Here is a 66,777-nt window from a genome sequence, read left to right as displayed (position 1 = left end):
AAATCACAATCTCTGGAGTTTAATTCAAAATACAATTGCAGTTGGGAAATAAGGCAGGGCAAGTAACTGAGGTGTCAGTGGGGGAGCACTTTGGGGGCCAGCGACCATAATGCTATTAGACTTAAAATAGTGATGGAAAAGGATAGACCAGATCTAACAGTTGAAGTTCTAAACTGGAGAAAGGTCAATTTTGAGAGTATTAGGCAAGAGCTTTCAAAAGCTGATTGGGGGCAGATGTTCGCAGGTAAAGGGACGGCTGGAAAATGGGAAGCCTTCAGAAATGAGATAACGAGAATCCAGAGAAAGTATATTCCTGTCAGAGTGAAAGGGAAGGCTAGTAACTATAGGGAATGCTGGATGACTAAAGAAATTGAGGGTTTGGTTAAGAAAAAGAAGGAAGCATATGACAGGTACAGACAGGATAGATCGAGTGAATCCTTAGTAGAATATAAAGGAAGTAGGAGTATACTTTAGAGGGAAATCAGGAAGGCAAAAAGGGGGACATGAGATAGTTTTGGCAAATCGAGTTAAGGAGAATTCAAAGGGTTTTTACAAACACATTAAGGATAAAAGGGTAACAAGGGAGAGAATTGAGCACCTCAAAGATCACCAAGGCGGCCTTGATATAGAATGTAGGGAAATAGATGGTGACATCTTGAAAAATGTCCATATTACAGAGGGGGACATGGTGGATGTCTTGAAATGCACAAAGGTGGATAAATCCCCAGGACCTGATCAGGTGTACCCTAGAAATCTGTGGGAAGCTGGGGAAGTGATTGCTGGGCCTCTTGCTGAGATATTTGTATCATCGATAGTCACAGGTGAGGTGCAGGTAGACTGGAGGTTGGCTAACATGGTGCCACTGTTTAAAAAGGGCGGTAAGAACAAGCCAGGGAACTATAGACCAGGGAGCCTGACATCAGTAGTGGGAAAGTTGTTGGAGGAAATCCTGAGGGACAGGATCCACATGTATTTGGAAAGGCAAGGACTGATTCGGGATAGTCAACATGGCTTTCTGCATGGGAAATCATGTCTCAAAAACTTGAATGAGTTTTGTGAAGAAGTAACAAAGAGGCTTGATGAGGGCAGAGCGGTAAATGTGATCTATATGGACTTCAATAAGGCTTTCGACAAGGTTTTCCCCTTGGGAGACTGGTTAGCAAGGTTAGATTTCACGGAATACACGGAGAACTAGCCAAATGGTAGAAGACAGAGGATGGTGGTGGAGGGTTGTTTTTCAGACTGGAGGCCTGTGACCAGTGGAGTTCTACAAGGATCAGTGTTGAGCCCTCTACTTTTTGTCATTTACATGAATGATTTGGATGTGAGCATAAGAGGTACAGTTAGTAAGTTTGCAGATGACACCAAAATTGGAGGTGTATTGGACAATGAAGAAGGTTTCCTCAGATTACAATAGGATCTTGACCAGATGGGTCAATGGGCTGAGAAATGGCAGATGGAGTTTAATTCAGATAAACGTGAGGTGCTGCATTTTGGGACTTATACACGTAATAGTAAGGTCCTAGGGAATGTTGCTGAACGTAGAGACCTTGGAGTGCAGGTTCATAGCTCCTTGAAAGTGGAGTCACAGGTAGGTAGGATAGTGAAAACAGCGTTTGGTATGCTTCCTTTATTTGTCAGAGTATTGAGTACAGGAGTTGGGGGGTCATGTTGCGGTTGTACAGGACATTGGTTCGGCCACTGTTGGAATATTGCGTGCAATTTTGGTCTCCTTCCTATCAGAAAGATTAGATTAGATTAGATTAGATTACATACAGTGTGGAAACAGGCCCTTCGGCCCAACAAGTCCACACTGACCCTCCGAAGAGCAACCCACCCAGACCCATTCCCCTACATTTACCCCTTCATCTAACAATACGGGCAGATGGGACTAGATTGGGTTGAAATATCTGGTCGTCATGGACGGGTTGGACCGAAAGGTCTGTTTCTATGCTGTACATCTCTATGACTCTAGACCTTTCATTTCTAGTCTCAACATTTAAAGAGACCTGTATTTTACAAATTATAATTATTAAACTATGCAATTCATTTACAACTCTATAAGTTATGAGTATAAATGCTTCTTTTATTTGTATTGTCAACACAATTCAGCACCTGGTGAAATGATTCTGAATTAAACCAATTATTTATTGGAGTCACCATTCACTCTCAATTACAATGCCCAAATTACAGTTTATCGGGAGGGCTATTTTCATTATTAAAACTTATCTATCATAGCAGCTTTGTCCTAATCCCTTCCTTGCTCATATAGCCTTTTTTTTCATTTTCCTGTAGCTAAACCAAATATATAATCTATTTTTAAATGTTAATGAGGTCTCTACTTCAATGACTAAGTCTGGTATAACAGCCTTGCAACTGTCTTGTGCAAAGATATTTCTTATTAAAAGAAAACAGGAGACACATCTTAGCAAAGCTTTCTGTCTTGCACTCATGAAAAACTCAGTAAAGTCAAATTTCAAAAAATCACAGCAATTTTTAATGCAGGAGAAAAGAGAGCTAATTGGTTGGCAAGTCAATTCTGATTAGCTGCATTGTTGCCATGGGGAAAAGCAAGCAGGAAGCAGAGGTTCATAGCCTGCCAAGAAATTCAAAGCAGGAATAAAAGGCCTGGGCATATTCTTTTTAGTTGCAAAACAGGTCCTGTATATGAAAACATGTCACACCTAGCAAGCTTAAATTAGCCATACCTTAAAGTGGCTGTTTTGTGTAGCTATTAGCACAGTTGGGATTGTTCAGCAAGTGCTGCCAATCACAGAATAGCCAGTGCATTTTTGATTTAGCATGCAGGCTGTATTGTACCTATCATAAACAATGAAAAGGTACAACTGGTCGATTTGACCAACCCCAGTCACTGGGAAATACAGCCTTACACACCAGCACTGAAATTCATACATTCAGTTGTGTGTAAGCAGAATGTCTTTTTTGATTTATTCTGTTGGTGGACGATGTTTCTCCTATTTTCCCATTTTACATCTTTCTATTTTCTTCTATTTCTGATGTGAGTGGAGAGATGGAGAATTGGGATTATTCTCCTTAAAAATATAAAAATTAAAGAAGATTTAAGAGATATTCAGAATAATACCGGGACGGATGGTTTAAGAGATTAAATGAGGAAAGATTGTTTCCATTGGCAGGAAATAACCAAAGAATGTAAGGGTGTGGAAAAGCACAGAGGAAAAAGGTAATAAGAAATATTTTTCAGCAATATGTTTTGACTTGAAAGGGTGTTGGAAGCATATTCAATAACAACTTTCAAAATACCTTAATGGAGAAAGTTGCAGGACTACAGAGAATGAGCAGGGAAGAGCAGCAAATTGCAAAGCTTTCAAATAGCTGACATAGCCGACATGATGTAATGAATGGCTGTCTCTGTATTGTATCATTCTGTGTCCTTCTGTTCTTGACCCTTCAATCATCAGGGTACATGACAACACAAACCAGTTTAAGATATTTGTTAGTGGTATAGTTGTAAAATATGTAGTGAAGGCATGAAGTTCACACATGTTTAAATTTCTTTGGTGTTCTACTTTATAAGTAGCATTCACTTGTTTGTTATTAACCAGTTAATGCCTCTAGAAATGTAACACCCGAAAGGAACACATTAGGGAGAACACACTGCCTAAATGAAATTGAATACGATACTGAACTCCCTTCTAATTTACAACTCAATGCAGAAGGATACCAGGCATCTATAAAATACAGTGTCATAAACATTCCCAGTCTCAGGCTGAGTGAAGAAGCTTCACATCACTAGGCAGTATTTTTAACCGCAATAAGAATTGGCTGCTATCGAAAGAAAACAAACCACCCATTTCAGATGAAAAAAACTTCTCTCACTGCTGCAGATTATGAATACCAGATGTTTCTGGAAGAATCCAGACTGGGCAGCTATCCAACGCCAGGGATCAGGTCACAAACATATGTCACTTGCTGTCTCAGTATTTCCATTGAAACTGAAACCATGTCGCTTTTATTGGAATACCTGTCAAATAAAAATCTCATTTCTTTCAGTATCACGCAAAGGAAATTATTCCTACTGCTGACTCTTCTGAATTTATTTGTTTCTCATGAGCCTTTGAAAAAAAAAGAACTTGTTTTATATCTCACCTTTCACAATCCCACAATGTCCCAAAGCACATTACAATCAATAAAGTAGTCTTGAAATTGTAATGAAGTAACACGGCAGCTATTTTCTGCATGGACTTACAAACAGAAATGATATATTTATCAGATGTTGAGAGACACTAGGAAAAACTTTTCTGTTCTTCAACAAAGACATGAGACCTGTTACATCTGAGAGAGCAAAGTGGGCCTCCCTTACCTCATTTAACTTCTCATCAGAAACACACATCTTTAGCAGTGCAGCAAGAGAGTTCCTTTGGCTTTACATTGATGTGTTAGTTTGATTACTGTGCTCAAACCCCTAAGAGTAGGATTAGAACTCACAACCTTTTAAGTCAGGGGACAGCGTGCTATCATGGACTCAAGGTTGGTGCTTAATTCTCCTACCAAGCAGTATCTGTTTTGGCTCAGCTTCAGCAACATTCTTGCCTCCAGAGGAAAGGTTTGGGTTCAAGTCCCACCTCCATGACTTTACTACATCGTCTCGACTGAGGCTCCAGTGTAATGATGAGGAAATGACACATACTCAAGTGATCTGCTGAGAATCTGGACAGAAAATAATCAGACTTTTAGGCACATCGCGTTTGTACCAATCTTATTCCCTCAACAATGTTTTCTCTAATTAATTCACGGGTTATGGTCATCACTATCTGCACTGACATTTATTGCACATACTGAACCAATCTCAGGACAGTTAATCAGAGATCATAAAATCCCTATAGTGTGGAAACAGGTCCTTCGGCCAAACAAGTCCACACCAACCCTCTTAAGAGTAACCCAGCCGGACCCATGTCCCTACCTTATTCCTCTACATTTACCCCTAACTAATGTACCTAACCTTCATATCCCTGAACGCTATTGGCAATTCAGCACGGTCAATTCACCCAACCAGCACATCTTTGAATTGTGGGAGGAAACTGGAGCACCCGGAGGAAACCCACGCAGACACGGGGAGAATGTGCAAACTCCACACAGACAGTTGCCCGAGGCTGGAACCGAACCCGGGTCCCTGGCGCTGCGAGGCAGCAGTGCTAACCACTGAGCCACTGTGCTGTCCTATAAGCATGAACCACATTTCTAAGAGTCCATGAAGTAACTGCACAGAAGCTGGTATCCCATCACCAAAAAGCTCTATATTTACACACGGAAAGTCCTTGATACTGATCCAGTTCCCTCAGAGACATGTCTCAGAATGAACAGAATCTCTGGCACTACTGTGAATATGTCAGCCAGGGCTCCCTGACTAGACCCGATTAATAGCCCTAATCAAGGAACTCCTATCCTATGAGATTGACCTCATTACAATCATTGCATCCTTCCCCCTTTGAGTCAGAGAATATAGGCCAGTTAGCTTTATTGTAGCACTTCCTGGGGCATTTCAGCACTGGGGCAGTTCACTCTAGTCTGCCCCTCATCCAGACATCGTGTAATGCATAATAGTTCGCCTCTTGTGCTCAGAAGAAATTCATTCTCCTTTTCAGGTGGTAAAGGATTCGAGGCAAACCCTTCAGCCATGTCCATCTCAGATTCTGAGGTATCTTCAATACCTAACAAAGAGGGACAATCCTCCGGTTCCAGGACAGTTAGAAAAAGGCAATCACAGAACCAGGCATGTTTTGCTCCCACACCATTTGCGAGTTTGCAGCTTTCATGCAGACCACATACCTATATAGGACCATCACGCCTACCTGAACCTTATATGTTACTTAACCCTTACCCATGTAGGGCCATTCCCGTAGTTCATACACCGACCATCATCCCTTCAAATAAACAGTCTCTCCCGCTTAGCAGAGCCTTGTGTTCAATATTGGCGTTCCTGATGCTGTTTCACCCTACTCCCTTCAGGACCAGGAGGATCAGATTTAACTTGGTGCAGAGTCTTCTCCCCATTAGCAACTCCACTGGAGCTATCCCTGTAGTTGTATGAGAGGTGCAACTATAATCAAACAGGAACTGGAAGAGTTTGGTATCTAGTGATGGTGTTGGCTTTTTTTAAAAGCTCTGTTTTCAAAGTTTGGAGTGGGCTTTCTGCAAACCATTGGGTGATGGATGGCATGGAACTGTCCTTATAAGACTACTACCATTCGACTTTCGGAAATACTGAAATTCCCTGCTGGTGAACGATGGCCCATTATGTGTGAACAATACTTTTGATTTGCAGATGCTCGCAGTTTTTCGATCATTGTCCCCATGTTTGACAAATGACCTCTATGCACTTCCAGCAACTTTGAGTGGGCATCCACATGACTAAGAACATTGAGCCCATGAAAGGACCTGCATAGTTGACATGTAATTGCCAAGGTACCCAGCTATTCTCATGAATGTAGGGGAGTTGCTGGTGGTAGCGTTTGTCCTTGGTATTCTGGGCACCACCAAAGCAGCTATAACCTCTTACCAGCATCTTCATTTTGGAAACCTCTGGATGACCTTGGTGGAGTTCAGCCAGCATCTGTCAGCGACCTTTGCTCAGGACAATCTCTCTTGCTCCCCTTAATAAGATGCTGTCCTCCATTGTAATCCGATCCAGTCGAATCCAAAAATGTTTCAATTCTGGTTGTGACAGTCCTTTGGCATCCCCCATCACCACCAGCTGTTTTAGTTTCACCAGGACTGAGTCAGAATCCAATGTGTGATATTGTCAGCTGTGACAAGAAATGTGTCCAGAAAATTTAAAACCATTAGGCATTCTTCCAGTTGTAGTCCTGGTCCACAGATGTAACTTCACAAATCTCCAGCTACAGTGCGTTATCTTCTGCCATTTTTGCTACCTACAGTCAGACCACACTACTAAAAATATATTTACCTCCCCACACCTATCTGCCTTCCGCAGAGACCATTCCCTCTGCGACTCCCTAGTTAGGTCCATGTTCCCCACCAACCCACCCTCTACATCTGGCACCTTCCCCTACTGCCACACAAGGTGCAAAACCTGCACTCACACCTCAAACCCCTCACCTCTGTCCAAAGGCCTAAAGGATAATTTCAAATCTAGCAGAGAATATCCTGTACATCTTCCCAGCTCATCTACTGTGTCTGTTGCTCTTGATGTGGTCTCCTCTACATTGGGGAAACAGGACACCTACTCACGGAGCAGTTCAGGGAACATCTCTGGTCGGAACACAGCAACCAATCCCACTGCCCTGTGGCCAACCACTTCGACTCCCCCTCTCACTCACCCAAGTACTTGCAAATCCTGGGCCTCCTCCACCGCCAAGTCAAATCCACCCGCTGGCTTGAGAAAGAATGCCTCGGGACCCAACAGCCACATGGCATCAACGTTGACTTCACCAATTTCCAGATCGCCCTACTCCCACCTCATTTCAGATCCAACCCTCCAACTAGACACTGCCCTCTTGACTTGACCATCTTCCTTCCCACCTATCTGTTCCACCCTTCCCACCGACCAGCATAATCACTTCCTACCTGCATTCGCTTATTGCCATCCTAAGTACCTGCCCTCCAGCCCCATCTCTACCCCCCTATTTATCTCTCAGCCTCCTGACTAAGGGCTTATGCCCAAATGTTGACTCATCTGCTCATTGGATGCTACCTGGCCTGCTGTGCTTTTTCCAGCACCACACTTTGACGCTGACTCTCCAACATCTGCAGTCCTCACTTTCTTCTCCTTAAACCAGTGTCCCTTAGGAATTGACATTTTTACCCTGGGACTATTCCAACTATCCATTCCATCTGTGCCTGTTCTAATTCTGAAAACCTCTAACATGTCACCCACCATCCTTCAATGCTCAAGTGAAAACAAACGAAGTTTGTCCAATCTCTCCTCCTAACTAGTACCCTCCAAAACAGGCATCATTCTGGTAGATCGTTTCTCTACCCTGTCCAAAGCCTCCACATCCTTCTGGTAGTATGGCAGTGGCCAAAGTAAAGTTCTCTACAGCTGCAACATGACTTGCCAAGTTTTATACTCTATGCCCTGACTGATGAAGACCAGCATGCCATTTGCCTTCTTGACCACCTCAGCCACATGTTGCCACTTTCAGGGAACTGTGGGCCTGTATGCCCAGATCCCTCTTGTATGTTGATACTAAGGGTTCTGCCATTTACTGTATACTTCACTGCTGCTTTAATTTCTAAAAATGCATCACCTCACTGATGTCCAGATTAACTCCAACTGCTATTTCTCTGCCCAAGTCTCCAGCCTATCTATACCATGCTAAAGGCAATCCTCAACACTAGCCACAGCTCCTCTAACCTTAATGCTGTCCACAAACTTACTAATCAGGCCACCTACTTTCACCTCCAAATCATTTCAATATAACAAATAACAGGCCCCAGCACTGATCCTGCAGAGCAGCAGTGGTCACAGATCTCCAATTTGAAAAACACCCTTCCACCGGTGCTGTCTGCCTATAACTAAGCCAGATCTGTATCCATCTTATGAGCTCACCGTGGATCTCATGTGACTCCACTTTCTGTACCAGCCTGCCATGAGGTTTCTTGTCAAAAGCCTTGTTGAAGTTCATATACACAGCATCTACCACCCTGCCCTCAATCATCTGAAGATGCCTGAAGAAGGGCTTATGCCCGAAACATCGAATCTCCTATTCCTTGGATGCTGCCTGACCTACTGCACTTTTCCAACAACACATTTCCACCCTTTCTCTAGTTATCCTTTTGGCTCTTTATATGCATAAAACGTCTTGGGAATTTCCTTAATGCTGTTTGCCAGAGATATTTAATCCCTTGTTTGAATTCTTTCCTTTCTTTGCATGCTTCAAGGGCTGTCTGTCATTAGTAACCTAAACTTTACATATGCCTCTGTTTCTTAGGCAAAAAAAAAGGAATTAAACAAGTAATATTCCAGTATCCCAACCAAATTATTAACTGTCACACATTAACTTAGATAATGAGTGCTAACTGACAGCTTGGGAGCACCATGAATGCACTCAATCTTGTGTATTTCAGTTATCGACAAAATCTATTTGTCTGAATGAGCCTCCAACTCCTTTTCTCATTCTGATCAACACTGTCTCACATAGTTTCTACTGCTCTTTATTTTAGAATCTCTTGCACCTTTAAGAGAGAGTGAAAGTCGGCAAGCACCTGTCACAGAATGTGCTGGAAAGTTGAAGATGTAACATTATGGCTGTAACCTAGATACCAGAATTGTTTTCACAGCAGTTCAAATTTAAACAAGTTAGTTGAAATTATGCCCAAAGGTATTAAAACCCAAATTGAATTTGATTTTTACTGTTTTGACAACATTGAACCAATGAGGCAATCTGATGTTTAAATTATTAAATGCAGGCATTTTGGAGAGTTAGCCAGGAGAAAAGAGCACCACCTGCCATTGTCAGACAGACTGCCGAAAACACACACTGTCAAAGGTACCTTTCTCATATGAAACACGTTTACAGCCGAAGACGATCCAGGGAGATCTACAAACAGAGGAAGATCGAAACTGGAGACGACAGCCACTGAAAACATTAAGTTGCTATAAATTTAATAGGAGCTTTCTTGGATCAGTAGATTGTTACAGAGTGAGAGGTAGATAATGAATCTTTGAGACAAAGGAGGCTTAGAGTTGTAAATAGTTGTTGTTTAATGTTGACTTTTGGAGTTAAAGAGTAAAATTTTTTTTTCTTTAAATAGTAGAATTTAACAGATACTTTAACAGATTACAAGGCAAGGTGAACTTTTCTAATTAAACCAAACACACAGAAGAGTTTACAGCTGTGTCATAACACACTGCAAAGACAAAGTATTGGTCAAATATTTGTTGACGGGGGCTCACTATAGATTGTTATCTAATTTGACAAGTGAATATTCAGGGCAACAGTTCTAATCAGGTTTACTTTATTCAATCGACAGCATCCCTTCACATTACAATACAAAAATAATACATAAACTTCACTCCCCAACATCAGAGGGTCATTTTGCTTGACTTGAGCTAAATACCCAACTCCTCCCAATAATCTCACATCAGTCTTTTTGTACATGGCAAATTGCCCAGGGGCTTGTCAGTCAGATTGATATTTTGCCATTTACATCCAATGAAAAGAACGATAAGAATATCCAATACACTGGGAGTATTGTACTTTTCAATCACTCCACAAACTAACTAAAACATTGTTCATTACTTACAATCCATGAAATGTCATTAGCCTCCCAGTTACCTTCATTTTTATTAAAAACAAGTCTGAAGACACTGCATGTTTAAAAATACACCATAAATCATATGTTTTTATTTTAGAAACAAAAATGCTGGAGAAACTCCAGGAAACAGCAAGGATCAGGCATCTGCGGAGAAAGAAAAACAGAGTAATGTTTTGAATCAAATATGATTCTTCTTTGGATTTGTTTCTAAATCCTTTTGTGGAGAAGATAACTTTGCAAAAATCGTAATGATGGCTGCATTAAGAAGTAAAGCACACGGGATATAGCTATACAGCATTGACTGTGTTCTGAAATAAACCAATATTTATTTCATATTTCTGGTAGGGAAATGTACTGTAAAATAACCCAAGGAACATATCCAAGACAGAAAAGTAAATCAAGCCAGACAACACAGCCTAAATCAGAAAACAAAGCCAGAACGCAGAGAAACATGGCCAGAATGCAGAGAACAGTGCCAGATAATAAAACCAGAATATAGAGAACAGTGCCAGAGTGGAGTCAGAGTAAAGAAGCCAAGGCAACACACTTCATCTGCAGAATAAACAGTTAACCACACAGAACATGCTCATCCTGAGTTAGAAATATTGACTTCAAAAATATACTTAAGGCCATAAGACATAGGAGTGGAAGGAAGGCCATTCGGCCCATCGAGTCCACTCCGCCATTCAATCATGGCTGATGGGCATTTCAACTCCACTTACCCGCATTCTCCCCGCAGCCCTTAATTCCTTGTGACATCAAGAATCTATCAATCTCTGCCTTGAAGACATTTAGCGCCCCGGCCTTCACTGCACTCTGCAGCAATGAATTCCACAGGCCCACCACTTGGATGGAAAGACAAACACATTAGCTTTTAACTCATTTCAACTCAACATACTGCATCCCAGTTGCTCATCTTACCTCTGTATATGCCTCAAAATTTCCTCTCTATATTACTGCTCCACCCTAATCATACTACTACTCCTTTTGATTTATCCTTCAGTTCTCTGTTATAACATTACTATTCTTCTTCTCTGCCATATTCCTCAGTGATTTCTTGATATATTCCCTTACGTACTTGCCAAATCCCTTAGTAATGCTTACCATATTCTTTAATCCCGTATCTCACTGTCTCCCTCAAGCCACTGAGTGGTTTTCTGCTCCTTTCATGTGGACACTGTCCACTTACCTGCTAAAGGAGCAGCACTCCGAAAGCTTGTGATTTCGAATAAACCTGTTGGACTATAAACCTGGTGTCCTATGACTTCTGACCTTGACCAATTTCAGTTCCTCTTTGATCCCCAACAACTTTTGGGACAGTTCCAGATTTCTACTACCCTCAGTATGTATATGTTAAAGTACTTCCTCATTTCAATCCTGAAACACTTGGCCCTATATAATAAAACAATTTTTTAAATTCGAGCCTTTTGTGGAACTCTATGGACTAGGAGGCCTGGATTCAAGTCCAATCATTCCAGAAGTGTGTAATAACATTTCTGAACAGGTTAATTAGAAAATTAGGACAGGGTAATTAAAAATAATGTTTTTTTTTCCTATTTGCATCAGTTGAATGCTGAATGCAAGAGATATTCGAGAGATCCCGGTACCATAAGACATAGGAGCAGAATTAGGCCATTCCGCCCATACAGTCTGCTCCACCATTCAATCATGGATATGTTTCTCAATCCCATTCTCCTGCCTTCTCCATGTAACCTGAACTGCTGTGCTCTTCCAGCATCACTAATCCAGAATTTGGTTTCCAGCATCTGCAGTCATTGTTTTTACCTTTTTAGTTCTAATGTTATAATGATTCTTTTGTTTGTTTACTCTCTCATAAAAGACTAATCTACACAACACCTCCTTCTTTCCTGAATTTTCTAAGTCCAAATTAGCTAAGGGCAGGGAGGAGGATAGAGGAATAGAATTTAGAAGAATGAGAAGCAATTGCATTGAAACAGAGATTCTTAAGAGGTTTGATAGGGTAAACAATAAGATATTGCTACTGCTGGTCAAAGATTTGAAAACTGGACATAATCTCAGGACAAGTATTCTCAGTGGTTAACATTGCAGCCTCATTAGGGCCTGGGACCTGGGTTCAATTCCACCCTTGGTGACTATGTGGAGTTTGCACATTCTCCATGTGTCTGCTCTGGTTTCCTCCTACATTCTAAAGAAATGCAGGTTAGGTGGATTGGCGATGGCAAATCGTCCTGTAGTGTGCACAGATGTGTAGGTTAGATGTATTAGCCTTGGGAAATGCAGGGGTACAGGGATGGAGGAGATGGTCTGGGTGGAACGCTCTTCGAAGGGTAGGTGCAGACTCAATGGGCTGAATGGCCTGTTTCCACACTGTAGGGATTCTATAGTCAATCATTTAGGGATAAGAGAATGAGCAATTTCTTCACTCAAAATGTACTGAATCATTGGAATTCTCTACTCCAGGAATTTTGGATGTCCCATGATTGAATACATTTAAGGCTGGGATAGAACTTTGTCTGTCAAGGAATCAAAGTCTATGGGTAACAGGGGGTGAAGTACAACCAAGATGATATTAAATAGCAGTGCAGGAGTGACAAGCTGAATGGTGCAATGGTTTCTTGTATTCACGCATATGAATCCTGCTCCTCACTTCCCTCCATATTCCCTCCTAATGGCCAGAAACTGAACTGAACTGAGCCAGCTATATAAATACAATGGCAACAAGAGCAGGTCAAAGACTGGGAATCCTGCAGTGAGCATCTCACCTACACAGATTCCCCAAAGCCTGTCCACTGCCTACAAAGGTACAAGTCAGGAGTGTGATGGAATACTCCCCACTTGCTCTGATGAGCACAGCTCCACTCAAGAAACTTGACAGAGTCTAGGACAAAGCAGTAAGGAGTGACACCCACCCACCAACTTAAATATTCACATCCTCCAACACTGATAGTATACATCTGCTGTCACTCACTACATACACGATAGGCTGCAACAACTCACTGAGGCTCTCTCAACAAAACTTTCCAAATATGTGACCACTACCAGCTAGAAAGGCAAGGGTGGCAAACACATGGGAGCACCACCACCCGCAAGTTGCCCTCCAAGTCACACACCATATTGACTTGGAAATGTATTTCCCTTCTCTCACGGTCACTGGGCCAAAGTCCTGGGAATCCCTCCTTAACAGCACGGTGGATGTACCTCACTTCATAGATTGCTGTAGTACAGGCAACAGCTCTCCACCACCCTCTCAAGGGTGATCAAGAATGGGCAAGAAATCCTGGCCTTGCCTGTGACGTCCAATTCCCATGAAAGAAACTTTTAAAGTTGTTTTTAAAAATGTTCACTTCTTCTCACATACAGCCACAGCCAAAATGTATGGACACTCCTTTACAGTTGTGTGGTTTCTAAAAAGGTTTTTGCTTGAGAACCAGGAATAGCTCTCAATTTCAAACCACTTCACTGAGTCACTTTGTCTCTCTCTCTCTCACACACACACACCCAGAGGCAAAGACAGACAGACAGACTCACACAATAAACCCCAATCACAGACCTGCCGCCCGCAATATCTCTGATGCCCCACACACGCACATACAATACTCATTAATGCTCTTTGACATTTCCTCATCATACTCTCTCACACCAAAACACCTGTCAAAAGAACACAAGAAATAGTGGCATGAGTCCTAAATGTAAAACAAGTGATCTGGCAATTTAGACATAGTACCTTTAAGTTAGTAAAATTGCACTAAATGAAAAAAAAAATAGGATTCAAGAAGTTACTACTGAATTCCCTATAGGATTTATTGGAGACTATCTTAGGGTAATGGTTACTAGCTTTGATCTCTCCCACAGTGAAGTTATATTTTCTACTGACTGTAACCTGCAAAAAATAAATTTCAATCACAAGTTAAATTGGTTTTACCCAGAGACTGTTGTTTGAATGTGAAACTCACTACCGTGAGTGATTGTAATCAACAGCACGGATCCATTTCAGGGAGAAGCTATAATAGGAAATGAGAAAGAATGTTGATAAGATGAGACACAGTAGCAGGTGGAGTACAAACATTAGCAAAGAACTGTGAGTCTGTTTCAGTGCTATAAACGACATTTGGCGGCAAGCCTGACCAGCCCAGTGAAAAGGAGTATACTTCAGAAATCACTCAGTACCCAAAGATTCAAAACCTTTCCCCACTGTTTTCAGATACTAAGTATATGTCCCATTGGACACAAAACAAGGAATCCATCAAAATTCTGCATTTCAGCAATACAACACAAATGGATTTAAAATAAAAAATTTGTACATTTTATTGACTATTAAATGAATAAAGTGCAAAATCAGAAATAACTGCACAAAAGTTTATAATTAGAACATTTATCCATGACTAAGATGACTGATTAAAAAAAAACACAAGTTCAGTAGCTATGAGTCATGTACAAGTAGTCTGAATTGCACAAGTTATCAAAAGATAGAATGATTAAAAAGAATAATTTGCATTTAAATGGTGTTCAATTCCATATTACAAAATTTTTCACATACAGCAAGTTATTTTCAAGCGCTTTAAGAACATAATGTGCAAGTCTGACAGATAGACAGTGCTGCTAATCAACATCTCATTAGAAGGACAGTGAACATCACCTATGAGCAGTGAATGTGTGGATTGGATTCAGTCCACAGATCCCAGAGGATGTGCTAATATCGCCTGTACTGCCTTAATCCAGCAATCCATGCTCTAACATTTGTGGTCCAGCACCCATGGTACTTCCAGTTTGCCCTGTAGTAGATGTGCATTAAATTTTGTTCATGCACCAAGTGAAATGTTCCAAAGTTACTCATAGCCCTCCTTACAGAGCTTCTGAGCTCAAGATCAAGAATGTCTTTGCCTTGGGATCTGGCTAGTACCCTGCACAATAAACTAAAGGAATATGAAGTCAAGTCGGTGGGATATCATTACTGATGCATAGTCTGAAAGTACATTGCAGTTTTAAAGTGTTCTTCGTAGTGGAGCAGCCACAGACCTCAGTAAGTCAGAGACGCAGTCCTTGCTGCACGAGAAGACTTTCAATTGCACCTCCTTGCTCTCCCATGGCTCCTGCATGCTTCTTCCTCCTAGTTTCATTCCCATCCCTCTTGTTAGCCGCCAGCACCAGCTCGATCTCTTGGATAGCTTGGCCTGTCTGTCTCAGCACTCTCTCTATATTCTGGTCCCTCTCTGTGGGCTGGCGAAGGTCAGGAATGGCGTTCAATGGGGGGTCATGCTTCAGACAATTGGAGTTCTCCAGAAGGACTACAGGCACATGCATTAAAGAAAAATCACTAGGGAGAGAGCAAGCCGATCAATTTATTAGGCAGAAAATAATGAGAAATTCTGGGTTTTGTAAACTTGATATGCAAGTAGAGAGGCAATTCCAAAACAAGAGATTATTTGGATTGCAAACCCTCCAGGCTTGTCCTGGAGCCTCCATCAATTGAAGATTCGTCTCCAGGATACCTCAGTGGGTAACACGAGAAGTAAATGTCAACACAAATCTAGGAGTGATTGTAAGGATTTACAGAGGACGTAAAGAGGTTCAGGGTGACTTAGACAAGTTGAGTGAGTGGCAAATACATAACAGATGCAGTAAAATGTGGATAAGTCTGAAGTTGTCCACTGTAACAGGAAAACCCGAATGGCAGATAATTATATATAGATTGCTAGATTAGGAAATATTGACATACAAAAAGACCTGGGTTGCCTTGTATAATGATCCCTGAAAGCAAGCATGTAGGTGCCCTTAGCAATTAGGAAGACAAACAGCATGTTGGCTTTCACTACAAAAGAGTCCGAGTACAGGAGCAAGGAAGTCTCACTGCAGGTGTACAGGGACTTAGTGAGAGCACACTTGGGAGAATCGTATGCAATGTTAGCCCCTTTATCCAAGGAAATATATAGTTATCACAGAGGGATTCAGTGAAGGTTCACCAGACTGATTCCTGACATGGTAAGAGGAGAGATTGGGTCAACTGGGCATTTAGAAGAATGAGAGGGGATCTCATTGAAATGTATAAAATTCAGATGAGAATGGATTGACTGGATACAGAGATGATATATCCCCTGGCTTGGGGACCAGAACGCAGGGGTCATGGTTTTATGTTACGGGGTAGGCAATTTAGGACTGAGACGAGGAGAAATAGCTACACTCGAAGTGTGGTGAACCTTAAAATTCTCTGTTACAAAAGGCTGTGGAGATGAAGCCACCAAATATATTCTAGAAGGAATTGGACAGATTTCTAGGAACTAAAAAGTGTCAAAGGGATATGGGGAGAGAGCTAGAGTATTGCGATGACAGAATATCAGTCATGATTCTATTGAATTATGGAGCAGTCTCAATGGGCCAAACAGTCTTCTCCTGCTCCTTTACCATGTTTCCAAAACCGTCAATGATATTCAAAATGCGTTTCTTTCTATTGTTTTTTGCTATTTGCCATAAGTCAACTCAGGCTTGGATATCATCCAGATCCTGCTGCAAATGACCATGGACTGAGGAGTTGTTAATGGCACTGAACATTGTGCAATCATCGGCGAACAACCAACCTCTGACCTTATGATGAAGCAGCTCAAGATGGTTGGGCCCAGAACACTGCCCTAAGGAACTCTTGAAATGATATCCTGGGATAGAGATGTTTAACCTCCAACAACCAGGGCCATCCTCCTTTGTGCTAGGTATGACTTCATCTATTGGAAAGACCACTCCCTTGATTGTCATTGACTTGGGCTCATTCATGCCACACTCTTAAATGCTGGTATGTGATTTAGTCAGGAATTAAATGGCACTGACTGAACCCAAATTGAGAGCCCGAGTGACCAGGTTATTGCTAAACACGTGCTGCTTGACAGCATGACAATGATCCACACGATCCCTCTGCAGATGGTTAACAGGAGACTGATGGGGCAGTAATCAGCTTGGTTGCATTTGTCCTGCTTTTGGGCAATTTTCCACTTTGTTGTGTAGATGCCAGTGTTGTAGTTATATTGGAACAATTTTGTAAGGGTGTGACAAATTCTGGAGCACAGGTCTTCAGTTCTATTGCCATAATGTCAGAGCCCATGGCTTTTGCAGTACCCAATACCTTCAGCCATTTTATGATTCATGTGAAGTGAACCAAACTGGCTGAAGACTTGCATCAGTGATGCAGGGGATGTCAAGAGGAGGAGTCAGAGGTAGATCATCCACTCAGAACAAACTGACTCAAGATTATTGCAAATACTTCCACCCTTGTCTTTTGCACTGATGTACTTGAATCCACCCATTATCAAGGATGGGGATATTCATGGGGCCTTGTTCTCCAATTATTTGTTCAATCTATAACCACTTATGATTGGATGCAGGAGGACTGCAGAGCTGAGATCTGATCAATTGGCTGTGGGATCATGTGGCTCAGTCTGTCACATGCTACACTTGTTGATAAGCATGCAGTTAGGCCTGTTTGGTGGCTTCACTAGGTTGACACTTTACGTTTAGGTTTTCTGGTGCTACACTTGGTATGCCCAGGCCCTGGAGCTGCACTCTTCCACTCAAGTGGAAAGTATTCCATCACTCTCCCTTATTGTGCTGTGGACTGGCTTTGAGAAGTCCGGTGGTGAGTTATCCACCACAGAACTCCCAGCCTGACCTGCACCTGTAGCCAGAGCGTTTATATGGCTTGTCCATTTAAGCTTCTGGTCAAGGATAATCCCCAAGATATTGATAGTGGTAATTCAGAGATGGTGATGTCACTGAATGTCAAGGGGCAATGGTTAGACCTCCTCTCGTTCCGGAGGTCACTGGCAGCACTTGTGGTGCATATGTTATTTACCACTTATAGTCCACGCCTGAATGTTGCTCAGGTCTTGCTTTTTTAACCCCTCATATGCCGAAGCCTTTCCAAATCACTTTCCATCTAAGACGACACATCAGAATTGTAATCACTGCTGCAAAAGAGAAAGAGCAAACAAGTGAGACCCCATAAGCCAACTTAAACTTTTCCATATCTGACCCAGAAACCACCAACATTGTGTCAATGAACATATCAAAAAGGATACAATTAAACTTTCGTATTTTTTGAATCTCTGCAATGATAGATCTGGAAAAGACAGCAAAGTATGAGAAGCATGTAACTCAGGAAAGGTCTTTGACTATTGGTACACTCAATGTAAACATGGCTTGGAGTGATCAGAGATTATAGCCTCCTCAAAGCTGTAAGTAGTCCTTGTATTCTAAACAAGAATCCCACTGTCCACCTCTGCAGTGAGAGGTGTAGAAGGGAATCAAAATTGCATCCAGTGGTCTAAGATCAACTAACTCATTACACTCACATTAAACTAATAATGCACTTTTAACAATCAAGGCACGTCCGAGTCAGTAGGTACAGAATGTGTACATGGGGGATGAATGTAGAGCATAAACACTGACATAGACTTGCTGGGCTGGAAGGCCCAGCTTCTGAACTAAATTCTATTGGCCACATAGATTAGGAATATCCTGGGTTCAATCACTAATCTGTGCCACTTCAACTGATTGAATGCAACTCTAGGCAGGGAGTGGCAGGCCTCTTCCCTGAAGGGCATAAGTGAACCAATGCATTGAGCCAGTGGTCCTGCGAGTGAAAGCTGTGTCTTGAAGCAAGAGAAGTTGTTGTCAGACCATTGTCCTCAAAAGCAATGGAATGGATGGGTAGGCTGATGGAGATAATACCACGGGCGCAGGTTGGGGACGAGAATATCTGGATCGAGGTACTTTAGGAGGAAGGATGATTGTTTGGCAGACTGTGTTGGATTTGCGTGGGTGGGCCAAGTCTCTATACAGAGAGTACTCTGGTGCAACCCCCAGAGTCCAGCTGTGTGCATTTGTCACAAACCTGTTTAGAGACTTCAGCACTCTGATGTTTTCAGATTACTGTTAACCAGATGGCCAGGAAATAATTAAATAAATCCTTTTAACAGAGCCTAATAGCCTTCCACTTGAAGAACAGAACAGAACAAACTCCCTCACCTGTTCTCATCCTGTGTATTAACCTGGGGGTTGGGATGGTCCCCTGATGTTTTCTTCCGGTTACCTTTACTCACCCACTGACACCAGTCCATCGCTGCAGCGGTATACCTAACCAGGGCACAGATTTAATGTCATATGCATAAAATACAAATGTGACAGGAGAAAACAAAAAAAAATACACAACTGGTTTCAGTTTGGATTGCACTGCCTGAAGTGTGAAGACCAATTCAAATCAAGGCATTCAAGAGATTATGAAACAACTATACAAAGCACAGGCTCAAGGTAGAAAGGCAGAAGAATGGAAGCAATTGATAAGGCTCATCCAGACAGCTGATGCTGACAGAACGGGCTGAATGGCATCCTTCAGCACCTTAATAATTCTGAGATTCAGTGTGGGGTTTGTGTGTCAAAGCTACGAATCCACACAATCCAGATCACCCAGCACCACATGCTGCTCAGTGTACTGCCTACCAATGGGTTGACTGAAGTGAACTGATATCAGAGATGAATGACTTCAGTTCGATGAAGAGTATGGGATTGCTTTCCTTACAGATTTAACAGTGTTCAAAATTCTAAAGCATTTTGTTTGAGTAAAGAAAGAGACAAAATTGATTTAAGACAAATGGTGAAGGTCAAGGCAGAAGGTTATCTCTTTGAATAAGACAGAGCAAACAAGAAAGCAAGGGCAAGAGCAAAAAAGAGAGACAACAAAACAAGCAAGGATGGGAGAGATACTGTGTAAAACGGCAAGGGGAAGAGGGAGAATGAGAACCAAAATAAGAGAAGTGCATCCAAAGCCATACATGAAATGCACCAATGGACTGTCTCTTACCTTTGATATCGTCCAGCAGAATACATTGGTACCAAATGGGAGGATCCATCTGGGCACAGTAACTGACACCAACCAGGCATCAGCTCAGTTTGTGTTTCATTGAGTACCACAGGAGAGAGCACATGTTTTTGCAGCTGAAAAAGGGAGGACCGTAAATATGAACGACAGCATTATTCCAATGAACGGTAAGTTTTTCTATTTGCACTGGTACATATCCTGCACTGTACTCATGGATCAATTAATTTTTTACTGCACCTTTAATATGTTTACATATACAAAATGGGAAAATGATTATGCTTCAAACAAAAGATTGGAAGGAGATGTTGCAGCTTTAAAACAATCTCCTGGAATACATTGTTGTTGCACAATGCGTACTGAAGGGGGAGATGGCATGGGGCAGGGTGACACTAGGTACACGGACACACAAGACGGCCCTGAGCCACAAGATGGCCAACGGACCACAATATGGAGAGAGATAGCAGAGCAAACACAGATACTGCCCGAGGCCACCAGAATGCCAGCACAATGCACTCACAACCGAGTTGATTAGTTTAGGGCAGGTGGGGGAGACAATACACATGAGTAGTGTGTACTGCCCGCCGAAGAGTCTGGGTCCAGTCAATACCTTTGATAGAAATGCTAACAATCTGATACGGACTCAATACTAAATGCTAATAGCCAGGGCTGCAGTAATTGTCCTCCTCAGGAAGAGCAATTAGTGCCCATTACTACAGCAATGGACATCAGCGCAGACATTGAAACTGACAACGACTATGCTGAAATTAACAAAGGCTGAGTTGGAACTAACAGTGACTGCACAGAAACTATCAACAATTCTGCAATATTTACAACAAACAAACGATGTTACAAAGATAATAACCTCATCATTGACCTATTATGTTACAAAATGTATGCACCAGGTTGAGAGAAGAATCGCAACTGATCACCGTGCTGTCTTTCTCTCCCCGGAGCTCCGGTATTTCCCTGTACAATAAACTCTGTTGTTGAACCCTGACGCTGACTCAGAGGCTGGTGATTTTTCCAACAGCAGTACAATAACAGATTATAGGGTGTTGCCTTGTTTAAGCAGTGGGAGAAGATGCTGGAGACTCATCAGCATTATTGGGTGTGTGCTTGGGGCAGTTTTGCCAAAGACAGACTGTTGAATGGGTCAGGAATCATTGGCAGGCTAACAATTCTCTGATTGGCCCCTGGGTAGGCGTGTAGCCTGTGTGTGAACAGAAGATGACAGGATCTTCCTCTCTCTTTGCAGAGTAGTAACAGAACATTGGAAGATAGCTAGCAATTCCCACTCACCATTTGCCTTAACATTGCTGCCTCTAACCAGTGACTAAGAGAATGAACAATTCGTGTGCCAACAACCTGTGTCTGCAGTTAAAAACTGAAGAGACGTAAAGACTAAAGACTAGAAGGACTCAACAAAACATTTACATCACTGAATCTGGTGAACCAGTGATATTGAACAGTGTTCCATAATATTCCTTTTTCACTTTTATACATATATAAAAAGCAAGAGGATAGCCAGGGAAAGAGTTGGTTCACTCAAAGACAATGAAGAGAATCTGTGTGTGGAGCCAGAAGAGGTAGGTGAGTGGGAATTTGTGTCAGAATTCACCAAAGGCAAGGTATTGGTGGAGGATGAACTCAGGGAAGGGAGTATTGAGTTTCTATGCCAAGTTACTATTAAAAAGTAAGTAGTAGTGATATGTGGCCTGAAAAGTACTAAAGGTAAATAAGCCCCCAGTTCCTGATGGGATCTATCCTAATTCATAAGTTTGCAGACAATACAAACTTATGGGGATGCGGATAGTGAGGAAGATTGTCAGAGGATACAGATCAAATGGAGACATGGGAAGTATAATGGCAGATGGAGTTTAATCTGGACAAATGAGAGGAGATGCATTTTGGAAGGTCACATACAGGTGGAAACTATACAGTGAATGGCAGAGCCCTTCGGAGCATTGATATTCAGAGGCATCTGGGTGTGCAGGTCCACAGATCACTGAGGGTGGCAGGTAGGTAAAAGTAGTACAAAAGGCCAATGGCATGCCTGCCTTCACTTGAAGGAGCATTGAGTACAAGGTAGGCAGGTTATGCTGCAGTTTTAGAGAACTTTCGTTCGGCCACACTTGGAATATTGTGTACAGTTCTGGTCACCACACTACCAGACAGATGTGGATGCTTTGGAGAGGGTACAGAAAAGGTTTATCAGGATGTTGCCTGATATGGGGGATTTTAGCTATGAAGAAAGGTTGGATAGACTGAGTTTGTTTTCACTAGAATGCAGGAGGTTGAGAAACAACCTGATAGAAGTTTATAAGATTGTGAATGGCATGGATAGAGTATGAAGCTCTTTCTCAGGGTAGAGGGGTCAATTACTAGGAGACACAAATTTAAGGTGTGGGGTGGGAGGTAGTTTAAAAGGAGAGGTTTTCACACAAAGGGAAGTGAATGCCTTGAACATGCTGCTAAAAGGGGTGGTGGAAGCAGACACAAGAGTAGCATTCTAGAAGCACCTGGATGAATACATGAAAGAATGGAATGGAATAGAGAGATAGGGATCGTGGGTGGTGAAGACAGCTTTACCATGGAAGGGCAAAATGTGTCAGCACAGGCCTGGAGGGCCGATAGGCCTGTTCCTGTGCTGTATTGTCCTTTGTTCTTAACATTTTTATTTTTGTCTATGTCTGTCTGCATGCGCATGTGTGCACACATGTTTGCAGGGTGGTTAAGAAGGGGCAGTATTTTAGTTGAGAGTTAAGTTATTAATTCATAAGTTGTTTCCCTGTGGTTATAATTGATTTATTTGTAATAAATAGCTTCTTATCAAATACAGAAACTTGGTCAGTTTTGTCTGTTAACCAGAGTTCATCAGGCAGGAAGATTGAGGGATGAAGAGCTGGCATACCACAGGGAGAGATCAATAAAGTCTCAATGGCAGACATTAAGTGAGTTTTGAGAAGATTTGTTGCTCAGGTTGAGGTTCTGGATGTGGGTTTGCTCACTGAGCTGGGAGGTTCATTTCCAGATGTTTCGTCACCGTACTAGGGAACATCTTCAGTGGGCCTCAGGCGAAGCAGTGTACATGATTCCTGCTTTCTATTTATATGTTTGGGTTGATGTCATTTCCTGTTCTTTTTCTTGGGGGGTGGTAGATGGGGTCTAACTCGATGTGTTTGTTGATGGAATTCGAATTCTTGTGCAAACCTCTGTTTGGCTTGTCCTAGGATGAATGTGTTGTCCCAGTCAAAGTGATGTCCTTCATCATCCGTATGTAAGGATACTAGTGAGAGTGGGTCATGTTGTTTTGTGGCTAGTTGGTGTTCATGTATCCTGGTGGTTAGTTTTCTGCCTGTTGTCCAATGTAGTGTTTGTTACAGTCCTTGCACAGTATTTTGTAAATGACATTAGTTTTGCTTGTTGTCTGTATAGGGTCTTTCAAGTTCATTAGCTGCTGCTTTAGTGTGTTGGTGGGTCTGAGTAGTCTGGCAGTCATTTCAGAGATGTTTTTGGTGTAAGGGAGAGTGGCTAGTGTTTCTGAACATATTTTGTCTGCTTGTTTGGGTTTGTTGCTGAGAAATCAGCTGACTGTGTGCAATGGGTACCCATTCTTTTTGAATACACGGTACAAGTAATTTTCCTCTGCTCTGCATGGCTCCTCTGTGCTGCCACATTAAGTGGAATATTTCACTATATTCAGAATATGTATATTCCTACGACAAAGAAAGGTTCTAAAAGAAGAAGTACTGTGATTAACTGAAGTAGTTAGGGCAACTCAGACCTGAAGAAAAAGCATAAAACTACATTAAGATAAGTAGTTGGTCAGAATATAAAAGAACAGCGGAGAACAACAAAAAGATTAATCAGGAGGATGAAACTGGAATATGAGAGAAAATTGGCTAGGGACTTGAAAATGGATAGCAAGAGTTCTTACACACATTCAAATAATTAACAAGTAAAGTAGGTTTCCCCTTGGGGAGACTCGAGGACCATAAGGCATTATCTCAGAGTGAGATGTCATAATTAAGGCAGAGATGAGGAGGAATGCCATCTTCAAGAGTCGTGAATCTGTGGAATTCTTTACCGCAAAACCTTCCATTGTTAGGTAATTGAGTACATGCTCAGCTGAGATTGACAGATTTTTATTCAGTAAGGACATCAAGGTTTGCGGGGAAAATACAGGAAATGGGAGTTGATAATCAGATCTACCACAACTTTGCTCATTGGTGGAGCAACCTCAACATACCAAGTGGCCTTGATAAGCGAGGGGTGACTTGATTGAAGTGTATTATCCGGAATGATCTTGACAAAGGTGGACGTAGGAAGAAAGTTTCCTCTTGTGGGTCAATTGAGAAGTAGGAAGCACTACTTTAAAATTAGGGGTCACCCTTTCAGGTCAGGGATGAGGAAATTTATTTTTCTCTCAGAGTGTTGTGCAACATTGGAATTTTCTGCCTCAGAAGGCAATGCGGGTGGGATCATTGAGTATTTTTAAAGACAGATGTATACTTGTAGGCAGGGGAATAAAGTTTTATTGGGTTAGATGGGAATTGGAATTTAAAAAACAAACTTATCTATTTTGATCTTATTGAATTGCAGCACAGCCCGGAGGGGCCTTATGAAATAATCGCAGAAGTAGATCATATGTTCATATGAACTATGAAATGTACCTGAAAATGCCACACTTGTCTTTCACAATTTCATGATGCTCCACGTATTTTATAGCCAGTGAGAGATTTTGCACAACAAGCTCCCATAAAGAAAAATGAAAAAACAGAATTGAAGATCCATGCTTTAATGATGTTGGTCAGAATATTGGTCAAGTGACCAGGAAGAACTCCCTGATATTACATCCATCTGAGAGGTGAGAAGGGTTAAGGCAGTTGAAAGGCAGCAGCTTTCCCTCAGTTACATTCTGAACTGTCAACCTGCATTATATGCTCAAGTGTCTGGAGTGGGACTTGGAGCCACAATCTTCTTTCTCAGTTGAGAGAGTTATAGCAATTTAAGGAAGCACTTTCACATAAGTTTGTGGTTTCTGGCTTCATACCAAGATTTACCAATCATCCAAATATCCACTCTGATACGGTCCTCGAACAGAGATGTACTGTCAGAGGTGTGTTCTATGGCATCGGGTGTTAAACAGAGATGTCAATCTCCTTGACAACATGGAGGTCAACAACTAGGAGGGGAATGGCAATAAGTAGAACAGAATATACAGATTCTGGATTAGTCGTGCTGGAAGCATCCAAAGTGCAACGAAATCGACGTTTTGGGCAAAAGCCCTTCATCAGGAATAAAGGCAGTGAGCCTGAAGCGTGGAGAGATAAGCTAGAGGAGGTTGGGGGTGGGGAGAAAATAGCATAGAGTACAATGGGTGAGTGGGGGAGGGGATGAAGGTGATAGGTCAGGGAGGAGAGGGTGGATTGGATAGGTGGAAAAGAAGATAGGCAGGTAGGACAAGTCATGGGGACAGTGCTGAGCTGGAAGTTTGGAACTAGGGTGAGATGGGGGAAGGGGAAATGAGGAAACTGTTGAAGTCCACATTGATGACCTTGGGTTGAAGTGTTCCGAGGTAGAAGATGAGGCGTTCTTCCTCCACGCGCCTGGTGGTGAGGGAGCAGCGGTGAAGGAGGCCCAGGTTTGTAGGGTGGAAGGTGAGCACCAGGGGCATTCTGTCCTTGTTACGGTTGGAGGTGTGGGGTCTGAGGGCGGAGGTGCGGAATGTGGACGAGATGCGTCGGAGGGCATCTTTAACCACGTGGGGAGGGAAATTGCAGTCTCAAAAGGAGGAGACCATCTGGTGTGTTCTATGGTGGAACTGGTCCTCCTGGGAGCAGATACGGCGGAGGCGGAGGAATTGGGAATACGGGATGGCATTTTTCCAAGGGAAAAGTGGGAAGAGGTGGGAAGAGGTGTCATCCAGGTAGCTGTGGGAGTCGGTGGGTTTGTAAAAATTGTCAGTGTCAAGTCGGTTGTCATTAATGGAGATGGAGAGATCCAGGAAGGGAAGGGAGGTGTCAGAGATGGTCTAGGTAAATTTAAGGTCAGGGTGGAATGTGTTGGTGAAGTTGATAAATTGTCTAGGTAAATTTAAAGGTCATGGTGGAATGTGTCCAGGTAACTTGAGTTTTCATTTGAATCTATTTGATAGTCACTGGAGAGAGGGGTAACAGGAACTAGCCCATGTGAAGAATGAAGGAAAGTGGAGCATCAATGGTCTATCAGTGGTGGGCAAGTTGTTGGAAGAAATCCTGAGGGACAGGATTTACATGTATTTGGATAAGCAAGGACTTATTAGGGATAGTGAACATGGCACTGTGCATGGGAAATCATGTTTCATTAATATTTGAAAAAGTAGCAAAGATGATTGATGAGGGCAGAGTGGTGGGTGTTATTGATATGGACTTCAGCAAGGCATTTGACAAAGTTCCTCATGTTAGAGTGGTTAGCAAGATTAGATCTCAGAATACAGGAAGAACTAGCCATTTGGATACAGAACTGCCTCAAAAGGTGGTGGTGGTGGTGGTGGTGGAGGTACTTTTCAGACTGGAGGCTTGTGACCAGTGGTGTGCCACAAGGATCAGTGCTGGGTACTCTATCATTTATTTAAATGACTTGGATGTGAACATAGGACGTATAGTTGTTAAGTTAGCAAAATTGGAGGTGTAGTGGACAGCAAAGAAGGTTACCTCAGAATACAACAGGATTGGGTGGGTCAAAGGGCTGAGGAGCAGCAGATAGAATTTAATTTAGATAAATGTGAGATGCTGCATTTTGGAAAGGCAACTCGGAGCAGGGCTTATACGCTTAATGGTAAGGTCTGCGGAGTGTTGCTGAACAAAAAGACCTTGGAGAGCAAGTTCATAGTTCATTGAAAGTAGAGTCTAGGTAGATGGAATAGTGAAGAGGGCATTTATTATGCTTTCCTTTATTGGTCAGAGCATTGAGTTGAGAGGTCATGTTGTGGTTGTACAGGACATTGGTTGGGCCTCTTTTAGAATATTGCGTGCAGTTCTGGTCTCCCTTCTATTGGAAGGACGTTGTGAAACTTGAAAGGGTTCAGAAAAGAGTTTCAAAGGATGTTGCCAGGGTTGGAAGGTTTGAACTATAGGGAGAAGCTGAATAGGCTGGGGCTGTTTTCCCTGGAGTGTCGGAGGCTGAGGGTTGACCTTATAGATGCTTGTGAAATCATGAGAGACGTGGATAGGGCGAATAGACAAGGTCTTTTCTTTTGGGGTGGAGGAGTCCAGAACTAGAGGGTGAGGGCAAGATGGGAAAGATATAAAAAAAGACACCTAAGGGGCAACTTTTTCATGCAAAGAGTGGTGTGTGTATGGAATGAGTTGGTGGAGACTAGTACAATTACAATATTTAAAAGGCATCTGGATGGGTATATGAATAGGAGGGGTTTAGAGGGATGTGGGCCAGGTGCTGGTAAATGGGACTAGATTAATTTACGATATATGGTCGGCATGGACAAGTTGGACCGAAGGGTCTGTTTCCATGCTGTACATCTCTATGACTATCTGTAGTCTGAAGTATGAAATAGTATAGATAATGACAAACACCACTCAACATCATTGAGTTCAAAGGCTACAAAATATATAGAAAGACTGACGATGTAAGGTGCTGGAGAATAGTACAATGTCATTTGGAGTAATAGAATGGTGAGCACAATGGACCTAATGGCCTTTCTCACCCTGACGGTTTCTCTGTTCTTAATTACAGATGGATATACTTACAAAATAGCTCCAAATATCACATGACTAGATGACAACAATGCTATTCTTACTCACTTATCCACTCCATTAAGGAATTCTACAATTTCCCTGCCACATATCCTGATTGACTGACCTTCAACAAAGTCTCTGTTTCTTCTGCACACCGAGATCCAAAGTTCCAGTACGTGCTCAGTCTTACACCGTCACAGAAACTGATGTGAACGCGCCCGTTGGAAAATGCCGAAAATCTTCCAACATTCTGAACGTCCTGCTCATCCAGAAGAGATAACAGCTGGCTAAAACCTCCTGATTGGAACAGCTCCTACACAAAGAACAGAACAAGACAGAGCAGTTAGTTCATAGAACATAACGGCCCTTGGTGTTGCACCGACTTGTAAAACCAATCTGAAGCCCAACTAACCTGCACAGTTCCATTCTCGTCCATATGGCTATCCAATGACCATTTAAATGCCCTTAAACTTAGTGAAAATGTATTGCTGGTTAAAGCACAGCAGGTCAGGCAGCATCCAAGGAATAGGAAATTCGACGTTTCGGGCCAGCGCCCTTCATCAGGAATGAGGAGAGTGTGCCAAGCAGGCTAAGATAAAAGGTAAATGGGACTAGATTAATTTACGATATATGGTCGGCATGGACAAGTTGGACCGAAGGGTCTGTTTCCATGCTGTACATCTCTGTACAAGGAGGGACTTGGGGGAGGGGCGATGGAGATGTGATAGGTGGAAGGAGGTCAAGGTGAGGGTGATAGGCCGGAGTGGGGTGGGGTCAGGAAGAAGATTGCAGGTTAGGAGGGTGGTGCTGAGTTGAGGGAACCGACTGAGACAAGGTGGGGGGAGGGGAAATGAGGAAACTGGAGAAATCTGAGTTCATCCCTTGTGGTTGGAGGGTTCCCAGGCGGAAGATGAGGCCTTAAACTTAGTGAGTCTACTACTGTTGCAGGCAGTGCATTCCTCACCCCTATAACTCTCCGGGTAAAGAAACAACCTCTGACACCTGTCCTATATCGATCACCTCTCAATTTGAAGCTATGCTCACCATCACCATCCGAGGAAAAGACTTTCACTGTCCACCCTATCTAACCCTCTGATTATCTTATATGTCTATATTAGCTCACTTCTCAATCTTCTTCTCTCTAATGAAAACAGCCTCAAGCCCCTGAGCCTTTCCTCCTAAGACCTTCCCTCCATACCAGGCAACATCCTAGTAAATCTCTGAATCATTTACAAAGCTTCCACATCCTTCCTATAATGCCGTGACCAGAACTGCACGCAATAATCCAAGTGTGGACGCACCAGAGTTTTGTACAGTTGTAGCATGACCTCATGGCTCCAAAACTCAATCCCTCTACTAATAAAAGTTAACACGCCATATGCCTTCTTAACAGCTCTATCAACCTGGGTGGCAACTTTGAGGTATCTGTGTACATGGATACCGAGATCTCTCTGCTCATCTACACTACCAAAAATCTTACAATTCACCAAGTATTCTGCATTCTTGTTACTCCTTCCAACATGAATCACCTCACACTTTTCTTCATTAAGCTCCATTTGCCACTTCTCAGCCCAGCCCTGCAGCTTATCTATGTTCCTTTGGCACTATCCACAACTGTATTGACCGTAGTGTCGTCCACAAATTTACTAACCCATCTTTCTATGGCCTGTGGTTTATAAAAATGACAAAACTGCAGTGGACCCAAAATGGATCCTTGTGGTACACCACTAGTAACTGAACTCCAGGCTGGACATTCCCTATCAACGGCATCACCCCCCCCACCTTTTCCTCCGCTACATCGATGACTGCATCGGCACTGCCTTGTGCTCCCACAAGAAGGTTGAACAGTTCATCCACTTTACCAACACCTTCCACCCTGACCCCAAAACTTACCTGGACCATCTCAGATTCCTCCCTCCCCTTCCTAGACCTCTCCATTTCTATATCTCGGGCAACTGAATCAACAGGGGCATTTACTATAAACCGAACGACTCCCACAGCTACCTAGACTACACCTCCTCCCACCCTGCCCCCTGTAAAAACGCCATCCCATATTCCCAATTCCTTTGTCTCCGCTGCATCTGCTCCCAAGAGGACCAGTTCCAATACCGAACAACCCAGATGGCCTCCTTCTTTAAAGACCGCAATCGACGATGCTCTCTACCGCATGACCTACCCTTCACAAAACTGTGTTGACTATCCCTAATCAACTTTTCCTATTGAGATGACTATAAATTCTATCTCTTATAACCTTTTCCAACACGTTATCCACAACCAAAGTAAGGCTCACTGGTCTATAAAATTATCGACATAATTTTAGACATAAAATTATAAAATTCACAAAGCAAATCTTATGGAATCCTAACTGCACCATAGGCATAAGGCTAATGAATAGAGAATTTTTTTGAATGAGCAGTCTTAACTATTTTTGTTTAAAAACAAAAGTACCAAAAGTGCACCATGACAGAAGTTAAGTGCAGCCATTCAGTCCTCCTCAATTTATCTATTCTGAGAGATGCTCTCACTTTCACAATCATTGGCCCAAACTCAATTATAATGTTCTTACCAAAACTGAGTTTTATTTTCCAGAAAGTTTAAGCAGCTAAAGATTTATCTGCTCCATTTGGAAAAAGAGAAAACTCGGAGACGACCAGTCAGGAGGCCTTAATATAAGAATGGGAAGATGCAGATAAAACTTGTGAGAGAATCTAAAACTGCTCTGAAGGCAAGATTGTTATTAATAAATCTAATCAAGAAATAAAGAGAAACTAATTTGCTGAGTAGATAGAATATGAAATTTGCTACCCTTGGAACTTGTTATGGTAAATTGCTTGTATGTTTTCTTTTGAAAACAGGTAGTCCATGCGATAAAAAGGGAATAGGGTTGAACAGGTTGAAAGGCAGAGGATGGAATAAGAGAAGATTCATGGAGTGTAAATAACAGTAGTGAATAGGTTGCGCCAAGTGTACACAGTACATGTAGAATCGATATAATTCTCCACCATCCATGTCGCCTCATGCAAAAAGTGGCCATGCAGCCAATGTATCTGAAAGCGATGTGCTCATGGGGAACTGTACCTCAGAAAAGGGAAAACTCGGAGATGACCCGTCAGGAGGCCTTAAAATAAGAATGGGAAGATGCAGATAAAACTTGTGGGAGAATCTAAAATCTGCTCTGAAGGAAAGATTGTTATTAATAAAGAATATAAAAATAATATAATGAGACAGATTAGGTAAACTGACAAGCAATGGTATTGATGGAGATTGAGGCAGGTCACTTCTATTAAAAAAGTATTTCTTTATTATTTGCATCCATTGTCAGTCCACCATACTTCAGGCCAAACATTACATTACTACAGATTACTACAGATGCAAAGTAATGTTTACGTGAACAAATCAGTCACCGAATAGATGGCTGAAATTTACTGTTGCCTTATGATCAACACCAACTAATTATAATTCAGTTTTTCACCTGGAATAAATTGAACAGTATTGTAGTTGTGGGTATGTACACCTAGCTGTGAAGTTAATTTGCAAATATTTAGTCCTCTGTCTAGGTGACATCTTCAATAGCTTTGGAGCCTCCTGTGGTGTGCTGCCGTACTGTGTCTTCTGGAATTTATTTGGTTCCGTTCCTGTTGCTTCCAGTTGTTCATTGTAATGACCGGTATATTGGGTCGAGGTCTATATGCTTATTGATCGAGTCCGTGGATGAGTCATGCTTCTAGGCATTCTCTGACTGTTCTCTGTTTGGTTTGTCCTATGATCTGTGTGTTATCCCATTCGAATTTGTGTTCCCTGTTGTTATGTATGTGTGACGCTAATAGGAACAGCTGATCGTGGCATTTAGTGGCTAGTTGGTATGCATGGATGCAGATTGCTCGTTGTCTGCCTGTTTGCCCTATATAGTGTTTCATGCAGTCTTTGCATGGAATCTTGTAAACTATGTTTGTCTTGTACATGGTGGGTATAGGGTCTTTTGTCCTGGTGAGTTGCTGTCTGAGTGTAGCTGTTGGTTTTTCAGCTGTCATGAATCCCAGTGGTCGGAGAAGTCTGACAGTCAGTTCCAAGACATTTTTTAGGTAAGGAAGCGTGGCTAGTGAGTTAGGTTGTGGCATGTCCCTGTCTCATTGTTTGTCTGTTAGGCATCTGTGGACGAGATTGCAGGGATACCTGTTCTTGGTAAAGACTTTGTAGAGATGTTCTTCTTCTTCCCTTCGTAATTCAGAAATGCTGCAGTGTGTTGTAGCCCTTTTGAACAGGATCCCAACGCCGCTTCCCTTGTGTGTTCGGATGGTTGCTGTTGTAGTTCAGGACCTGGTCGGTGTGTGTGGCTTTCCTGTACATTTTTGTAGTGCATTTACCATTCAAACAATACGACAGGGACATACCACGACCTATCTCACTAGCCACGCTACCTTACCTAAAAAACATCTTGGAACTGACAGCCAGACTTCTCTGACCACTGGGATTCCTGACAGCCAATAAACCGACAAATACTGACAGACACACACCCCAACTCACCAGGACAAAAGACCCTATACCCATCCTGTGCAAGACAAATTTGATTTACAAGATTCCATGCAAAGACTGTATGAAACACAATATGGGGCAAACAGACAGACAACTAGCAACCCACATCCAGAAATACCAACTTGGCACTAAACGCCACAACCAGCTGTCCCTAGTAGCCCCACACACAGATGACAGGGACCACAAATTCAACTGGGACAACATAGTGAACATAAGACAAGCTAAACAGAGAATTTCTAGAAGTACAGCACTCATCAACAGACTCAAATCAACAAGCGCATACACCTCGATCCAATATACCGGCCACCACAATGAACAACCAGAACCGGCAACCAGAATTAACAGGAATGGAACCAAATAACTTCCAGAAGAGACAGTACAGCAGTGCTTCACAGGAGGCTCCAAAGCCACAGAAGGTGTCATATAGATGGGGACAAAACATCTGCAAATCAACTTCCCAGCTCGGCGAACACACTCGCAACTACGACAACCGGCACCCAAGCTACAAATCTTTATGCAAACCTTGAACTGAACAGCATCTTTAAGGATCAGACTAACAATCATACCTTAGAATTTATAGCAGATTGTAAGATACCCATTGGCAAGGCTACAAGACACCTCTTAGTGGTTTCAATACAAGATCCACTCAATTTATCACATTGCTCATTATTTGGAGCTTCACTGATAATATTAGACTATCTTGATATTCCACCCCTTCAAATATAATGGACCTCTAGGACAACCCATAGACAAGACCAGCACAAACCCACATACCCACCGGTATAGACACTCACCATTTTCCAACAGCACATGTTGGGCACTTTCACAGACCGATTACAGCATTGTAGGATTCTGCAAAACATGAACTCAGACATTTACACTTATAGCCAAGAGGAAATCACAAACTACAAACATCTACACAGTATAGACTCCAGTAACATCAACACCATCATAGCTCAGGGAAAACCGATTCTTATTATTGAACGTACGATCTTCATAAACTAAAATATTTGCATAACCTTAATTGACAACATTTCAAAACCATGGGAAAGGTTCAGTGTGCATGAGAGTATATAGCTAAAATAAGGAATTTAAAAAACAATTAAAGATTCTATTTTAGTGATGCTGTTGACGAATAAATATTGTCCATGCCAGTATGGACAGTGCTCCCTCTCCTTTGAATAGCGTGACTGGGAATTTTTACATCCAACTGAGGTAGGTCTTGGTTAAACACCTCACCTGAAAAGTAGTTTCTCCGCCAGTGCAGCATTTCCTTGATACTGCAGTGAAAGTGCCAGTTGGATTAAGTGCTCAAGTGGTGACTCAAAGTTTTGCGTGCTTTTCAAGAATCTGTACCTAGATAGCTTTGTACCCAAAATGGTGCCTGAAGTGGCAACTTTTAAACTTTTCACTGCACTTAGGTGAGTGATGATGAAGCTAATTCAGTTCAATAAAGCTAATTTAATTAAAACATGTGAACATAATATGGAAACAATTCTTCTAACTTTACTGGAAATATACTCTATCTTCATTTCAACATTACCTGCAAACACAAACAGCTTTTCTCAACAGCAACTTATGTATTGCTAAGTATTTAATGTAACCAGTCAAGTATTTACCAACACAAATGAAGTAGGCCAAAGCTATTTGGTGTTAAGTACCTGACAGCCTGTGTGACCATGGAGCAAATGGAATATTTGGAGTTTGGTGTGTCAGGAGGCAGGCTGCTCACCATGTATGTTCGCTCTTCTCTCTAAATGTAAACAAACATACCAAAGGAAGCACAGTGAATCATCAATTCTCTATACCACTGGTCTGCCATATATATTGAGGTATGGTTATTGAGGTAGTTCAGTAGATTTTCTGACAATAAACTGCCAAACAAAAACAAGTTTTGCTGGAGAAACTCAGCAGGTCTGGCAGCATCTATGGACAGAAAGCAGAGTTCATGTTTTGGGACAAGTGACTCTTCTTCAGAACACTGAATTATAATACATTGATATAACACAGAGAACCTGTTCCTTGCAGCAAGTAAGAATACATTCACATCTTTTCACCAAATTTCTGTATTATCAAACAACTATCGGACTACCCGTTTTTTAGCTTCATAGCAATGGGAGACCAAGTGGGAGATGGGAACCGTGTTGGGTTGGGGGGCATGACAATTGAATTACACATACAGACATTCCAGCACCCAGCAAAGATTAGCCCACAGATACATGTTCCAGAATGGTGTCTACTTTCTATATACCGCTTCCCAGTTAGGAGTCTCAACCCTTCCAAAGAATCAGACCCAAGGGCCTTGCTGCAAACGTATGACTCACTAACACAACAGACTTTTCATTTACAAAGCACCGAACCAGTGGGCTAAAGCTTTGTAACAACACTACCTGTCCATTGTTCTGTCCCAGCAGATAGTGAGTGAAGTAGTTGCTGTTGCCACAATGGGGTTTGAGAACAGAACCATCTCCTGGGTAAACTTCCACAGTGTTCACTGGATCGGTAATTATCCTAAACGAAACAATGAAAAATCAAACAGGCAAACACTAGTGGGGAGGTGACAGCCTGGTGGTATTATTGCAGGACTGTTAACCCAGAGAAAACCAAAAGGACTGCAGACGCTTTATAGGTCAGAAACAAAAACCGAAGTTGCTAGAAAAGCTCAGCAAGTCTGGCAGCATCTGTGAAGAGAAAGCAGAGTTAATGTTTCAGGTCCAGTAACTCTTCCTCAGAACAGTTGTTACCTCACCTGATGAAGGAGCAGCGTTCCAAAAGCTTGTGATTTCAAATAAACCTGTTGGACTATAACCTGATGTTGTGTGATTTTGCCCACCCCAACACCAGCACCTCCATATTAATTTTTGTTCCTCAATCAACATTGTCCAAGCCAGCAGTAACTGACATTATACTCTACAATACTCAAGGACAGTGCTGCCTTTTAAGCTAGATATAGATTGGGCAGCCCAAAACTTTGAATTTACAGATTGAAATAGACAAGTCTTCCTCATCCAATATACATGGATGCAAAGTAGGTAGCAATTTGAAATACACTGCACAGCATAATAAACGTGCTGCATTCAACAAAAAAGAAAATGAGGAGCAATTTTGGTTAATAATTCATACCTCCCTCAGGACCGCCCCACCTTCTGTGGGGCTGCAGCTTTCACCTGCTAAAAACTCCTATTCATTCCCCACCCCCAAAGTAACCAACAGTGCCAACTTGAGACAAGCAACAAAACCTTTTTTTGCCACTAGTACCAGGCTGTGGTCCATTCACCCCACCCTGATGAACAAATAAATACTTTGCCCTTCTTTAGTCTGGAAGAAGACTTGGTAGAACCTTCGCAGCAGTTTCCTAGAACATTAAGTTGTGAAACAAGCAGGGAAATAGGTTATGGGCATATATGGTTTTATGTAGTGAGACAAGGTTAATAAGCAATTTTGAGATTAAAATAGCCTGAATAATAACAAATCATAATGCAGTTGATCTCAAAATTAAGTTTGAGAGTGACAATCTATATCAAATATCTCAAAAGTCAAGACACGGGTATGAGGGGTCACCTAACTAAATTGATGAAAAGAATGGCAGTAAATACAATAGTGGGAAACTCAAAGATAATTGAAAATGTACATAAAGGTGGTCCTGTAGCTTACTGGAGAAGTTAAAGATAAGGATTAAAAAGAAGTTTATAATGTTGTGAATAGTAGTAGTTAAGGGGATTGAAGAGTGAGAGTTTTAGAAACTATTAAAAGGACAAACAAAACAGTTGACAGAAAGAAAAAAAAACAGGCTGAGAATAGGAATAAAACCTGACTAAAGAGATTTTATAAATGTAACAATAGAAGAATAACTAAAGTAAACATCAGTCTTTTAAAGGCAAAGATGGGAGAAATGATCATGGAAAATGAAGAAACATGAAATAAATATGTTGTGCATCCACAGTAGAAAACACATGCCAAAAAATTGAGGGCAACTTTGGGTGCACGATGGCTCAGTGGTTAGCACAGCTGCTCACAGTGCCAGGAACCCATGGGTTTGATTACAACCTCGGGCAACTATCTGTGTGGAATGTGCACATTCTCCCCATGTCTGCTCTGGTTTCCTCACAAAGTCCAAAGATGTGCAGAATATGTGGATTAGACATGGGAAAATGAAGGGTTACAAGGATGGGGGGGATCTGGGTGAAATGCTTTTCAGAGGATCAGTGTGGACTCAATAAGCCAAATACCCTCTGTTTCCACACTGTAGGGATTCTATGATTCTACAGGTTAATAAGAGTGATGACTATAAAGTAATTGATATCAGCAGAGAAAATAGTAAAGGAGGGCTTAAATGCTGCCAAATTCCCAGTTTCTGGTGGCTTACATCTTAAGAAGCAGCTGTAGAGATAGTGGATGCACTGGCTATGATTTTCCAAAATAAATAATCTTCAATAAATTGTTTTAATTAGACGGTTATTTCTCCCGGCTGAATCAAATACACAAACGCAGGTTCAGGAAATGGGGTTCTTTCACACTCAGATGCCAGTGAACCTTTGGAATTTTCTAACCCGGAAGGGTGTAGATGCCTCATCGTTGAATACATTTCTGACCAAGATGGTCAAATTCTTGATCACTCAAGGAATAAAGGGATATGGGAAATGAGCGGGCAAGTGGAAGTAAGGCAGAAGGTCAGCATTGATTGTGGTGAAGGGATGAGTAGGCTGAAGGGGTTGTGAGGTTCACTCCTGCTTTCATTTCTGCCATTCTTATTGCACTATAAATCAGTCAATGCTGAGACGTTTCACTGATTTCTACTTTGTTTTTAAAGCTAAGTTAAAATCTGAAAGTTGGAAGAAGCGGTGGAGAAGAGTGAGAGAGGAGGATTCACTTGTAATCCCTTCTCCTCTTGCCCTGACCCAGTTTATGGCAGCACTAAAATGCACTTGTGCACCACCTGGTGACTAAATTAGAATAGTGCTGATCTACAAGTTGCTTGCCACCTCCGTTTCAGGGTGTCCGGCTGAGTTTTAATTTTCTACAAAGCAGAAGAGCTTGTATGGGAAAATAAACTTTCCATGGTGCACAATTTGTATATTAAAAAATGAAGGATGTGTTTGCAAGTCACACAAACTGGACAGAAGCATAGGAGTGTTGCCAAGGTGGGGATTAGAGGCCAGCATAAAGACCTTCTCCCATTAGTTATATTCAACATACTTATGTGGTTGGTGTTGCAGCATCTAACTGCTGTGCCTTGGGGGGGCTTCAGGAGGATCTTTTGAAAGGAAGGTTGAATTCATAGAACACATTCCATGGCTATATGTGGGAAACCGGGTACATTTCCAGTTGAAAATGTGTTGCTGGAAAAGCGCAGCAGGTCAGGCAGCATTTCAGGAGCAGGAGAATCGACATTTCGGGCATGAGCCCTTCTTCAGGAATTGGACTCACTGAAATCCTTGTAGAGAGAGGATTAGAGCTTCTTCAAGGAAGGCATCCTTGCAAGAGGATTCGCAGTAGGAATGCTGGAGATCAGAGCTGAAAATGTGTTGCTGGAAAAGCGCAGCAGGTCAGGCAGCATCCAAGGAGCAGGAGATTCAACATTTCGGGCATGAGCCCTTCTTCAGGAATCCTGTTCGCAGGTCCAGAGCATGTGAAGGAGGTATCGCCAACTGTAGCTCCTGGAGCATCTATGAAGCGGAGAGAATCATGGCCACACATTCAGAAAGGTGGCCACACGCAGGTGAAGACTCTACAGGAAGAATGGGAATGGGTGATCACCAGGAAGTGCAGGAGACCCCTGTGCCATTTCCTTGAAAAACAGATGTACCACTTTGGAGGCTGTTGAGGGGAATAACCTCTCAGGGAAAACAGTAACAGCCAAATTCGTGGTACCACAACTGTCTCTGCTGCACAAGGGGCAAAATGTGTAGAAATACAAAAATTATAGGGGATTCAATTGTAAGAAGAAATAGATAGGCATTTCCACGGCCACGAAAGACTTCAGGGCAGTATGTTGCCTCCATGGTTTTAGGGTAAAGAATGTCTCGGAGCAGCTATAACACATCCTGAGGTGGATGTGGGGGGGTGGCAGGGGAAAATGAACAGCTGTTATCATGCTACACATCGGCACCAATTATGTAGATTAGAAAAATGGTATGCAATCCTAAAAGTTGCATAGAGGGAACTGGGAAGCAAGCCAAAAAGTAGGACCTCAAAAAGATAGTGGTCTCAGAATAATTACCAATGAGAAGTGCTAGTCAGAGTAGGAATACCAGGATATATCGAATGAACACATGGCTAAAGAGACTGTGTAAGGTGGAGGGTTTCAGATTCCTGGGCATCGAGACCGGTTCTGGAGAAGGTGGGACCAATACAAAATGGACAGGTTATATATCAGCAGGCTTGGGACTAATGCCCTGGGGAAGTATTTGTCAGAGTGGTTGAGAGGGTTTAAAGTAAATTCACAGGGGGATGGGAACCAATGTAAGGAGTCAGAGGAAGGGGAAATCAAGGACAAAAATGAAAGACAGAATGGGGAAAATAACAAAAGATATAGGCAGAGGAATCAAGGGCCAGGTTCAAACATGGCCACAGCAAATATTCCAGGGAATGGGACAACATTCAGCAGACAAGCCTAAAGGCTTTGTACTTAAACACATGGAGCATTCACAATAAAGTGAATAAATTGATCACACAAATAGCTGAAAACAGGTTTCATAAAGTTGGGAGTATGGAGACACGGCTACAGGGTGACTAGGGACAGGAGGTTTTAAGTGTTTAGGAAGGACAGATGAAGAGGAAGCACCAGTGGAGTTGCATTACTGGTTAATGATATATAAACACAATATTGAGAAAAGATAATAGCCCAGACAATGTAGGATCTGTGTGGGTTAAATTTAGAAATACCGAAGTAACAAAAAACATTAGTGGGAGTGGTATCTAGACCAGCAAACTGTCCTGGTGATATTGGGAATGGCATTAAACAGGAAATTGGAGATGCATGTAGTAAAGAACTCTCTCCAATTATGAGCAACTTTAAAATGCATATAGTTGAATCAATCAAATTAGTCACAATAACGGTATAAAATCCTGGAATGCATACAATATTGTTTTCTGGACCAATATTGAGGAACCAACTAAAGAACAGGCCATCTTAGACTGGGTATAATGCATTGAGAAAGGAGTAATCAATAAAGTTGTTGTGAGAGAACCCTTGGGAATGAGTGGCCATATGATAGGGTTCTCTATCAATATAGAAAGAGTGGGATAGTTAATTCTGAGACTAGGGTCCTCAATCTTAACAAGGGAAACAATAATAATAATGAGGCATAAGTTCGGTCTGGTGGATTAGGAAACGTTACTGAAAGGAATGACAGTGTATGGGCAAACTTTCAAAGAATGAAAGGAATAAACAAATTTTGTAGCCATTCTGGCACAATAGTGCAAAGAGAACATTGGTCAAACTACAGCTTACAAGGGAATTTAAAGATTGTACAAGATGCAAAAGCAGTAGCATATAAATTAGCGAGGATTGGGAACAGTTTAAATGACAGCAAAGGAAGACAAAGGCATTGATTCAGAAAAGGAAAGAGAGAACGAGTGTAAGCTTCAGGGTAACATAAGAATTCACTGTAAAAGTTTCTTCATGTATGCAAAAAAGAGAAGATGATTGGTGAAATTGGTAAAAACTAATGTAGATTCCTCGTAGACAGAAACATAAGAATTTATAATGGGAAACAGAGAAATGGCTGACAGACTAAATTCATTCTTCACTTCTCTCTTCACAAAAGGAGGAGAGCACAAATAATGTACCAGAAATAATGGGGCACACAGGGTTTTGAATGAGGGAGGAATGGACGGTAATCTGTATATTAGGAACAAAAAAAAAGTGCGTTGGAGAGACATTGTTGGGATTGAAAGCAAATAAACCCACAGAGCCTGATCATCTTCATCCCAGAGAATTTAGGAAGGGGCCTGAGAAACAGGGGATGCATTAATGGCAATCTTTCAAGATTCTTTATACTCTAGAACAGTTCCTCTGGATTGGAGGAGAGTCAATGTGACTCAACTACTTAAAATGGTACAGAGAAAATAGCAGGAAATTGAGAAATAAATTTCGAAGGAGATTTCAGTTATCTGTAAGACATTGTAGGGGATTTTAACTTTCCAAACATAGACTGGGACTGCCATAGTGTTAAGGGTTTAGGTGGAGAGGATTTGTTAAGTTACAAGAAAATTTTCTGATTCAGTATGTGGATATACCTACTAGAGAAGGTGCAAAACTTGACCTACTCTTAGGAAATAAGGCAGCCTTTATGTGGAACCACAGGAGATGGGGGAAGATACTAAACAAGTATTTTGCATCGGTGTTTACAGTGGAGAAAGGCATGGAAGATATAGAATGTAGGGAAATAGATAGGGACGTCTTGAAAAAAATGTCCATATTACAGAGGAAGAATTGCTGGACGTCTTGAAACACATGAAAGTGGATAAGTCCCCAGGACCTGATCAGGTGTACCCTAGAACTCTGTGGGAAGCTAGGGAAGTGATTGCTGGGCCTCTTGCTAAGATATTTGTATCATCAATAGTCAAAGGGGAGGTGCCGGAAAACTGGAGGTTGGCTAATGTGGTGCCATTGTTTAAGAAGGGTGGTAAATACAAGCCAGGGAACTATAAACCAGTGAGCCTGACGTTAGTGGTAGGCAAGTTGTTGGAAGGAATCCTGAGGGACAGGATGTACATGTATTTGGAAAGGCAAGGACTGGGTCGGGATAGTCAACATGGATTTGTGCGTGGGAAATCATGTCTCACAAGCTTGATTGAGTTTATTGAATAACAAAAAGAGGATTTACGAGGGCAGAGCTGTAGACGTAATCTACATGGACGTCAGCGAGGTGTTTGACAAGGTTCCCTGTGGGAGACTAGTTAGCAAGGTTAGATCTCATGGAATACAGGGAGAACGAGCCATTTCGATACAGAACTGGCTCAAAGGTAGAAGACAGAGGGTGGTAGTGGTGGGTTGTTTTTCAGATTAAAGACCTATGACCAGTGGAGTGCCACAAGGCTCTGTGCTGGGTCCACTAGGTTTTGTCATTTACATAAATGATTTGGATGTGGGCATAAGGAGATGTAGCTAGTAAGTTTGCAGATTACACCAAAATTGGAGATATAGTGGACAGCGAAGAGGGTTACCTCAGATTACATGGGATCTTGATCAGATGGGCCAATAGGCTGAGGAGTGGCCGATGGACTTTAATTTAGCTAAATGCGAGGTGCTGTATTTTGGGAAAGCCAATCTTAGCAAGACTTATACACTTAATGGTAAGGTCCTAGGGAGTGCTGCTGAACAAAGAGACCTTGGAGTGCAGGCTCATAGCTCCTTGGAAGTGGAGTCGCAGGTAGATAGGATATTGAAGGCGGCATTTGGTATGCTTTCCTTTATTGGTCAGAGTATTGAGTACAGGAGTTGGGAGCCCAGCTTGCGAATGTACCTGACATTGGTTAGGCCACTGTTGGAATATTGTTTGCAACTCTGGTCTCCTTCCTATCAGAAGGATGTTGTGAAACTTGAAAGCGTTTGGAAAAAATTTACAAGGATGATGCCAGATTGGAGGATTTGAGTCACGGGGAGAGGTTGAACAGGCTGGGGCTGTTTTCTCTGGAGCATCAGAGGCTGAGGGGTGACCTAAAAGAGATTTATAAAATCATGAGGGGCATGGATACGATAAATAAAAATTTTCCTTGGGGTGGGTGAGTCCAGAACAAGACGTCATAGGTGAAAGAGGAAAGATATAAAAGAGACCTAAGAGACAACATATTCACACAGAGGGTGGCACATGTATGGAATGAGTTGCCAGAGGAAGAAGTGGTTGAGGATAGTACAAATGCAACATTTAAAAGGCGTCTGGATGGGTATGTGAATAGGAAGGGTTTGGAGGGAAAATGGCCAGGTGTTGGCAGGTGGAACTAGATTGGGTTGGGATATCTAGTCGACATGGATGAGTTGGACCAAAAAGGCCTTATTCCGTGCAGCACATCTCTTTGACTCTATTAACAGAACTTGCGGTATTGCGCTATTGAAATCCATACTGATCCAATATTGGGCAAGAAACCAGGCACAAGATCTCAGGCTAACAGTTCATCCAAAGTTGGCTCCTCTGACAGTGCACCCTACCATTTAGCAAGTCCTAGACATCATGCTGAATTTATACTCCATTTAGTATCAAATAAGCCTGTTACATAAAGCTTCCATTCTATTCATTCCAGAGTTAGCTGGAGTCTTGTTCTCTATTATAAAGTAATGCTTCAGCAAATAACATGCAAACTTGTAATGTGAAAACTCCACGGTACCGGTCACCTACCACCCCCATCCCTCCCCCAAAAAATCTTGTTTTTTTTAAAACCATGCAGAAACCACGTAGACACAAGAACCTAAAAGAAGTACAATACAACGAACGGGAAACACAACATGAATTTGATTGTTCATGGGTTTTGTCTCGCAGCAGTGAAAGAAAGCTATAGTCCAAAAGAGGGAAATTATGGTTCCACAACACTAAATATTCATGGGGGCAGGATATCTTGAGGAATTAGGGGCTTACAGTCTTATCATGGAAAAACAGTCTCTCCAAGATAAACAGGATGGCTTTTAAACGTCACAAGAGGAAACCACAGCTTGGCATCCAATCTGCAAATTGTAATTACACTCACTTATTTCCTACAGTGACATCTGCAAATGAGTAATTCAAGTCCAACTCCAGGGGCTTGGATAACACATAGGCAGAGGAACCAGTAACCATAGAACGGAAAGGTAAGTTAATAAAGCCAGTTCTGCAAACCAGACTAAAAATAATTACATCAAGAAGTTTTATTTGAAACAACATATCTTCAGAGTAAAGAATTACAAATTGATCATTGGATTGCCTCATAACATTTGGGGATAGAAATAGCATGAATGCTAATCAATAACAATATCTTTGCTTGAAAATATTTAATTGGCCAACAGGTGATTTAATATTGGAGGTTAATAGCTAAAAATAGAAATCAGTGATTTGGTGTTGATGAAAAGAAATATTCAGTAGTGCATGTAAACAGTAAAGTTTATGAAGCCGATGAACATCACTAGTCGTGAGTAAAAAGTGAGGTCTGCAGATACTGGAGATCAGAGCTGAAAATGTGTTGCTGGTTAAAGCACAGCAGGTCAGGCAGCATCCAAGGAACAGGAAATTCGACGTTTCGGGCCAGAGTCCTTCATCAGGATGAAGGGCTCTGGCCCGAAATGTCGAATTTCCTGTTCCCTGGATGCTGCTTGACCTGCTGTGCTTTAACCAGCAACACATTTTCATCACTAGTCGTGACTCCATTTTGGAGTTCAACAATAAACGATGTTCCTTTCCAGTTGTACTTACTGAGTTATTACACTGGTGACAAGAGGCAGGAAAAGTTTCAGATAGCCTTTACTTTCAATTAACCTATTAAGACTGTGATACAATAATATTAAAAAAATTGCCACTGGGTGGGAAACTGGAACTGTCAGCTGCAGTTGTGGAGGATTGACCCAGGTACACAAAGAATTGAGATAGATTAGATTAGATTCCCGACAGTGTGGAAGCAGGCCCTTTGGCCCAACAAGTCCACAATCCGAAGAGAACCCATCCAGACTCATTTCCCTCTGACTAATGGATCGAATACTATGGGCAATTTAGTATGGCCAATTCACCCAACCTGCACATCTATTGGACCATGGGAGGAAACTGGAGAACCCAGAGGAAACCACACAGACTGTGTGGAGCATGCACAGTCGCCAGAGGCTGGAATCGAACCTCGTTTTTTGGCGCAATGAGGCAGCAGTGCTAACCATTGAGCCACCGTGCTGCCCTCAGATACTTCCTTCAGGCAAACTGGATCGAAGGGCATCACTAACAAAATGCCAATATCTTGACAGCGTGTGGGGCCCTGATGTTTGGCATCATTAAGAGTTTAACGTATCCAAGAATCAAAATCCTTTGGTGAACTGATAGATATTGTAAGTGTCCACTATGACATCAAGCCATCTGGTTGTAAGTTTGCTCACCGAGCTGGTAGGTTTGTGCTCAGATGTTTCATCACCATGTTGGGAAACATCATCAGTGAGCCTCCGATGAAGCACAGGTGTCCTGTCCCACTTTCTATTTGTGTGTCTTGGTCTGTTAAGGTGATATCATTTCTGGTTCTTTTTCTCAGACGTCGGTAAATGGGGTCCAAATCAATGTGTTTATTGATGGAGTTCCAGCTTGAATACCGAACCTCTAGAGATTCCTGTACATGTCTCTGTTTAGCCTTACCTCGGATGGATGTGTCGCCCCAGTCGAAGTGGTGTCGCTCTTTGTCTGTGCGTAAGGATACTAGCAATAGCTGGTCTTGTCTTTTGGTGGCTAGTTGGTGTTAGTGTATCCTGGTGACTAGTTTTCTGCCAGCCTGCCTGATGTAATGTTTGTTGCAGTCCTTGCAAGGCATTTTGTATATGACATTCGATTTGCTGGTTGTTGGTCTAGCGTCCTTTAGGTTCATCAGTAGCTGTTTCAGTGTGTTGGTAAGTTTGTGGGCTACCATGATGCCAAGAGGTCAGAGTAGTTGAGTAGTCACCTCAGAGATGTCTTTGATGTATGGTAATGTGGCTAGAGTTTCTGGGCATGTTGTGTCTGCTTGTTTAGGTTTGCTGTTTGACCAGCCATCACTAGGATCCTTACAAACAAACAAAGAGGGCACCACTTCAACTGGAACAACACATCCATCAGAGGACAGGCTCAACAGAGACACTCATGGGAATTCCTAGAGGCCTGGCATTCAAACCAGAACTCCATCAATAAACACATCAATTTGGACCCCTTTTACTCAGAGGTTGGTAAGTGAACCAGAGAGGATATCACTCACCTTAACAGACCAAGACACATAAACAGAAAGGGGACAGAACACCAGTGCTTCAACAGATGTTACCTAGCATCGTGACGAAATGTCTGAGAACAAACCTTCTAGCTCAGTAAGTAAACTTACAACCTGAATCTCAACCTGAGCTACAAACCTTCTCAAAAAAATCGCCATCAAACCATCTGCTATGCTGCAGGGTTACAGGTTTAATATGGCAAATAAACTTTGTAGAGAAAGAGATACTGAATTCTTGATAAGACTATGGAAATTGGCAGAACACTGCAAGAATGGGTCAGCACTGCAGGACATGTTAAGGGATTTCTTAGTTTATGGAATTTATTATACTGTGATCCAAACAAAGCTACTAACCAAACCAGATCAGGACATTGAGAAAACCACAGAACTGGTCCCTTCTTACAAAAACACAGGAAAAGGAGCTCAGGAGCTTTGGGGGTCTATAGATAGTACTGCCTGCAACCTTGGGCAGCCCCATACCCACAGATTCAAGTTCCCAACAGATAATACTTACAACTTGAGTTTGACTCCAAGGAACAGCGATTGAAATTTGAAGGCACAAGGCTCCAGAATTGCATCAGAAGTTTCTCCACAATACAGTGAAGACCAAGAATGTCATCTTATACACCATATTGTGATCGTAGAATGTGCCCCAGACAAGGCTACCGAAACACACAAAACGTGTACCACCCAGGTCAAAGAGCAAAGTCACCTCAAACTAGGGCTTTGCAAATAACTTAGCCCAAGGATGAGGACAGATACTGCTAAATTACATCACTGCTCCAAAAGTGGCCCCAATTACGATAAAACTTCAGATAAGTGCCTAGAAAGTAGGCACAATTACCACTGTAACTATTGTTGGGAAGAAAACATTTGGGTAATTCCAGTAGGGCATCTTACCCTCAAGCCCATGCAACACAAAGTTAGATTGGCCACATGCACTGGGGAGCCCTAACTGAGACCACTGTAACTCCAATTACACATGGGTAATACACAGACCAAGTCCTCTCAATGGTGATACAAGGGCCAGGTCCCAACACTTTGGGAAGGGACTAGATATAGAAAATCCATCTGGAGGAGCAACAAGTCTTTAAAGTAGGCACTAGCGATCTAAATGAAGTCACTGGGAAGTATTCTGAAGCGTTCCAAGAGTGCCTTGTGAAGACATAAGGTGCCAGGGCCAAGATCGATATTGACCCAAAATCCCAGAAGACCCACCCAAATACTTCAAGGCAGAATCTGTCTCCTATGCCTCATGTGCCAAAGTAGAGGCCAAAGTGGAATATCTAGAGGAACGTGACATCATATGTCCAAAGTAATTTTTTTCCTTGGTGTGTTGGAGGCGAAGGGGTAATTTTATAGAGGTTTATAAGATTGAGGGACAATAATAGGGTGAATCTAGAGATCATAGGTTTAAGTTAAGAGGGGAAAAACTTAAAAAGAGCCCGAAGACAACTTTTTCGAGCAGAGGATGGTGTGTGTATGAAATTAGCTGCTGGGGAAATAGTGGAGGTTGGTACAATTTCAACATTTAAAAGGCATCTGGGTACATGAGTAAGGTTTTGAAGGATATGGGCCAAATGCTGGCAAATGGGACTAGATCAATTTAGGGTATCTGGTTGGCATGGATGAATTTGATTGAAGGGTCTGTTTCTGTATTGTACAACTTTATGACTTTGGATTTTATTGGTCTACTACCACATCTACCAGCTCATCAAGGGATTTTACAAAGAAAACATTTGAAGTTTTTGTTTGGCACAATAACATGTGTGCTCTTTATTTTGTGTAATAAACTTTTAGGATTTGCGAAAGTACACTGGTCAGTGACTGGCCTGCATGGTAAACAATAAGGATAACTTGGTCTATCAAGTCAAGTTTCACTTTGGGATATGATCAATGATCAATATCATAGCAGCAAGAAAACCTGCTGTCCTCACCTGTTGGCTAACAGGCCATTCTGTTTCAGCACAATTTGAGATGAGCATAAAATGCTCGACTCACCTTATGAATAAAGAAAAAAAACTTGCAAAACAATGAAAATATTTGTGAAAACAATTTAAGAAGGACAGTGAGGTGGAATTTGAGGTGATGAGCTACTTACTCCTTTTGTGCTGCAATGTGCAGTATTCATGAATCTAGGCCTGTCATCATCCTTGAAAGAAGGTAAGAAGTGAATGTGTCATTGTAAACCCTTTATCAGAAATGGAAGACACCTTTCCCTGACAGCTGTGTCCTAGAATAAATTTAAACAAAGAACTGAAGATGCTGAAAATCTGAATCAGAAATAAAAAGTTGCTAGAGAAACTTAGCAGGTCTACAGCATCTGTAGACAGAAAAACAGCTAATTTTTCAAGATCAGAGATCCTTTGACAGAACAGTACTACAGCCATATATGAGCCTATCCTAAACACAAACATCTCCTCTTCCCCCACACAAAGTCAGAAATTACACGTAACCAGGTTATAGTCCAACAGGTTAATCTGAAATCAGCATCTTTCAGAGTGTTGCTCCTTTGTCAGATGAAGTCATTTCAGAAGCAGCAGTTTGTTTGAGCTTGGGAAACAGATGTAAAAACAAGGTTTACAAGAGATGAAAGGTCGATACAATTCCGAACAAACACAAAGTGCTGAAACTATGCAGCTGATCAGCCAGCATCAGTGGGGAGAGAGAGAGAGAGATGTCTTTTGGAGAAAAGTTCAAACTGACTTCTATTGAAGACAGTCATATTGGAATCGAAATTTTAACTTTGTTTCTCTCTCCACAGATCCTGCCAGACCAGCTCAGTTTTTCCTGCAGTTTTTGTTTCACATTTCCAGCATCTGTAGTATTTCACTTTTATTTGAGGTGAAACTCCCTGTTGGTGTATCAGGCAGTCAGAGCACCTCTTACCTGTACAGCACACTTTGGCACCAGACTACTTTCACCTGCTGTGAATGCAGGCAAGTCTCCAAGTCCCGTTTTCCCTGACCCAGCACGTCCCCGAAGCGCCACCTAGGTACAACAATCAGTCAGCATCGGATATTGGCAGAGATCATCAACACATGAACAAGGCCCTAGCTGGTCAACAAGTTACAATCAGTACATTATAATTTCAACAGGCAAATTGAGAAAATGCTGACGATTGTCAGAACAATTCCACAAGAAACGTTCTTAGTCAATTAATTTCGCTTTCAGTTCATTGCAATGTAGTTTGATACAGAGATAGAACACTTATTTTATGGGCGGCATGGTGGCACAGTGGTTAGCACTGCTGCCTCACAGCACCAGAGATCTGGGTTCAATTCCTGCCTCAGGCGATTGACGTTCGCCCCGTGTCTGCGTGGGTTTCCTCCGGGTGCTCCAGTTTCCAGGTGAATTGGCCATGCTGAATTGCCCGTAGTGTTAGGTAAGGGGTAAATGTAGGGGTATGGGTGGGTTTCGCTTCGGCGGGTCGGTGTGGACTTGTTGGGCCGAGGGCCTGTTTCCACACTGTAAGTAATCTAAAGTAATGTAAAGTTATGACACAAGACCTGCGTTGTACCACACCTCACTGCAGTGGAGGAGTGATAAGGTGTACCCAATCACTGCAAGGATGCTACATTCCTATAATACTTAGGACAAATTACAATGTGAAACACTGCATTCCATTCTAGAATTTTGTATGTGATTTATGTAAATTATTTAGATGAGAACATAGAAGGTATGATTATTAAGTTTGCAGTTGATAGCAAAATTGGTAATATAGTGAACAGCAAAGAAGGTTATCTAAGAATACAAAGCGATCTTGATCAATTGGGTCAATGGGTTGAGAATTGGGAGATGGAGTTTAATTTGGATAAATGTGATTTATTTGACAAGTAGGGCCTTGGGTCATGTTATAGAACTGAGACCCCTATAGGCTTCAGATACATAATTCATTGAAGTTTGTGTCACATATACAGAAGGTGGTTAAGAAGGCATTTAGCATGCTTGTCTTCATTGCTCAGACCTTGGAGTTGGGATGTCATGCTGAGGTTGTACAGGGCATTGGTGAGGCCTCTTCAGGAATACTGTGTACAGTTCTGGTTGCCCGGTTATATAAAAGATATTATCAAGCTGGAGTGAGTTCAGAAGCAATTTATTAGCATGTTGCCAGGAATGGAGGGTTTGAATTATACAAAGAAGCTGGATAGGCTGGGACTTTTTCCACTGAAGCATAGAAAGTTGAGGGGTGACCTTATAGAGGTTTATAAAATCATGAGGGGTATAGATAAGGTATCTTTTCCTGAGAATGGAAGATTTCAAGACTAGGGGCATACGTTTAAGGTGAAAGGAGAAAAGATTTAAAAAAGACATGAGGGCAATGTTTTTTTTAAATAGAGAGTGGTTCAGGTGTGGAATGAACTTCCAGACGAAGTAGTGGGTGCAGGTACAGTTACAACATTTAGATAAGTACATGAATAAGAAATATTTGGAGGGACATGGGCCAAGCACAGGCAGGTGGGACTAGTTTAGTTTAGTTTATTTGGGATTATGGCCAGCATGGACTGGTTGGACCTAAGGATCTATTTTCATGCTGTATGACTCTATGACTCGAGATGTTTTACAAGTTCAAGCAATACATATTCTCTTCTATGTTAAAAATACATAGCCTAATGTTTACCTGTGAAGATGTGGGGCTGGGCAGTTCAGAGGCAATACTTTGGGAACAGTAGTGGCTGATTCTGAAACTCCTGGTGCCATAGGTTCATTAACACACAGCGATCTGTTATCTATCCCATTCAGCTCCAGAGATTTCTCTTGCTCACAGTTATAGTGAAGAGCGAGTCTCAGAGGGAAATCCCATTCTTGTGGGCAAGAGGATACAGTGTGGTGCTGAATCACCCATGTATACTGACACATGTATTTGGAGCAAATCTCAGTCGAGCCTCCACCTCTTTGTTCCAGATTTAGAGGATTTGCACCTTCACGTACTTTACTCTGAGAATTCCGGGTTCTTCTCCCAGATTGGTTCTGGCCCTCATTGAACCCAGAGGGTTTAATCTTCTCCAGGTTGAGACAGTTTTGGGGCTCAAAGTTGCTACCTGCGCCCTGCTTATGGAGCGGCTTGCTGGCAGCAGGCGTACTGACTGGTGTCAGGAACTCCACAGTGAACTCAAGTCGAGATGGAGCCAGACTGAGGAAGGCACGACCATCTAGAGAGGAGACTGTCACCCATCCACTGTCAGCAACCTTTACTCCACCGTCTTGGTCGCTTCCAGGCCACTTCACTTCACAAATGTCAAGGAACTGGTTCTAGAGAGGCAAGAGAAACAAGACACTGACTTTAAGCAGGCATATTGAACAATTCTGATTTATTAACTCAAACATTTACCGATCAACTTTTGTCTCAGGACATTTACAACCAATGAAGTGTAATCAGTGTTATTTTGTAACAAGCATGTCAGCCAATCTTCATGTAAGATCCTGTAAACAGCAATGTGATAGTGAAGAGATTTTTTTGAAAACTGCCATTTATGCAGGGATAAATATTGGCCAGGGCACATGAATAATGCCCCTGCTCATCAAAATAATAGCTATAGGTCTTTATAAATCAACTTGAAACAGACAGGTCCTCATTTTAGTGCCTCGACTGAAATGCAGCATCTCTGACAATGAGGGTTACCCTCAGTACTGCACTGGAAGGATCATCCCAAATTCTCAGAAATTCTCAACCCCTCACACTCAAATTCACTAAGGTGTCTTAGCACTTTCCAAACATACAACCACTTCCATCTAGAAGGGCAGCAGATATATGGGAACATGCACGTTTCCCTCCAAGCCACTCAGTATCCTGACTCAGAAATATATTGCTGTTCCTTCAAATTTGGGTCAAAATCCTGGATCTCCCTCCCCAACGGTATGGTGTACATGGACTGCATTCATTCAAGAAGGCAGCGACCACCACCTTCTCAAGGGTCACAAAGGGTGGGAAATAAATGCTGGCCCAGCCAGAGATGCCTACATCCCATGAACGATTAAAACAAAATTAACTGACTTCTAGGCAGAAAACCAAGGAAATAAATTATTTAATTCAGAATACCACAAAAAAGACAGGATTAGTGCTCCACATATTCCTTTATCAAGCTCCCCACTATGTGAAAGGATACAGCTGGTATCCACTTCCCTTTCGGTATTAATAAACTAGGAGGTCACTGTGGCACCACCCTGATTGGTATTAAGTGAAAAGCTGTATTAGCAGAGATGCAAGAGCAGCTTTTGAACCTGCCACAAAACTGGAAAATCGTGCTGGGACAATCCAATGAGGTGAGATGACAGGTTTAGCAATCTGCTTTTACTTCATTTAATTTTAATATATTTCCTCACAAATAACTGATGGGTTAGGGATAGGCCATTCAGCCAGCTCTGACATGCCATAGCCTGACTGCAGTGTTGCAACTTTGCTCTGTCATCGGAGTCATATCTCTAGTAGAATTTTCAAACAAAAGGGGAAATCAAGTATCAGGAAAATGGAATTTAACCATGAACGTAATGAATGGAGGACCAGGCTCAAGTGTCGAGCTCATTCCTGCTCCTAGTTCTGGATTTCTTGAGGATCTGAACCAAATTAAATTTTCTGTCAGTAGAAGGGAGGAATAGGGGAGTTAAACAAAAACAAAAAAAATTCACAAATATATACATACATAACTTTAAAGTCAAAACACAGATCATTTATTAGAAACTGGCAGTTTAGCCAAACAGATGGGACTAGGAAGTGTAAAGCTGACATTGAGGGTTGTAGTGAGTTAGGACTCACCAACAGCTTGTCTCCAGAAATCAGTCTTGCTAGAAGATAGGGCTGAGAAGCAAATTGATTTCTGAATTCCAGAGCTTGTAGTAACTGCTCCTACAGGAGAAACACAGAATTTTCACAATAAAACCAATTATGCAAGAAATTAAAGTTCATAATTTTAATTGGTTATGTTTGTGCACAATAATGACAGCACAGAAAGGACTCCATTCAGTCAACTGCACCTGTGCTAACTCTTTCAAAGAGCTATATGATTAAAGCCACTTCACCATACTCTTTCCCCACAGCCCTGCAAATCCTTTCAATAATTATTATTTATTTCATATTTTCAGAAAAGCATCAGCAAGATTGTGATTTGGAGTGTCTTGCTGTATGGGGCTGAAACATGGATCTTGAAATCAGACATCCAAAGCTGTAAAAGACTGTTCTGCAGAAAGGTGGAGTGAGTCAGTTGGACAGAAGAATCCCTATAGTGTGGAAACAGGCCCTTTGGCCCAACAAGTTACCCTCCAAGGAGTAACCCACACAGACCCATTCCCTTACCCTATATTTACCCCTGACTAATGCATGTAACTTACACATCCAAAACATGATGGGCAATTTAGTTTGGCCAATTCACCTGACCTGCACATCTTTGGATTGTGGGAGGAAACCCACGTAGACACAGGGAGAATGTGCAAACTCCACACAGACACTTGCCCGAGGTTGGAATCGAACCCAGGTCCCTGGTGCTGTGAGGCCACAGTGCTAACCACTGAGCCACCGTGCTGCCCCTTTTGTTTGAAAAAGAACAGTGAAGAGATTCTCAAGAGGGAGGAGCACAAAGGATTCTTGCATGTCATCAAGAAAAGCAACAAGGTCATATAGGCCAAAGCCTGACCCATTGGGGCTTTACAGGGTAGATGCAGGTGGATTGCTTCCTTGTGGGAGAGTCTAGGACCAGAGGGCATCATCTCAGTGTAAGGGGACACCCATTTAAGACAGATGAGTAGGATTTTTTCTTCTTAGAGTAGTGAATCTGCAGAATTCTTTACCGCAAGGGGCTGTAGACGTTGGGATGTTAACTATATCCAAAACTGAGGCAGACTGATTTTTTCAGTAAGAGAATGAAGAATTATGGGGAAAAGGCAGGAGAGTGGTTTATATAATTTGTTAATTATTACACATGGCAAAATTGAAAATGAGAGGCTTCTAGGAAGAGTAAAATGCATGGGAGTGAGGTGTGTAGAAATGACCAGAGGACCTGCCTCTGGAGATCAGAAGAGTCATTTCGGCCCAGAAGACGTGTGTATGGCTCAGCAAGTGCATGCCGGATTAGTGTGACATTACCCACAAATTGTCAGTACTAGTTCAGTTGTACAATTTAAATCTTTGGGATAAATTTTTAAAAACTTTGTATTTATATAGTGCCTTTAATGAGCAAAGGATGCACCAAAGCACTATATAGCAAATTCTTTGAAGTCTATTCACTGTCATAATACAGGAAGTGAACCAGCCAGCTGGCATAGCATGATCCGACACAATTTATCAATGGTCAGGCAATCTGTTTCGATAATATTAATTAAGAGATAAAGATTCCTTCAGGGCACTGGGGAAACATTCCAGTATTTAAGTGCCGTCGATTGTTTTATTGTTAAAACAACTTCTAAGATCTACCTCAGGAGGTGTTGTTTTGGAATTCTCCCTCAGAGGACTTTAGAAGCTCAATTATTAAGTAAATTCAGGAGAGAGATTGATTGATTGATTCCATTAGTAGGTTGAAACCCAAGTTTTTTGAGATATGTCTCTTGATTAAACTTAAAACATAAGCCATTACCATTAATTTAACCTGGGGCAGAGTTTTGTGGAGGTATAAAATGGCATTATTTTCTGGGTCTGTAGATTGTGAAGGAGCAAAAATAGCCTTTAGTAGAGTGATATGCACTTCTTGTCAGATGTGGGAGTTTAAAGAGAGTTTAAGGGTTACTGCAGATTATATCTACAATAAATGCGGTTGGTTGCGAATCCTATCAGATCGAATGGATCGGTTGGAGAGACAGTTAGAGGCAATGAGGAATTTGCAACAGCAACAGTATGCAATGGATGGCAGTTACAGGAAGGGAGAAAAGTCACAGATACAGTCACATAGATGGGTTAACTCCAGGAAAGGTAAAAGAGATAGGCAGCTAGTGCAGGAGTCTTCTGTGGCTACCCCCATTTCAAACAGGTATGCTGTTTTGGAAAATGTAGGGGGTGATGGATTCTCAGGGAACGTAGCACAAATAGCCAAGTTTCTGGTATTGAGACTGGCTCTAATGCAATGAGGGGTTAGTCAGGTTCCAAGAGATCAATTGTGTTAGGGGACTCTCCGTCAGAGGTACAGACAGACCGTTCTGTAACCAGCAGCGAAAAAGCAGAATGGTGTGTTGCTTCCCTGGTGCCTGGATCAAGGATGTCTCAGAGAGCGTGCAGAATGTTCTCAAGGAGGAAGAGGGGCCAGCAAAAGGTTATTGTCCACATTGGAACCAATGACATAGAAAGGGAAAAGGTTGAGATTCTGAAGGGAGATTACAGAGAGTTAGGCAGGAATTTAAAAAGGAGGTCCTCAAGGGTAGTAATATCTGGATTACTCCCAGAGCTAGGAACAAATCTTAGTAGGGCTTATGCACTTAATGATAAAGTCCTAGGGAGTGTTGCTGAACAAAGAGACCTTGGAGTGCAGGTTCATAGCTCCTTGAAAGTGGAGTCGCAAGTAGATAGGATAATGAAGGCAGCGTTTGGTATGCTTTCCTTTATTGGCCAGAGTCTTCAGTGCAGGAGTTGGGAGATCATGCTGCGGCTGTACAGGTCATTGGTTAGGCCACTGTTGGAATATTGCGTGCAATTCTGGTCTCCTTCCTATCGGAAAGATGTTGTGAAACTTGAAAGGGTTCAGAAAAGATTTACAAGGATGTTGCCAGGGTTGGAGGATTTGAGCTACAGGGAGAGGCTGAACAGGCTGGGGCTGTTTTCCCTGGAGCGTCGGAGGCTGAGGGGTGACCTTTACAAAATGGGGGGCATGGATAGGATAAATAAACAAGGTCTTTTCCCTGGGGTCAGGGAGTCCAGAACTAGACAGCATAAGTTTAGGGTGAGAGGAAAGATATAAAAGGAGACCTAAGGGGTAACTTTTTCATGCAAAGGGTGGTACATGTATGGAATGAGCTGCCAGAGAAAGTAGTGGATGCTAGTAAAATTGCAACATTTAAAAGGCATTTGGAATGGTATATGAATAGGAAGGGTTTGGAGGGGTATGGGCCAGTTGCTCGCAGGTGGGACTAGATTGGGTTGGGATATCTGGTCAGCATGGATGGGTTGGACCGAAAGGTCAGTTTCCATGCTGTACATCTCTATGACATGGAGACAGTGCAGGGATATCGTGTTGATGCAGGTGACCAACCATGATCTAAAATTGTACAGCAGGCTCAAGAAATCAAATGGCCTACTCCAGTCCCTATCTGCTTGTCCAGATACTGGAATTGTGAGAATAGCACGTTTCATGTCTGCAGTCTGGCTATTGGTCTGTTAATACAAATGCACAAGTACTAAGTAGTATAATAAGACCATTCAGCCCATCAAGCCTAGTTCACCATTCACCAAGTTTGTGTTTGAAATTTCACATTCCCATCTACCCCTGATAATCCACAATTTTCCTAACCAACAAAAGTCAGTGTTCCAAAGTCATACAATCCTCTGAGAAAAGAATTCTTCTCATCTGTCACAGAAACATAGCACAGAGGAGCAGAAGAGGGCCAATCAACCCTTTGAGCTTTCTCCATCATTCAATATGATCTTGGCCGCTCTTCCAATTCAGTACCTATTCTTGCTTTCACCCCCATATGTTTTGATTCCTTGAGTTGTAAGAACTAAGTCTACATCTTGAAAGTTTTCAAAGCTTTGGCCTCCAGTTTTCTGAGGAAGAGAATTCCAGACTCACCTCGGTGATAGAGTTTCTCTTCATCTGTCATGAACGGGCTAACCCATATCCATAGACTGTGATCCCAAGTTTTAGTCTCCTCAGAGAACATTCTTCCTGCATCTACCCTGTGTAATCCTGTTAGAAGTTAATAGGTCTCTGAGATTCCCCTCATTCTGCAAAGTTCCAGTAAATATAGTCCCAATTAATCCATTCTCTCCCCATACACAATTCCCTATTCGGCGCATCAAGTCTACACCAACCCTCCAAAGAGCACCCTCACTCAGACCTATTTACCTGCCCCCCAAACAGCACCCAAAGGAAACCCACGCAGACAGAGGGAGAACGTGCAAACTCCACACAAGCAGTCACCAAAGGGTGGAATAGAATCCAGGTTCCTGGTGCTGGGAGGCAGCAGTGTTAAGCACTGAGCCATCATGCCACTATCCACATCAGTCCCACCATCCCAAGAATGAGTCTGGTAAACATTCTTTGCACTCCAACAGCAGCCAAAACATCCTTCTTCAGAGAAGGAGACCAAAACTGTACACAGTACTCTAGGTGTGCTTTTACCAATGCCCTGTAGAGTTGAAGCGAGATGCGCATGTACTCAAACCCTTTCACTATGAATGCCAACATAAATTTGTCTTTTTCACCACCTGCTACACTGGTCCTGACAGGGCAACACCTAATTTTAAAACAATGACCTATGTTTCAGGCTGACCCCAGGAGGAAACATCCTTTCCAAATCCACCTAGTCATCACCATCCAGGACTTTATACACTTCAACCAAGTCACCATTGACTCTTGTAAACTCTGATGGAATCAAGCATCCAAACTAGCCTCATAAGACAAACTGCTGACTCCATGTATCAAATCTAGTAAACATCCACTGAAGCAGCTTCAATTTATTGCCATCCCTCCTTAAAGAAGGAGACTAAAACTGCATACAGTATTCTGGATGTGGTCTTACTAAGGTTTTGTACAATGAAGAACAAGATAATATGGCACAGGAACTGAATCCGGCCATTCGATCTATCAAGTCCGAGTCAGCATGGCCTCATGAAGGGGAAACCATGCCCAACAAACTCAGCGAAATTCTCTGAGGAGGCAACAATCAGAACAGATAAAGGGGAAAAAGTAATGAATTTAATATACCTGGATTTCAGATGGCGTTTGATAAAATACCACAGGTTAGACTACTTAACATAAAAGTAATCGGAGGTGGTATGTTAACATGGATACGGGATTGGCTAACTAATAAAGGACAGAGAATTGGGATAAAGAGGGCATTTTCAGGACAGCAACCTGTAACTATTTGAATGCCACAGGGATCAGTGCTGAGGTCACAATTATCTATGTTATAATAATTAATTGATTGTGGAAAATAGATGTACTATAGTGATGCTTGAGATGATATAAAAATAGGCCGGAAGGCAAGAGGTGAGGATGACAAAAAATGTCAGCAGAGAATACAGACTAGTTAAACAAGTGGGTAAAAACTTGGTCGATGGAATATGATGTGGGAAATGTGAGCTTGTGCACATCAGCAGGAAGAATAGAGGAGATGAATAGTTTGCAAAATGAAGAAACACCGCAGAAAGCTCCAGAAGACCGGGAGTTGGGAGTCCTTGTCTACTCATCACAAAAAAAGCCAACATCCAACACAGAAGGTGCTCCAAGTATGGAATGAGCTGCCAGAAGGACTAGATCGGGTTGGGATAGCTGGTCAGCATGAAAGGGTTGGACCGAAGGGTCTGTTTCCATGCTGTACATCTCTATGACTCTATAACAGGGAAGGCAAATGGAATTTTGACTTCTATTTCAAAGGGAATGGAGTATAAAAGCAGGGAGGTTCTGCTAAAACTATACAAGGTACACCAGTTGTGACGTAATCAGCATTTTAAACTGTTGCAACATAACAGCTCTGCTCTTGCATTCTACCCTCAGCCAATAAAGGTAAGTATCTTTGCTGCCTTCAGGGATCTGTAGATATGCATCCCTCTCATTTTCAGTATTTTCCAAGGTCATAACATTCAGAATGTCAACATTCAATGAAATGTCAAACCAAGACCCTGCCTGCTCCACCATGTGAATGTAAAAGATTACACGACAATTTGACAAAATACAGCAATGTCTTCCTCAGTGTCCTGACCGATATTTAGCTATCAACCAGGATCCAAGACAGATTTAGTCAATATCATTATCTGAGAGAAATTTGGCTGCAGCATTTCACACTTTACACCACAGAAGCACTTGTATCAGCAGAATGCCCTGAAAATCTGCCTCTCCCACCTTGTAGTTGCTGATGACAAACTGTGTTCGCTGGCGAACCCGGCAGGAACTCTGCAAAGGGTGCATAGATGGTGCAGGGGCCTTCTCAAACAGGAATTCCGAACCACAAGGGGAGAGCTGGAGACAGGAGCTATCTGTATACTGCACTTCCACTGATTCATCCTCATAAAGGACCATCAGGCTGACTGCAGCCATGGCTGACAGCTCCAGAAAATGCACAGCGACAAGGGAGACTGTTAAAGAATTATACACAAAGTCAAATATATTGACACAAACAAAACCTCACAATAAAATTATATTCAATGTGGTCTAGTAACTTGATTTGTAAAGAATAAAGGAATTTTTTACATTTATATAATACCTTTCATAGCCCCAAGACATTTTAAAGCATGTCACAGACAATGAAGTATGTTTAACACACAGCCACTGTCATACTGCAAAATGCAAACTGCCCATTTCTGCATAGCAAGATCACAAACAATAATGCAGTCGTAACCAGTAAACTTATTTTAGTTACACCAGTTAGGAGACACTGACCAGGACACTAGGGAGACATCCCTGATCTCCTCCGAATTATTGTTGTCTGATCTTTCATGTTTACCAGAGGAGCAGGTGTACCCTAGAACTTTATAGGAAGTGATTGCTGGCCCATTGCTGAGATGTTTGTATCATCAATACCCATAAGGTGCCGGAAGACTGGAGGTTGGCTAACGTGATGCTAATATTAAAGAAAGGTTAAAAGGAAAAGCCAGGGAACTATAGATGGGTGAGCCTGACAGTGGTGGGCAAGTTATTGGAGGGGATTCTGAGGGACAGAACTGAGGAAAGGTAAGGACTGATTAGGGATAGTTGTGGGAAATCATGTCTCACTAACTTGATTGAATTTTTTGAAGTAATAAGAGGATTGATAAAGGTAGAGTGGGGGGCGTGATCTATACAGACTTCTGTAAGGCGTTCAACAAGGTTCCACATGGTAAACTGGTTAGCAACGTCAGACCATGTGGAATACGTGGATAACGAGCCATTTGGATTCAAAACTGGTTTGCAGGTAAGAGACAAAAGAGTGGTGGTGGGTTGTTTTTTAGGCTGGAGGCCTATGACAAGCAGTGAGTTGCAGGGATAGGTGCTGGGTCCACTGCTTTTTGCCATCTATGTAAATGCTTTGGATCTGAATATAGGAGGTAATGGTTAGTAAATTTGCAGAAGACACCAAAATAAGTGGTTATAGTAGACAGTGAAGAAGATTATCTCAGCGTACAATGGAATCTTATCAGATGGGCTAAAAGGCCAAAGAGTGGCAGATGGAGTTTAATTTAGATAAATGTGAGATGCTGTATTTTGGAAAGGCAAATAATTGCAGAACCTACACACTTAATGGGTAGTGGTGCCGAACAAAGAGACCTCGGAATGCAGGTTCACAGATCTGTGAACGTGGGGGAGCAGGTGTCAAATTGTGAAGATAACGTTTCACACACTTGCCTTTATTGGTCAGTGCATTGAGTAAAGGAGCTGGGAGGTCATATTGCAGCTGTACAGGACATTGGTTAGCCCACATTTGGAATATTATATGCACTTCCGGTCTCATAGAACATAGAACAATAGAGTACAGAACAGGCCCTTCGGCCCACGATGTTGTGATGAACATTTTCCCTAGCTTAAGCACCTATCCATGTACCTATCCAATTGCCGCTTCAAGGTCACCAATGATTCTGACTCTGCCACTCCCACAGGCAGCGCTTTCCATGCCCCCACACTCTCTGGGTAAAGAACCTACCCCTGACATCCCCCCCCCCCCCCCATACCTTCCACCCTTCACCTTAAATTTATGTCCCCTTGTAACACTCTGTTGTACCCGGGGAAAAAGTCTCCGACTGTCTACTCTATCTATTCCCCTGATCATCTTACAAACCTCTATCAAGTCACCCTTCATCCTTCGCCGTTCCAATGAGAAAAGGCCTAGCACTCTCAACCTATCCTCATACAACCTATTCTCCATTCCAAGCAACAGCACCCTCTCCAAAGCTTCCACATCTTTCCTAAAGTGAGGCGACCAGAACTGCACACAGTACTCCAAATGTGGCCTTACCAAGGTCCTGTACAGCTGCAACATCACCTCACGAGTCTTGAATTCAAACCCTCTGCTAATGAACGCTAATACACCATAGGCCTACTTACAAGCTCTATCCACCTGAGTGGCAACTTTCAAAGGTCTATGAACGTAGACCCCAAGATCCGTCTGCTCCTCCACCTTACTAAGAACCCTACCGTTAACCCTGTATTCCGCATTCTTACTTGTCCTTCCAAAATTGACAACCTCATACTTGACGAGGTTGAACTCCATCTGCCACTCCTCAGTCCAGCTCTGCATCATATCTCCTTGCTATGGGAAGGATGTTGTGAAACTTGAAAGGGTTCAGAAAAGATTTACAAGGATGTTGCCAGGGTTTGAGGCTGAATAGGCTGGGGCTATTTTCTCTGGAGTTTCGGAGGCTGAAGGGTGACCTTGTAGAGATTTATAAAGTCATGAGGGGTATAAATAGGGTGAATAGACAAGGTCTTCTCCCTAGGGTAGGGAATGAATTGCCAGATAAAGTGATGGAAGCTGGTACAATTACAATATTTAAAAGGCATCTGGATGGATACATGAATGGGAAGGGTTTGGGAGAGATAATGGGCCAAACACTGGCAAACGGGAATAGATTAATTAAGGATATCTTTTTGGATGGATAAGTTGAACTGAAGGGTCTATTTCTGTGCTTTATGACTTTATGCTATTGTTCTGTTTAGATATTAAACCTATCTCTGTCTTGCCTTTTAAGTAGAGGTGAAATAATCCATGGCATTAGTAAACTAGTAGAGGAAACTTTACTCTTACAGTGATTATGTACAAAGCCATTGTGCACCAGCAATGCAAACTACAGGACACAGCCCCACACTCTGCTCAGTGCAAACTAGATCTTGAATATTCAGCTAATTTTCCCCTTTAAAGGAGCTGAATCCTTTCCTTCAGCAAGTCTGTAGGTCGTGAAACTGCTGCCCACTCCTCCTCCTTCAGCACCAATAGTAAATATCTGTGATTCCCAACTCTAACCCCAAGCCAGAACTTGATGGCCAACACATACACAGCACAGCCAAGTATCAACTTGTAAACCCTCCAAATAGGTTAACAGCAGATAATAAAAGCAGGAAAGATTTCTCATCAGCCTTAATCCATTATCCCAGAATAAAAGATACATGTAGAAGAGAAGATGGGTCATTAGACTCGAAACATTAACTCCACTTTTCCTCCATCCATGCTGCCAGATCTGCTGAGTTTCTTCAACAATTTCTGTTTTTGTTTCAGATTCACAGCATCCACAGTTCTTCTGTTTTTTATAAGCACAGTACAAGTCCTTCGGCCCTCGATGTTGTGCTGACCTGTGGAACCAATCTAAGTAAAGATACTACCTCTGACATCTGTCCTATATCTACCACCCCTCAATTTAAAGCTATGTCCTCTCATGCTAGCCATTGCCTTCTGAGGAAAAAGGCTCTCACTGTTCACCCTACCTAGCCCTCTGATTATCATATACGTCTCAATTAAGTCACCTCTCAAACTTTTTCTCTCTAGTGAAGAAAGCCTCAAATTCCTCAGCCTTTCCTTGTACGACCTTCCCTCCATACCAGGCAACATCCTGGTAAATCTCCTCTGCACCTTTCCAAAGCTTCCACATCCTTCCTATAATGCGGTGACTAGAACTGTATGCAATATTCCAAGTGCGGCCGCACTCGTATGTATATGTTGCGACAGTGACCAGCAGATAGATCGGCAAAGTTGGCTGGTTGGTCACTGCAGATCAGATTCACACCAACAACACAGAGGTCAATTCAGGAAATACCTTTGCACCCAACTATATATTTAACTGGCACCTCATGAAGTGACTCGCTCAATAAACTGGCAAATACTAGATTCCCGAAATACCAGAAGTTTACTGTATTTTTGTGATCTTGCAATGTTCAAGTCATCAGCTGAGGCCACGAGCGGGAAGGCTCTCTACTGGTAAGTTTTCATTGATGCAAATTGGCATTGTTAATTCAGTGATTTATGTTGTAAATAAAATATGAAAGTGATATGTATATCCACACATTATTTTTCTAATACTTAGTGTGTGCTTTTCCATTAATCAATCAAGACCTTTTGGTTAACTGGAATATTTGATCAATTGTTACACTCCTGGACCCATCGATGCCAGTTAATAAAAAGCTAGCTGTATTGGAGAAGATCGCGGCTATTGTGGATCGGACTGCCTTTGGTCACAGCACTGAAGAGAAAGTCTCTAACCAAAAGAAAATGGACAATATTTAAAACTGATTATCATTAAATCTCAGACCAAAGGAAATGGCCCCTCCGAACAGCATGCCATACAGACCCAACCTATGACCATATCCCTGCATTCCCTTGGCTAATCCACCAAGCCTGCAAGTTCTGGACTCTCTAGGCAATTTATCATCCACCTGCACTGTGGAAGGAAACCAGAGCACCCAGAAGAAATTCACACAGACAGAAGGCGAACATGCAAACTCCTCACAGTTGCCAGAGGCTGGTATTGAACCCAGGTTCCTGGCACTGTTAAGCAGCAGTGCTAACCAGTGAGCCATCACACTATCCATAGGTGCCAGTTAATAAATAGTATGCTGTATTAGAGAAGATCATGGATCAGACTTCTTTGGTCAGAGCTCTGAAGTGAAAGTCTCTGACCGAAAACTGATGATAATTAGAGCAGAGAACATTACAGTACAGGAACAGATCCTTTGATCCACCAAGACTCTGCACCAACAGGTGATGCCTTTCTAAATTAAAACATTTTCCCTATGCTATCCATGTCCTTCTAGTCAGTGCCCATTCATGGATCTGTCAAGATGCCTTTTAAAAACATTGCTTGTGTATCTGCCCCCACCACCTCCACCACAGTGCATTTATATACCCTCTCCAGAACTTCCACATCCTTCCAGTCACAGGGCAACCAGAACTGTACACAATATTCCAAACATGGCCTAAGTAAAGCTCTCTACAGCTGTAACATGACTTGCCAATTTTTATATTCGCTGAAAATGTGTTGCTGGTTAAAGCACAGCAGGTTAGGCAGCATCCAAGGAACAGGAAATTCGATGTTTCGGGCCAGAGCCCTTCATCAGGAATTTTTATATTCTACAGGCTGACTAAGGAAGACAAATGTACCATACGCCTCCTTGACCACCTTCGATAAAGTGTGACACTGGAAAAGCAGGTGAGGCAGCATCTGAGGAGCAAGAGAGTAAATGTTTCGGGTTTAATCCCAAGCCTGAAACAACGACTCTCTTACTCCTCTGATGCTGCTTGACCTGCTGCGCTTTTCCCTAGCGCCACACTTTGCCAACTCTGACTCATTCTCCAGCATCTGCAGTCCTCACTATCCCCCTCTGGACCCACCTTGCCCATTTGTGTTGCCACTGTCTGGGAATTGTGGACCTCTGTATGTTCATGTTCCTGAGAGTCCTGCATTTGCTGTATACATCCCTCCTGCATTAGACCTGCCAAAGTGCATCACCTCTCACATTTGTCCGGATTAAATTCCATCTGCTAATTCTCCAGCCTGAAAATGTGTTGCTGGTTAAAGCACAGCAGGTCAGGCAGCATCCAAGGAATAGGAAATTCGACGTTTCGGGCATAAGCCCTTCTTCAGGAATGAGGAGAGTGTGTCAAGCAGGCTAAGATAAAAGGTAGGGAGGAGGGACTTGGGGGAGGGGCGATGGAGATGTGATAGGTGGAAGGAGGTCAAGGTGAGGGTGATAGGCCAGAGTGGGGTGGGGGCGGGGAGGTTAGGAAGAAGATTGCAGGTTAGGAGGGCGGTGCTGAGTTGCTGTGGTAGCGAGTCTGTTTGAGAACATGGCTGAAGAGTCTCTGTGCAGAGGAGATGACCTGGGGGGTGCAGTGAGAGAGAGACTCACTGAAATCCTTGTAGAGGGAGGAAGAGAGCTTCTTCAAGGAAGGCATCCTTGCAAGAGGATTCGCAGTAGGTTAAAATCTTCGGGTAATTAGCTCTCTTCCTCCCTCTACAAGGATTTCAGTGAGTCTCTCTCTCACTGCACCCCCCAGGTCATCTCCTCTGCACAGAAACTCTTCAGCCACGTTCTCAAACAGACTCGCTACCACAGCAACTCAGCACCGCCCTCCTAACCTGCAATCTTCTTCCTGACCTCTCCGCCCCCACCCCACTCCGGCCGATCACCCTCACCTTGACCTCTTTCCACCTATCCCACCTCTATCGCCCCTCCCCCAAGTCCCTCCTCCCTACCTTTTATCTTAGCCTGCCTGGCACCCTCTCCTCATTCCTGATGAAGGGCTCTGGCCCGAAATGTCGATTCTCCTGTTCCTTGGATGCTGCCTGACCTGCCGCGCTTTAACCAGCAGCACATTTTCAGCTCTGATCTCCAGCATCTGCAGACCTCACTTTTTTTTTTACCCGAAGATTTATCTCTCCAGCCTGTCAATACCCTGCTGTACCCCCCCACTCACTGTCCACCCCCCCCACTCACTATCCACCCCCCCCACTCACTGTCCACCCCCCCCACTCACTGTCCACCCCCCCCACTCACTGTCCACCCCCCCCACTCACTGTCCACCCCCCCAACTCACTGTCCACCCCCCCAACTCACTGTCCACCGCCCCCACTCACTGTCCACCGCCCCCACTCACTGTCCACCCCCCCACTCACTGTCCACCCCCCCCACTCACTGTCCACCCCCCCCCACTCACTGTCCACCCCCCCCCACTCACTGTCCACCGCCCCCACTCACTGTCCACCCCCCCCACTCACTGTCCACCCCCCCCACTCACTGTCCACCCCCCCCACTCACTGTCCACCCCCCCCACTCACTGTCCACAGCTTTCCCCAATCCCTGTGTCACCCACACCCACACCCCCACACCCACCCCCCCACCCCCACCCCCACACACCCCCACCCCCCCACCCCCACCCCCACACACCCCCACCCCCACCCCCACACACCCCCACCCCCACACACCCCCCACCCCCACACACCCCCACACACCCCCCACACCCCCACACACCCCCCACCCACTCACACCCCCCACCCACTCACACCCACTCACCCACTCACCCACTCACCAGCCTTCTCCTCCAAACGGCAATGGACAATATTCAAATCTTTGGGTTTATCGATAAAACGAACGAGGCTCGTTCCCTGGCCTAATGCCTGAGTCACCCCTCTCCAGCCGCAGGCCGCCTCTCCGTCATCCCCACCGCCCGGGCAAACGGCCGCTCGGTTCAAATTTACCGCCAGGCTCCGGCCCGGTCCCGGAACGCCATTGGCTACCCCTTCCCCCCCATCCCCGACTAACACCGCCTGCTATTGGCTGGCCGCGGTCGCCATGGCGATGGGTTGCCGAGGTGATGGCTCGCGGCCTAGTGCACAGTTCCCCACAGACACACACTGCACCATATCCAGTACAATTGTCCCCAACTCACTACCATAGAGTTATCAAATTGGCTCATTACTCTGAGCTAACACAGAAAAATAAAGAGAGGGTGCAGAAAGGTTCACGGGAATGACGCCATGGAACGGGTGTAAAATGCAGAGCAATATGAGGAATTTAGTTTTGGTACAAAAGCCAGAGATAGTGCACATTAAAGAGTGCAACATTAAGGGGTGCAAAGGGAGTGCATCTAACTCCAGGTTAGAAGGTTGCATATTCAAATTGGAACAATACAGCACAGGAATGGGCCCCTCAGCCCACCATCCTTTTGTCAAAAATTGTTAAATTGGCTAACTAATAGAAGGGTAAAAAATGAGGTCTGCAGATGCTGGAGATCACAGTTGAAAATGTGTTGCTGGTTAAAGCACAGCAGGTCAGGCAGCATCCAAGGAATAGGAAATTCGAAGTTTCGGGCATAAGCCCTTCATCAGGAATCTACAGGTTGTCCTGGTTGGGTCCAAATTTTGTTGGTTGGAATGTAACTAATAGAAGGTGCTGGCTGCACTTTGGATACTGCCTGAACTGCTGTGCTCTTCCAGCACCGCTGATCCAGAATCTGGTTTCCAGCATCTGCAGTCATTGTTTTTAACCTAACTTAATAGAAGATTGAGTTGGGAAAGGGGGCATTTCCAGGATGAGAGCTTGAAAATTAGTGGCAAAAATGGAAATTACTGGAAAAGCACAGCAGGTAGATGGAGAGAAATCAGAGTTAACAATTCAGGTCGAGTGCCCCTTCCTCAGAACTGTAATTAGTAGCTTACCACAGGAATTACTATCACTAGGACCATAACTATTTATAATATAAGTAAGCAAGATGTTGGTAAACTTGAAAGGGTTCAGAAAAGATCTACAAGGTTGGAGGATTTGAGCTACAGGGAGAGGCTGAATGGGCTGGGACTATTTTTCTTGGAGCGTCGGAGGCTGAGAAGTTTATAAAATCATGAGGGGCTTCATTAGAGTGAATAGTCAAGGTCTTTTTCCCAGGATAAGTAGTCCAAAACTAGAGGGCATAGGTTTA

The 66,777-nt window shown here is 42.7% G+C and overlaps 1 protein-coding gene across 2 annotated transcripts; it reads right to left on the bottom strand.

Annotated features, from left to right (window-relative positions):
- Positions 1 to 14,689: 14,689 nt before the first annotated feature.
- On the bottom strand, positions 14,690 to 65,575 carry c2h5orf34 (chromosome 2 C5orf34 homolog). Of its 2 annotated transcripts, XM_060842392.1 has the most exons (13): positions 65,392 to 65,575; positions 58,245 to 58,477; positions 52,022 to 52,111; positions 49,889 to 50,520; positions 48,157 to 48,258; positions 34,761 to 34,881; positions 34,032 to 34,123; positions 33,165 to 33,222; positions 27,962 to 28,150; positions 20,084 to 20,217; positions 19,252 to 19,359; positions 18,303 to 18,343; positions 14,690 to 15,527 (listed from the first exon to the last, which is right to left on the bottom strand). In XM_060842392.1, the coding sequence occupies exons 2-13, from the start codon at positions 58,437 to 58,439 to the stop codon at positions 15,268 to 15,270; spliced, it is 2,022 nt and encodes a 673-aa protein (XP_060698375.1). In that variant the 5' UTR covers positions 58,440 to 58,477; positions 65,392 to 65,575; the 3' UTR covers positions 14,690 to 15,267. The 2 variants fall into 2 exon arrangements, with proteins under 2 accessions (XP_060698375.1, XP_060698384.1); XM_060842401.1 differs by lacking the exons at positions 14,690 to 15,527; positions 18,303 to 18,343 and adding an exon at positions 17,949 to 18,191.
- Positions 65,576 to 66,777: the final 1,202 nt, after the last annotated feature.

Source organism: Hemiscyllium ocellatum, chromosome 2 (assembly GCF_020745735.1).
Source record: "Hemiscyllium ocellatum isolate sHemOce1 chromosome 2, sHemOce1.pat.X.cur, whole genome shotgun sequence".
NCBI lineage: Eukaryota > Metazoa > Chordata > Chondrichthyes > Orectolobiformes > Hemiscylliidae > Hemiscyllium > Hemiscyllium ocellatum.
Note: the sequence above shows the minus strand (reverse complement) of the source record. Positions and strands in the feature narration are given on the sequence as shown.

Coding starts and splice junctions, on each gene's coding strand:
- c2h5orf34 (XM_060842392.1), bottom strand. CDS start 58,439: ATGGCTGCAGTCAGCCTGATGGTCCTTTATGAGGATGAATCAGTGGAA. Junction 52,112..58,244: donor TTGTCATCAGCAACTACAAG/GTGGGAGAGGCA, acceptor TTTCTCCTGTAG/GAGCAGTTACTACAAGCTCT. Junction 33,223..34,031: donor ATGGTCACACAGGCTGTCAG/GTACTTAACACC, acceptor CATGTTTTGCAG/AATCCTACAATGCTGTAATC.